Below are 53,105 nucleotides of genomic sequence, written 5' to 3'. Positions count from 1 at the left end.
AGGAAGAGGGGCAGAAATTTTAGTTAAACGCGGTGGAATGAAGGGCTGCAGGAAGCGCAGGTGCTGAGGCAGGGATGCGGTCGAAAAATATGTGAAAATCACCCATAGCTGGAAAAAATAAAAAGAGTTTTCTCTGCTTTTTGAAAAATTATTTTGTTTCATTGTATTTTATCCGCTGTTGTTGCAAGTAGCGGTTCTGTCAGCCGGGGCAGACGCTCTCCTGCCCCCTCCTTCCCCGCCCCGCTCTTGACGGGGATGCCCGCCGTGAGGATGCAGCAGAAGTGCACAATTGCTTGAAAACTTCGCGGGTAAAAAAAAAATAAAAAAAAAAAAAGTGTGTTTGAGGAATCGAATGGAGCTCTCAACAGCGTGTGGTGACATTTAAACCCAGCCGGTCTAAGTTTGGGACATTAGCAGAAAACAGCTATTTCAGGTGCCAGCTGACCCTTTCAAAGCTGTTTTCATTGCAACCGTGATGAAGAATCGGGGTCTTCTTTCTGCTGCCAGGCCACTGCTTCCCACACAGCCCTTCTCCTGCTTTGCTTGTGATTACTCATCGGTAAAAATTAGTTTTTCTTCGGGGTTTTTTTTTTGTTTTGTTTCGTCTGAATTTTCAGACAAACTATAAACATGAAAACCATTTTATCTGGTATTCAGCAACTGACATTCAAAAGTCAAGCAGAATGAAATTAAAGCTCTAAACCCTTGAAAATCAAATAATTTTTCGTTTTCTTAAGGATTGTTGTAATCAAGAATATTTTCTGGGCTAAATTTTCTTCCTCTATGGATATGCGTACAACAGTCTTCTGTGATTTCTTGATTAGCAGCTGTTAAACACAATGGTTAGATGTGTTAGATTGCCTGAACTATATCAAAGTGTCCGTCATACAAATTTGCCAAATAGAAAGCAGACAATTAATAAAACCGAATTAAAAGTCTATTGTCTGTTACATGCTTTTGAAAGAGTAAGACCAAAATGGATGCAAGTAACAGGTGCACTTTTTTTTTTTTTTTCCTGCCTTGTCCAGAGCAGTAGCGGTCAATGTTAGATGCTAGATGCCACAAAGATACATTAAGGTTTGGAGTTACTGTCCCTCCCTTCCGTTCTTAGATCCAGTTTCGAGGGTCCTTGGGTCTTCCATATACTTATTATTTCCTTATAAAGCGAACTGTTAGGCTGCAATACAAACATGCGCTTTCTCAGCCTGAGTCACCGCAACACGTAATGACACCACTACCGTTGTTTTTGTTATGTATGAAATTACTAATCAAATAAATTAATACATTATAGGGGTGCAAATATGAAATACCCAAGTTAAGTCTATGTTTCCTTTTCTTTCTGCTAGTTCCATAAAACTTTCATGTTTTGAACGATTTATCTTTTATAAATGTTAAGCAATGCTGAGATTATGTATTTTTTATTTTAGGATTAAGATGTAGAGCAGGAATGTATACAGCTTTGTTGCCCCATAGAGATATAAGGCTATGATTGTTTCTCATGGCGTATTGGCGTCCTGAGAGCTTCACTTTCTGACTCAGAGGTGATCTTGAAGATTACGGTTTCTCTCAATGCAGTGAGGCCTCTTGACCTGGGGCATAAGCAGTTACAAGGTTTTCACTAAATCCCTCAAAAGCAAGAGAAGACCTTGAGTCCTCGAAGTACGATCCACAACACTCCCTAGAGGTAAGTACAGATCAGACAGTAAACATAATTATTTAAATCTTAATACATGCACTTTGCAAATATTTATGAGATTTAAAAAGTTATTAAGCACACATTTCAAAATTCTGGTCATGTGTTTTGTGATTTTATGAAGTGGATGAAAGCAGCAGCTTATCTCTGGAATTAGTTTCATTGGAAGAAGGAATATTATTTTAAACAAAATTACAATCACATTGTCTTTTCTGCTCCCTGATGCTTGTTACCGTTCACAGTTATAAATATTTGCTAGGCCAGAAGCTAGCAATTAGTCACCCTCTGAAGTATCACCTGAGTATTCCTGTAAATATTACTGTTTTAGCTGCACCAGATAAGATAGTATCTGTCGAATTTCCAGAAGATGTTAACCGAAACAAGCACCTGCCCTTAGAAAATACAGCTTCTTTTAAAGGGTTTTTAACAACAAACTGATAACCCTTTCAGTTTCCTAAAAGTCACCACTTGCTTTCCTCATTGCCCCCAAAATCATCTCAGCCTTTCAAAATATAGGAAAACAATGCATTTAAGGAAACAACAGCAACTAAACCAGAAAACTCTACTTGCAGTTTTTGCTCACAAATAGGAAAGGGCCAGATAGTCAAATAAATATGTTATTGTTAGCAGTTTTTTGCTAAAGAGAAATTAATGCACTATGGTAACAGGCAGCACTACTGGAAGACAGTGCTGAGTTAAATAGGTTATTTTGTTCTTATTTCATAAAAGTAAAAACTAAAAAACCCCTACTAGATTGACAGATAGGTATTTTTTCACAATCAGACATTTCCTGCTGCACCCATAGTACTCACAGGCTGATGTCAATATTTTAAAATGAGTCTAGCATGTAGAACATTGCTACTCAGGCATCCCTGGAGAATCTTCCCAATGTCCCTTTATGCTTTCCACTCTTCTCAGACGGCATTGATGGTTGGGTTCTCAGACTAATACTAATAAATACCCTATAAAACCTCCCTTCTTTCACCATATTGCACTGGTGACAAAGGCAGCTTTCCATGACTTCCCACCATATTGTAGGCATTCAACAACACCACCCCCGCCCAGTGAAATTGTCCAAAAATTGATTCTCACATTTGCTACTGCAAGGTTATTATAACATGTTTGTTTAGCGTTCATCATGGGATTGCTTGCCCCTTGCCCACAGCTTGTCTGGAAGGCAGAGGTGATGCATACTTTGTGTCCGAAACAATTCCCGAGCATCCCAACTAATTAAGTCTACACTCACCTGGTCCACTCTGATGAATCTACTGTCAGTCCCATACAGGTTTCTACTTAAGAAGTCTGTGACCTCCTTTACATACTCTCTGATCTGCCTCTGTTTTAAATACTACATCCTGCCTTCTTTCTAAATCCCGTCTCTCAGGTTGTTACACCTTCTGGCTTCTTCTCATTCAGAGGGCCTTTATTTAACATTTATTTCCAGCTATACCTATCCTGGTGAGTGTTTTGACAATTGACAGGGTTAGCACAAAGGACACAGGCACAAAATTAAAGAAGTTAGCTTATTTTTACTTATGTTTAAAGAGATAAAATGATTAGAAAAATAATACAGTGAAAATAAAGGAAGATAAGGTAAAGCAGCAAAATAATAAGCAAGCTACTATAGCAAGCAAAAAGTAAGGTAATGCACCTAATAATTACTACATAGAATTAGCGATAGTGATTAAAAAAGATATATCACCAATTGCCCTATTGATATATTACCATCATCCAGATCTGCAGTGGCTGGGGAGACTGGTTGCAGCAAAGATCCGCAGCAACTGGGAAATCTTTATACAGTGTGTCCACTGTATAGATGAGGCTTTTATACAGTTGAATAAACAACTTCCTATCTAAAACTGAGAAAAACATCTGGTGTGGTTTCCTTGTTAACTTCCATCTCGTGCCTGGCTGGGGCCAGTGAGGGGAGATATCAAGAACAAAATAATCTACTAATCTTGATTAAAGCTTGTCACGACTTGCCACATTCCTTTCCCATCTGTGGTGATAGGGCACATCCATGCTTAATTTTGGCTACTGTTATGCAATTAGTATCTTTCTGCTGGCTAACCTTACACAGCAAGCATTACAGCAAAACTCTATAAGTGTTAACAACAAAACTTTTATAAATTGGCATATATTAATAAGGTAATGCATTGCATATGTGATCAATATGATACATATTAAGTATATTGTTAGGTTGTGAGATTCATCTAGAGGTCAACTTTGGTTCAGGGCCTCACTGCTCAGGCCCTAGTATTTCAGTGAGCCTTTAGTGCTTTAGCATTAGGAACATCTTTAGCAGGACAAAGTGCATAATATCCTTAACTCACACTACCAGCAAACTCATTGCTCTCCAGAAATTTAAATGGAAAAACAGTGCTCCCTATTAGATGCAAATACAAGAAAAACAGCAAATTTCTTCAGTGACAGGCCAGTAACATGATGAAACTCACAGAATTGTGCAGATTAGAGTAATAGAAACAGCATCAAGTCAGGTTTTATTTTCTCACTGTCTTTTGTATTTATATTGTAAGTTCAGTTCACTGCGCAAAATGAACAAGAAGATCTTGGCTTTTGATCATGAGATCAGAGATGGACAGAGAAGATAAAACCCAATTCTTATGACCTCTCTCTGTGTAATCTTGCTTCTTTGTAAAGTCTTAGAACTGCCACTTTCCAGTAAGGTCACTGAAGGCTCTCTGCAGTAAGTTGGTTTTTTGAATAACATGTCAAATTCAGCACGGCTTTTGGGCACTAAAAAACTAACAGCTGTGCCTTGAAGCCGACTGATGCCATTGTTTTCTCAAGGAAAATATGCTTGCAGAAAGCAAGCTGGGGTGGTGCACTCTGCATTTTTCAGCGTGAGGGGAAAAGCATGGCTTTCCTAATGCATCCTTGAGCTGATGGAAAACAGAGGCAGCATCATGACTGTCGCCTTTCACATGTCAGGTGACGCAAAGAGCCCTCTGCTTGTTCTGTCACCACAAGATCTCTTAACGTGGTGTTCCAATTCTTCATCTTTTCAGTGATTTATTGATGAATGCTGCAGTATCACTACTCAGGAATTGCAATAGTCACAGATACAAAGTCTCTGCTAAACAGCAAATCCAGACTGTAATTTGCAGGAGAGTCCAAATGCAGTTAAAGTTAGTGGATGCTGTATCTAAAGCTCTCTTTAGAAAAGCTTTCACTCTTCACATTCATTTCTTCAAAATCCAAACTTTTGTGACTGGTAAAATCAGCCCTGGGTACTTATACTTCATCCAACACATCGTCCATTGTCTACCTTTGTTTTATCATCGATTTCTGTAGACTGAAGACAATATTTTTTTGACAGTGCTATTGTACAAGTGCTCTTAGGGGGAAAAAATCATTTTTCCCTTTCTTTTAAGCTGTATGTTGCTGTTTCTCCAGCTTTGCACAAAATCTGAACTGTTGATCCATTTCATTAGTTACTTATTGAACAACATAGTCAGGCGGTTTTGAACAATTTTACTTGTGCGTTATGCATTTGGGACCATATTTATTGCCTATCGTGTCAACACAGACACACAAAAAAGTCTCACTGATGATACATTTCGAAATGTGTCACTTTCTAGGACAGCATCATGCTCTCTGTGACTAAAAATTGGTGTTTTTACAGCAAAACCTATCTGGTCTTATATACAGACTTTCACTTTTTCTCAGCCTCAGAATAAGGATGACACTGATTGCAAATAGCAGAAGAGTGACTGCTGGACACTTCAGCGCTGTTCCTTTGATAATTTTTTGGAAAATATATCAGGTGTGTGATTGAAGCTGTTCATTACTATTTTTCAGCCAGATCTTGAGTTGTTGTGAATGACAATTAATTTTCATTTCTCCAAAGGTGTACATTACTGCCAGTAACAACACTTTTTGTACTAAAAAAAGTACCAAGAACAGTTCTGAATCACTCAAAGTTTCTAACTTTCTGTATAGTCCTAGTTTTTTTTTTGAATGCTATGTGTCTTGGGTTAAGTTGAGACAGAGTTAACTTTCTTCATAATAGCTAGCAAGAGGCTGTGTTTTGGATTTGTGCTCAGAAGAAAGCTGATAAAAAGTAATGTTTTTGCTGCTGCCAAGGTCAGCAGACCGGAGAAGCTGGGAGGGAGCACAGCCCCAGTTACTAGCCTAGGATTTGATCTTAGGTTCAGGACTGAGACCCAGAGTGGCCAGTAATCTATTCCATAACATACACGTCATGCCGAGTATATAGGTGAGGACCCTCCAGAAGATCGGCCCTTTTTTGGTTCTGGATCTCTTTTGCTCCGGGTTGTCTCGCTCCAGGTGGTCGCTCTCCCAAGGCCTTTCCCCCCCCGACCTTGGTCAGCTCTCGTCTGGGACACTCGGACTGCTATCTCCGTTCCATGAGTGCAGTTTCGGGACTCTCCCTGCTCTGGGATCGTTAGCCGGGAACAGGCTGAGCCTTGGTCATCGGGTGGGGGAGGGCAGTGTCGCTGTGTGTCACTCATTTGTATATCTGTGTATAGTATTATTTTCAATATTATTGGAGTTTAGTTATTAAATTGTCCTTATCTCAACCCATGAGTCCTTTTTCTCCCTTTACCCCTTTAATTCTCTCCCCTATCCTCGTGTGGAGGGTGAATTGCATGTGTGTGTGGTTTGGCCCCCAGCCAAGGGCAAACCCACCACACTGTGTTACTCAGGACAAATTAAATAACAAATTTAACATCAATCTCAAATAGCATGATGAAGAAACTGGTGTATGATTAATCAAGAAGCAACTGGAGGATAGCAGTGCAACTAGTGCAAATTCACAGTTTTATGGAAAACTGTTTTTAAAAAAGAAACATGACTTCAGTTTTTATAAGATAACTGGGTTGACTGACAAGAGTAACCACACAGTTCTGCATAGTGTTGTTTGATTTAGAAATGCATGACCGTCTGCCTGAAAACTATCAGGCTCTCAATAAAGCACATGTTGTTATGAACTAGGAACTGATCAACCAGTAGACCTCAAGAACTGGTGTCAGTGGAAAAACTGTCAAATAATTGTCTTCCTGACAGGATTCCCATTGATCAATTGATGACTCTGTTCTTTACAATATTTTATTAACTATCCAAAATGAAATAAAAAAAATCACAACTGTCAAGATTTGCAGATGATATGAGCTTTGGAAAAGAGTGAAATAAAGTTAGTTATAGGGGACTCATATACCGTATTCTGGGTTTGTAGCTGACTTGGGTCAGTCAAACCATTTTGTACTACATGCAAGCCAAATGCAAAATCATGCATCAAGGGGCAGCAACTGCAACCACCTGCAGAGTTGTGGTTATTTTGAAAAGCAATAACCTTGTAGAGGTTTGGAATGTACAAGAAATAGGCAGCTCAACAGGAATTCTCATCTTGAGACTGCTGAAAAAAGACTAATCTGTTTTCTGTTCTCAGGTCTACTTTTCAAAATGGAAGCTGAAAAATTGGCGAGCATGCCTAAAAACTATTTGAATGCTGGGGAAAATAAAAGCCTAAGTCAGGCACATAAAAGCATATCAAAAAGAAAAAGAAGAAAGAGAAAGACAAAAAGAAAAAGAAAAAGAAGAAGAAGAAAAAGAAAAAGAAAAAGCAAAAGCAAAAACAAAAGAAAAAACAAAAGAAAAAGAAAAAAGAAAAAGAAAAATAGAAAGGAAAAAAAAGAAAAAGAAAAAGAAAAAGAAAAAGAAAAAGAAAAAGAAAAAGAAAGAGAAAAAAGAAAAAGAAAGAAGAAAAAAGAAAGATAAAAAGAAAAAAGAAAAATAGAAAGAAAAAGAAAAAAGAAAAAGAAAAAGAAAAAGAAAGATAAAAAAGAGAAAAGAAAAAGAAAAAGGAAAAAGAAAAAAGAAAAATAAATTAGAAGAAAAAGAGAAAGGCTTGCATAGAAGACATAAGTAGCTTTACAGGGAGAAAGGTATTGAAGAAGTCTTCCTTGCAGGAGGGAAAAACAACGCAGACGGAAAGCTGTATTTGACTAGAGTAGGCAAATACATTTAATGGTCAGAGTACACCACCTGTGCAAGGGAAGAGAAGAGCTCTCTGAGCCTTGCTGTCCTGTCTCAAAGGTGCATTTTAGCACATTAGTAAGCTCAGTGGTGGGTGTCATGTGAAAATGTACAGTCCACGAGACACAAGAAGTCAGCCAAGATGATCTTAGGTCCAGTCTGGTTTTCTAAGCCAAGGGAATCGCTTAAACCACCTCCCTTTAAACACATTAGGAGGCTACTCCCGGTAGGTACTCAATAGTCACTGGAGGGAGACAAATCCCTCTGTGAGAGCTTTTAAGGACTTTTCAGGAGGAGCCTTTTTTTTTTTTTTTTTTTTTTGCTGCCTTAGCTGTACAGGGTGTCCAGAAAGAGAACAGTGTCCTGATGCTGGTGGTAAGGCAGGGGTGCTGATGGATGTACCTTGCTCCTTGTGCTCCTCTGCACAGGTATTTCAGGTGAGGTGTCTGTGTAGAAGCAAAGACAGGGCTAAACTCTGCTCTGGAACAGCGGCAGATGTCAACAATGGCGTGCCTGGTTATTTGGATGCCAGCTCCACAGCATAAATTTCTGGGACAGGAGTGTCAGACAGCTGGCTTCTGAGGCTCAGTTTCATCTGTCTCTGTTGTTTGGGAAGGAGAGGTAGCATTCTGCTGCAGGCATTGGGAGCCAAAGAGGGGGACAAAAGCTGTGAGAACACAGCTTTTCTTCATGCAAAACCAAGAGGCAAAACTATGTTCCTATACAAGCAAAAATTCCAGCTCCCAAACCACACGCTCCTCTCTACAGCAAGAAAAGTCAAAACATGCGTATGCTCACGGAGAAAAATTCCTGTGGCTTCAGCACACATGCAGCCCATAGAGTCATGCCTGTCCCGCTTTCAGCACCCTTTATTTTTTGCAACTGTGAAATATAGATCTCCAGGAGCTGCCCCCTTGCTCTTTGCTGAATTGTTCACATTGAAAACATGATGTTCAAACTGTGGTCCATGGTTTGGGACTGAGCCCACACTGTGCCTTGGGCAGCCTGATGGTCACTCCAGTGCCAACAACAGGACCTGGTGGAAGTTCTGTCCATGGCTACACCAGAGCTGGGCAGTAAATAAGGGACCCAGTAACACCAGCTCCCATCCTGCTCTACCCGAGACCCACAGTTCAGGTCCAGGTTCACCTGTGGTCCACGAGGTGAGAATGAGAATGATAAAAGAAGGTGACAGTGGAAAGAAATCACCCCTTTGGGTTTCAACTAGAGAACCTTTCTCAAGATCTCTGTTCAATATACCCTACTGCCTTCTAAAATTGTACATGTTTGAAGAAGAGAGTTTTGTCATCTTCTTTTAGCCCTTCTTCATTCTCATTTCATCTTTATTGACACCTTCCAGGTGACTCGGGCTTCCCAACTTTTATTTATTTTTTTGTTGTCATCTCTCTTCTCTTTTCTTCTTGTACAGGAACTTGTCAAATCTCTTCACCTCTCCCTTAACACCATCCCTCCGCACAGAGGAAAAATGCTGTTCCAGTGCCTGTAATCCAAACTAGTGCTGTGCTGGGACCCAGTTTTGCCCCAAGGAAATGTACACAGCTGTATGCTTTTGTATTTTGCTTACAGCAATGGTAATTCAGCTGTTAGTTGATTGTTTTATTTCATGACATTAAATAATAGAAGCAGGTGAGCAGCCACACAGGTTTTCCTTGTGACTAGCTTGTTTTGACAAGGATTGTCCAGTAAGCTGTTTTAAAACATTTTCTCTTATTAACACCATAGTGGTAAAAGAACAGACATCGATAATAAACTTTTACCTGCCACTGATTTTACACAGAGGTAGGGCTTTTGCATTAAGCTCATAAAGTCCTACAAACATTTATATTTGAGTTCCATTATTGTGTATCCTAAATCACAAATTTAACTATAATGTAACTGTATACTTAAGCGTTAAGATTTTTACATTATGGAAAATAATTGCCATATATTTCTTAATTGCAAACTCAGATATTATGATGAGTTCTCTTCAAAGTCTTTTCAAATATGCTACAAGCTTCTCTGTAGAGAGAAAATAATGCCAACTCATTAAAAAAAAATAGAAGTGTTTCCATCTCTACATTCAGAGATTAAGTTCAGAAAGGACCATTTGCATCACATAGCCAGGTGTCTCTTATTTCCAAGCTGCAGAAGCTCCTGCAGGAGGATGACACGAGCAATATTTTTTGCTCACCAGCTGGGAGCAGCAAAGCAGTGGCACCACCAGTTTATATAGCTGCTCTGCCTGATGGGAGCTGGGGTCATGTGTCTGAGGGCAGAGCTGTGCCCACGGGGATGAAAATCCCAGTCTGGGATTTCACTTGTGGATCCATCAAAACACAGAGCTGTTAACGCAACCACACACAGGGAGAAGAGCACACTATTGCTTCCAGCAATGTTAAACTTAGGGACTGTAGATCACACAAACAGTGGGGTGGTGTCACAACACCTATCCTTATCTCCCCATTTTGACAAATACCTGCTCCTCCAGAAGAAAACTATCTCTCGCTGCTTGCCCAGGAGCTGGGAATGGGAACACTGAGAAGGGATGCAGAGTTAAGCTCCCTCCAGGGGCAAAAAGCTTTAAAATCACTCTTAAATTGCTTTGCTATCCTTCCTTTGTGAAACTGGTGTGTCAGGAGCAGGGATTAACAGATGACGGGGCAGATGCCACCTTCATGGCAAGGCTTAGACTAATGGGGTCTGTGCAGCTGCACTGATGTGCTGCCAAACAAGCAGACACCCAAGGGAGATGGTGGGTTGCTGCTACACAGAGGGCATGTTGTCTGCCTGCTGCAATGGTTGGGTAGCTCCTGAGGCCACTGCTGAATGTTGGAGAAGTCCCTTTGGACAGATGGTCTTGCTGCAAAACCTATTGAAGGCAACTGGTGCCCTTCCAACATCTCCAGTGAGCTTCAGCTTGAAACATGCACTGAGGACCTGCTGGGACAGTTCAAGCAAATTGGTTCTCCAGATGTGCAGGGGTATCTTTGATCAGATTTGTATTTCATATTTCTTTGTCTACGAAGCTGGACTGACAGTCACACAGGTGGTACCAAGCCACCACGTCTCTCTGCCCCTTTGTGGAGATGGAAGAAACTATTCCACCAACAGAGAGGTTTCTCCATCCCAGCATGCAAGCCAAGGTGAGTCTGACATCCTCCCTCACCATGAATACAGTGTGTGTATTTACATTCACATTTTGCTCACTTGGGGATTTACAGCTGAAAAAGTCCTGAATGGATCAGGAGTCTTTTTGACACAGGAAAAAACAGTCACAGAGAGAATGGCTTGCCCGGGGGAAATTGTGGAATATTTATTAATTTAAATTTAAATGGTAATTAAGGTGAAAAAATTGCCTAGGCAAGGCTTTAGGCATCTAACACACAGTTCACAACAATAAAAAGTCCCAGCAGCAAAAATAATTATTTCAAAGAATATCTTAGCCAGCCGGTTACAAAAGCTTTGCTGCAGTACTGTATCACTCTAAGAATAATATTCCCACTGGTCTCCAAAAAACTTTACTGAACAGATGTCTTTTGCAGCATGCCCAGAAGAGTGACAGCCCCAAATCGTACACATTACACAACAAAGAGGAGGTTAAGATTGTCTGTGGAACCTTAACTTCAACATAATATCCATACGCCCTGGCTTGGCACGTCTTTGCAAACTCTTCAGTCTTTTAACGCAGACTTCTAAAAGTATTTCCGTCTTGTTGTCTGTCTATTCACTAGCTCTGTTATTAAAATTAAAACTTTAATCTCCTAGTATTCATAAAAAACTACTTCAGAATTAAAGGGAGACAGAGTATCAGAAATGAGTGTCAAAAAAATTAATCTATTTATTTAAAAGCAATGCAAAGTTCTTTTCAGCCTAAGCTTGGGGACAGGAGGTGCTTTTTTTTTTTTTTTTTTTTTTTAATAAAAAGGAAACAGCCGGGTTTGGTGGTCAGATTTTTGTCTTCTGTACCACACAGGCAGATAGATGGTGCAAACCTGAGATCCAAAGCTGTGTTAGCTGTTGTATAGACACTAACTCTTCGGAGACGTCCATCGATAGACAGGCTGGTCTGGCACAGCAAGGAGACCTGGACACTAAGTAGCTGTGTGAAGTCTAAGTATCACATCACTTACACAGGGAACCTGAGGAAAATACAGTCTCCCAGGAAGGAGGCTGAGCCAAGGTGCTGCTGTGCAAAGGCAGTGTGGCCCTACATCCCTTTCTGGTTAACAGTTTGCATTTACCAGCTAAAGGGTTGCTAAACCTGGTGTAGTGAGCAAAGCACAGGAGTGGGACCACCTACTGACAGAGAGTGTGACTGCACCTTCTCCAAAAATCTGAGAAAATTCAGGGAGGCAGTAGTTAAGTATGACATTCCTTTAAAGTAACTGGATCTACTCCAATGAGATGAATTATGGTTTGCTTTTTTTTGTTTTTTTTTTTTGTTTTTTTTTGTTTTTTCTAAGGAAGGGGTGACACTGCCTGGGGTCACTGGCTGCCAAAGAGCAAGATCAGAGGAAATCACCAAACACCTGGGAGATGGAAAGCAAGGGTCTTCCTGAAGGGTCTCTAAGTCTAATTCTTTGTGACTCCAAAAAAATAGGACAGAAAAACTGTATAGGAGAGACCAGTACTTCTCTCTATTGGCAAAATTAGCTTCCTTATATAATCTAGTAGGCTGGAGAAATCTGCTGCCATTCAGCAGACGGGAAGAGAAAAGGTCTGGCTAATGCTGTCTCTTCAGCAGCTATTCATAGATCATTTGAAGGAGACTGATGTTCATGTTAGCAGAAAAGCTATCCAAGCTTAGCTCCATGGCCTGACCCCAGCTGGCAGCATAACTACAGAAGTTTGTCAGAAACAGCAGTCAGTCTGTTTGGCTTTGTCAGAGGAAATCAGTGTGAGTGGGCAGCTCACACTACTACAGCTATAAAAACTGTTATGATAAGAGGCCATACTGGATAAAAAAGATTGAGAGGGTTATACTGTCTACTGAAAAATTAACCCTAGTTTAAGGAAGTTTTACTGTCTTTTATATAGTGTTATCTTTCCATGCTTGGCAAAGAAGCCAAATAGTTATGAGGCAGGCTGGTTCTCCATAGGATAAAAAATTATTGCATTCTTTCTTCCAGCTTCTGACTAGGGAAAATAAATTTTTCAGTTAGTAAGGAACCAGGGGGGAATTTTACAGCTTAACATGGAACAAACCTTTTGGCACAGCCTAACTGATGCTTCTCTGTGCAGCCACAGTGGCCTAGAAGCTGAGTCCTGATATCCCCAAATAAGTGTGTGATGAGAACCTTGGCTGAGCTGAGCCTTGAGGTGATGCTGACTGACTTTTTCTTGCTGTGAGAATCCTCATGAATGTTCTCTCTCAAGCAAGGTTTTCTTAAAATGGTAGTTGTTAAACACTCAAAAAACCTTTAAGTAGTGGAATATTAGGTCTGCAGGAGGAGATATTAAATAAGAGTAAGGAAATTATCTCTCTTCTCTCCCCTCCCTGTTTCCTGTAGTCTTCATTACTAGTCTTGTGCTCCACTCCAGCAGCCTTTGATGACCTCTTGCACTGTACGACCTTGAGACAATTCCCCTCAGCATCCTAGGAAGTGTTGCTTCCCTCTCTCTTTTTAGTCTTTTCTAGAGGAGGAGCTTTCTTGCCATGATCCCCACCCCTGCCTGGTGGCTCAGCCTGTGATTATGCATCGTTCCAGAAATTCCTTGCTCAGTTTCTCCCAGGGAATGCTCTAGCTCCCTGTTTTTCCTGCCTGAAATAGTCAGAGCCATAGGAAAGGAAACTGGTTGGCTTCCCAGACACAGCCTTTCAAACAAAGCACACTGCATGCACACAGTAAACTGCAAACAGATAAAACACCCTGTTCACAAGGTGCGTCACCTGTAGAATAAGATGCAGCAGCAGAAGAGAAAGCCCAGTCAAATAAATCATCTTGCTCAAGAAAATGACTTCATTATACAAAAACTTGCACAGTCTCAGAGTTAAAAGCAGTTGATTATAGTTCCCACGTTTCTTCCTTCAAGACCCTGTGATGGGTTAGCCCTTGGCTGGGGGCCAAACCACACACCTGCTCACGCAATCCCCCCCCCCAAGGATAGGGGAGAGTATTAAAGGGGTAAAGGGAAAAATGGACTCGTGGGTTGAGATAAGAACAATTTAATAACTAAACTACAATAATATTGAAAATAATACTACATACAAATATACAAATGAGTGATACACAGTGATACTGCCCCCCCCACCCGATGACCAAGGCTCAGCCTGTTCCCGGCTAACGATCCCTAACGATCCCGGAGCAGGGAGCAGGGAGAGTCTTGAAACTGCACACACAGAACGGAGATAACAGTCTGAGCATCCCAGACCAAGAGCTGCTGGGGTGGGGGAGGGGGGGAAGGCCTTGGGAGAGCGACCACCTGGAGCGAGACAACCCAGAGCAAAAGAGATCCGGAACCAAAAGGGACGATCTTCCGGAGGGTCCTCACCTATATACTGGGCATGACATGTATGTTATGGAATAGATTACTGGCCACTCTGGGTCTCAGTCCTGAACCTAAGATCAAATCCTAGGCTAGTAACTGGGGCTGTGCTCCCTCCCAGCTTCTCTGGTCTGCCAACCTTGGCAGCGGCTTTAACATCGCTTCTTATCAGCTTTCTTCTGAGCACAAATCCAAAACACAGCCTCTTGCTAGCTATTATGAAGAAAGCTAACTCTGTCTCAGCTTAACCCAGGACAGACCCTCATTCAATTGTTACTGAGTCTGTGGTTTTTTTCACTTACACGGGCTGTAGGTAAAATCAGACAAATCGTTAGCCCTGAGGAGGTGAAGACCTCCCCTGTCATCCCAGCTCAGAGCAGGAGTCTTGATCGGATCTGAGGAGGGGAGACTACACTGGCCTGATTGATACCATATAAACTGAGCATTAATTCTCAGCTGAAATTTTCTGATTACAATTATTCCTCTCACTAGAAACATACGATTAACTGTGCTTCTAATAAGATGACATTCTGCCCTAAATTCTGCTAAGTTACATAAAAACACCACCAGAAAAATGAAAAAGGAAGAAAATGGTACCATGTATACATGGCATATTTTAAGAAAAGAAGACATCATGAGAAGTCAGGAGAAATTTGGGATATCACTTTGCATAAGGAAATTTTCTGAAAAATAAATCCATGCAGATATGCTATTACATTAAATCATGTCTCTTTTCTGTCTCCCATCTCAAAATGTGTCAGAAGGAGATAAGCAACCCCTGAGGTCCCACTGTGAAAGAATTGTGCTTCAGAGTCTTCCTTCTAGCCAGAGCACATTTAAGGGAGTACAGCAGAAGGGGGATGAGGGAAGAAAAGAAATTTTCCTCCTTTCTCTGTTATCCATCAGCAAGGGAAGAGAGTGACAGCTGATTGATTGTTATGGCATTGCCTTCTCTGCCTATGCAAGTTGTTGGAGCACCTATTTGTCTGTAGCTTTCCTGTGACTGCCTTTCCCTAAAACAGCAGTTCAGTTGGCACTGTGTTTCAAAGCTGCTTTTCGTCTGATAGTTTTCTGAGAGAGAAAGAATTTTGCTTTCTCTGAGCCGTATGGATGCAATGATGGGGTTTTTTGTGTGTCTTCACAGTATTCTGAAAGCATCTTGGAAGAATTTAATGCTAGATATTTAATACATTGACTGAGGAATTTAATTGCAATATGTAGCTAGTATTTAACAGGTGAGAGGCTCAGAAAGGCCAGCAGTGGAAAGAAATTTAAACAAAAAACTCAGGAGGTGATTGATAGGTATCTGTTGTGTGGTGGAAGAAGGAAAGACCCCCAGACTGTACCAAACTACAAAATACTTCAGATATATCCACATTTCATCCTGCAGAAATAGAGTGAGTCCGCCACAAACACTGGATCAGAAAAACCTCTCCCTATGTTTTCGGGGGCGGGGAGTGTCCACTTGTTCTTACTTTTTCCAAGGTCCTTTACCTTTAAAAGGGGGTTAGGAGTCATTGCACTGGTAACTTCCATTGCCTGATCTGCAGGTTGATTTTGCTTCTGCAGACTCCCAAGCAATCGCTCTTTACACTTGTGAGCAACACTGACACAGCCATATGAAAAGCTGGATCAGGATTAGCTTTATAACTATTTAACTGTAACTTCTATTTTCAACCATTCAAATTTAGAACAGCGGAGATTCCAAAGAGATTGCAAAAAGATGGCACTGAAATAACGTTTGCAGTCAGTTTACTCTTCTTGTATGTTTTTTCATTTGTCCAGTTGTCTTCTTCTATCTACTATCTTGGGACAAACCTTGTTTTTCTGCAAGAATCAAATGACTTGATACACTGAATTGTTCAGCTAATAGTGAAAGTGTACAGAGAAGAAGTCATCGCAGGAGGCTGTGTTTGACAAGGGCTCAGCCTCTGCCTCTACATGTTAGGGCAACAAAACATAGATTTTAAAAAATTATTGTTATATTTATGCTACATCTGTCATGAGCATTTCTCATGAGTTGGTAAATCACTCTCACTAAATAGTTTCCTGGTTGGACTATTAATAAACTTGACTAGTTCACAGCCTCACAGATACAAAACATTTTTGGAAACTCACAAAATATCTCAGTCTACACTCAAATATACTAGAGGCAGTAAAAACCATAATCTGGAAGCTCTTGAGTTTGAGCTGTGTAACATACTCATGGAGTTTTGCTCAAGAGTTTCTGCACTTAGCACTGTAATTCTGATTAAACTACTATCCTTCATTAACTTAGTCTAGAAACAGAAACCAAAGTCTGCACAGGGATGGCTAATTGAGCTTATCCATTTATACTCTGGTCCAACAGACTGCTTGAAAAAGCAATCTTAAGCCCCTGAGCACATGGAATACATTTCCTGATAATACTGCTCCATGGAATTTCCTGCTCTGACAGTTTATCCTGTGCATGTATACGTTTTATTAATTAAAGTTTGATGCTTAATATTGGCATATTTACATTGGCAAGCATTTTTTTTAATGGTGGGAGTAGTCCCAGTTCATTAGCTGGCACTTTGCAGACAACTACAAATCCATCTTCAGAGCAAAGTTCTGGTGCTCAGCTGAACAGCAGGTGTGTGAAATCACATGCCCAGGTCTGTGTTTGTGGCATCTCTCTGTTTTCATTTTCCACTCCTACACTTACACACTGAGACTGTCTCATTCCTGTACGGGCACATTAATTCTATCAATCATGCATCCTTAACTGTACTTGTGTGTCTGTAATTTATGCAGTTATTAATTTTTCCTGGATGTCATGGAATAAATGAACAGGTGCATGTTTACACTGAAGTCGACTGGGTGTGCCTCATAATACTGAAAAGCCAAACCCACACTAAATAGAAAGGCCTGACAGTTTTAGCTCTTATCTTATTATGCATGCTGACTGCTTCATTTCTACTGTATTAATTTCTAACCCTGTAAAATCAATATGCATAGTCTGAAAAAAAAAAGGGGTTGCAAAGAAAAGAAGGATGGTTATATTATGTGATACCTAGACACAAGAACTGCCATATGGGATGAGATCAAGTCCATTTATCTCATTATCTTCTCCCTGACAGTGGTCTGTAGGGGATTTCCAGCAGGGAGAAAATAAAAAAAAACATGGCATATATTAATTCCTTCCCAGAATACCTCTCATTTTCCAGAAATGAGCTGTGGAAAATCTTTCTTTACGCCTCAGTTGGGAACTGTAAGTGTATCATTACGTGTAACAGGACAAACAGAGCTACATCCCACAAACTTATCTAACCCCTTGTGAACAAACCCAGGCTTTTGGCTTCCACAACGTTTTATGGCCGTAAGTCCAACAATGTAATTACACGTAATGTGGTCGTCATAGGTCCTTGTGAACCTGCTGTCTGACGGTTTCTTTGGATATCCCTTGCTTCCACTATTTTTGAGAGAGAGCTTGTGGTTGTTTCCTGCAGAGCTGTGGTCTCCATACCATTCAGACAAGCATATACTCTCTCATTCATTTATTTTCCAAGTTGAAGGCTCATATTTTATGTAATTTCTCTTTTCAAGCTGATTTGTCCGCAGCTCATCTTATTCTATATTCTTTTTGAGGTGGAGCAATGTGTATTAGATCAGGGTTTCCCACCCAAGAACACATCTGCAAAGGATGTCATAATGATTTTTGCTGGTCTAGCTCTCAGTTGCTTTCCCCCAAAAAATCCTAATGCAGTGTAAAAAGTTGTGAAAAAGTGACAGGGACCTCCACCAAGCAGACGTAAGTTTACTTCAGATGACTAACTGCCACACATATTATGTTTTCACAAGCTTGTCTTTGAAGGTGTAGAGTGTTGCTGTGAGGCACAGTGCAATCTCTTCTGAGTTTATGTCTTAAACTTCGCTGAGTGAAAGTTCAGTATCTGTCATCTGAGAGTATTGCTGTAAACCACGCTATTTTTCCTTGGCTACTGGCTATGAACTAAGCATGCTTAGGCCAGGAACCTCTTTTCAGCTTTTCCAAGTTAACTAATACATAACACAGTAAATTATAATTAGAGAAGATGATGTTTTTCCTGATAAGTAAATGTCAGAGGGAAAGAAAAGTGTTGCATTTCAAGCACCATTCTTTGAGATATATTCAGGTACGTAGGCACAGAAAGGCAGAATTTTATGTGTGGGTGTTTTTTCTTTTTTTTTTTTTTTATTATGAAATTCCATCCTTTGTGACGATTTTCTGAGTGGTTCAAAATGCAGCCTGGTATATGCAACTGATTGCATTTCTACTGTCCATTTTGGCAGTCTGCGTGCTGTACCATGGCTTGTCATCTCTTTGTAGTCAGATTCCACGTGCTTTTTCCTTGTTTCCGCCTTTCGAGTTTTGGTGATACAACACACTTTTGTACATACTTGTCACAGATGCTGTGTTTTCACTGTGAGACTGTACGACCTATCCTGAGTGAGTATTCCTAAATACAGAAAATAATTAGCTTTGTAGTGTACTGTCATAACAAAAATTATGTTAATCATGCAAATATATGACCTTTGCATTTTTCCCACATAGTGAGATGTTCTACTACATAATTTCTTTTCTTCAGTCAAAGAAGTGAAACCTTCACAGCTAACAGTGATCAACCCTCACCCCCCAGAATGTGGAAATATGTTTTCTAGCCTAGAACAGCTTAGGGGTCATTGTCCAGACAGGTGCAAACAGTTACTTGAAATTGAAAACTCTAGGCAGGCTGCAGAGGAATCACAAACAGAAGTAGAAAGACAGAAGAGGGTAGAAAGTACAATTAGAACAGCACACTTTGCAGCTTTTGGAAGCAACACACTCATTTCAAATTCACCATTCACACAAGCATTCTCTTCTTAGCTTTGAACAATCTCTAGTAATTAAGGTGATGCAGAGTGGAACCAAAGCATGCTTTGAAATCTTCTGGAAGAGGAGGAAGAAATACCTTCATCAATAGAAATACTGGTGTTAGCCATAGTGCCTGCTAGAAACAGTTAAAGTTATCTTGGACATGTTTACATGAACTGCAGAGAATGTAGCATAGATTTACCTGTTGCAGGTGCTCTGAATACTCAGTGTGAAGTGTCAAGTGCAGTATACGAATAAAAAATACATGAAGCCTGATTTTGCTATGGTTAAGCAATCTGAGCTTCCCAAAATCAGGACCTCCAGAAAACTTGACTTCCTTTTATATGCATAGGTGGGAACATTCATGGAGCAGGTAAAGCCTTGCTGCATTGGTCTGCAGTGGTAAATTTCCACTCAATTAATGAGGAATAGGCTATGGCTGTCAATAGAGGCATGATCAAGGTATTTTTGCTATTTGTAGACTAAATTATCTGGTTGTTTTAAAATCATTCCTCCTTGCTGCTCCTTGGACCCTCTCACCTCCAGTACTTTACCTACAGACATGGAGGCATTGCATTTGAAGAAGGATACTGACAGTCTGTGATGTCTTCTGTGAGACATACGCAGCAATCATCTCAGCAGTTTTCCTGTTCTAAAAAGATGCTAGATTAATTTTTCATAGAATCATAGAATCATAGAATGGTTTGGGTTGGAAGGCACCTCAAAGGTCATCTAGTTCCAGCCACCCCTGCCATAAGCAGGAACCCCTCCCACCAGCCCAAGTTGCTCAAAGCCTCATCCAGCCTGGCTTTGAACCTCTCCAGGGATGGGGCATCCACAGCTTCTCTGGGCAACCTGGGCCACTGCCTCACCACCTGCACAGGAAAATATTTCTTCCTAATATCTAGTCTAAATCTCCCCTCTTTCAGCTTGAAACAGTTACCCCTCATCCTATCCCTACACCCCCTGATGAAGAGTCCTTCCCCATCTCTCCTGTAGCCCCCTTGAAGCACTGGAAGGTGCTGGAAGGTCTCCCTGGAGCCTTCTCTCCTCCAGGCTGAACAACCCCAACTCTCTCAGTCTGTCCTTGGACGGGAGGTGCTCCAGCCTCTGACCATCTTCATGGCCTCCTCTGGCCCCGCTCCAACAGGTCCATGTCCTTCCTGTGGTGAGGACCCCAGAGCTGGATGCAGCACTGCAGGAGGGTCTCACAAGAGCAGAGCAGAGAGGGAGGATCACTTCCTTTGACCTGCTGGCCATGCTTCTTTTGATGCAGCCTGGGATTCTTGGTAAAGATTTTTGCTAATGAAAAGAAGAAAAAATTGGAGGGAAAGCAAACACTTTGGATGGAGAAGGTATGTGGCTTAGTTATCTCAGCCCATACACTTTACAATTGCTCTTCAGAATGACATACGTGAGCCTGAAGTGAGAAAGCTTGTTTAAGGAACTGGTGACCTCCCCACTTCTATTGTAACACATAATTTCTAAAACTGTTTACATAGTTCATACAATCTAAAGTAAAGTAATCAGTATGTGCCTGGTTATTTTTCTGGAGTAATAAATAACAAAACAGAGTATATAACAGACTATTTGCGAAGTAATTCTTTTTCCAGTGCAGGTACAGCATTATCAGTATAAATGATGACACAGATGACTAATTGCAGGAGCAAGGACTCCCAGACATTAATTTTCTAAGATTTCAGAGAGTATTACACTTTGACCACATTTCCAGAAATATTTGCCAATGATGACAAAAAGTGATTTGCTTGAGAAAAATTATGTAGTAAAACCAATTACATTTAATATTACTTTTAGCATCTAATTATTATGTCGTGTCCAATACTGCAATATGAGAAACGTTTCTCTCAAAAAAAAATTGTAATTAAAAATAACGGGTAAATAACAGCACAGCTGTTTTCTTTCATAAACATATTTAGAAACTAGGCCTTGTGATGGCATTTTTGAAATCGCCACATTCACCAAGCACCTTAAGTTATTAATAGCTTGTTTGCCTCTGGCATGAAAAGACGTCTCGTTGAAATAAAGTGATCCTTGTATTCTTAAACTTCAAAACAATAAGTGTTAGTGGGGAAAAATATTAAACAACAGCAACAAAAGTACACAAAAGGGAATAGATTAATTCTGACACAGTTTCTATGGAGTTATCATGTTAGACAACTTATGTAAAGCATAGACCCAACAATACATCATTTTGACACAGTTGTTTTTTTGGTTTTTTTTGTTTTTTTTTTTTTGTTAGGGTTTTGCATGGTTCTCTCCATGAGTAGAATTTACAGGGCACATACACAATGGGAGCCTGGATTTCCTGTCAGGGACTAAGTACCTAAAGCCAGGCTTTATCTCACCTAGCTCCTCTGCTAGCTCAGACATCAGAGCCAGATTCAGACAGTCCCATTCAAAATGACACTCCCAGAGCAGTAATGGAGTTTCTCTAACTTGATGGGACGATGTGTGGTGGGGCATTAACATTTGCGAGGCAATAATATGTCCAGGGTGCCATAAAAAGGTGCTTAACTTTCTAAGCAATCACAAGTGACAGGTAGAAGTACCTTGAGGGAACTGCTGGTCATTAAAGTGCTCATTCTTTCACATGTTACAGTGCAAAACAGTGAAAATGGAACATTATCTAAATCAATAAAAAAATGCACCACAGACACCGTATCACTAAGAAAGCCAGTAACTTTACTGATTTGTCTGCAAAATACAAATTATACCTTATTTCCAGCAGGAGAATCTTTTGAAATTTTCCCATTTTTGTTCACTACAGACAGCTGAATTAAGTCCCTTGAGATACACAGATGTGGTTTAACTTAGTTATAACATCTTGTCATCTAGTGGCGACAAAGTCCAGCTTATGCCGCTGTGAGCCTCTACTTTAATATTTGTTGCAAATGCTTGTATGCTCCCATTTACAAGCTATTTTGTTATCACCATTGTTTTATGGAAGCAAATCCCCATGAAAGAGAAGAAAAAAAGAAAAAAAAAAAAAGGATACAACAAACCATCTGAAGCAATCCAAGTGTAATGCCTGCTGTAACCCAGGTCTGATAGTAGTTAGTCCACAAAGGACTCTGGTACTGCATTTTAAATGTTTTTATTTTTTTTTTAAATGAGTTACTTAACTGACCTTTTTCGAATCATACTGAGGTACGGATCAGTCTGAGGTATGAGCAGGGAAGGTAGAAATGCAACACCTGATTATGAAAATAACCCAACAGATACTTTTGATGCAGAAGGTCTGTGGCTCAAAGCTTGGATTGCTCCACATCTTTGGTTAAAATATATTAACAAAAGCCTTTTATTACATCTACAGTCTGAAGCATTCTAACAGACACCAATGTTCCATCAGTCTTTCAAGAGACCTGTAGTGGCAGGAAATTAATGCCATATAACTGACGACATCACAGCAGATGGCACAAACAGGAACAGATGAAGTATGCCATGTTTAGGCAACAGCCTTTATTGAGGTTTCAAGTGGCTTTTAAAAAATTACAAAGCATTTACCTTCAAGGCGAAGGTAGAAGGAAAACAAAACAGCTCTGTTAGAACTATAGATAAAAGAGGGTATATAGGATAACACATACAATACAAAAGGGTTGACATCCTTGAAAACAGTCTATGAGTTCTTTTATTCTTACGCTAGCTTTACCTGAAAAAGATCTGAGGACAACAGATATTTTTATATTATTCATTAAAAACTGCTAAATTCCTCTTCTGGGAAAAATATAAGCCATTTTGTTATAAAACACAACTTTTGAAAAACACTGAAATGACAAAAGCTTTACTGCGAATGGCTCAATGCATACAATATACAGGTTGTGCAGATAGGGTATATCATATAATTGTCACCAGCAATTAAACACTAACTGACAACATCTTTTAATAGAGGTTAGCTTAGCTATAACAATACTTGCAGATGTCTAGAATGCCACTTCAGGTGTTTGAACTTACAATTAAGAATGTTGCCTAAAACATTATATAGCATGGGTTAAGGTAAAGTAAATGTTAATACTCTTTCAGGGCTCTGCCCCAAACTCCTTAAATACAAAGGAATCACACAATAAACCCAAATTAGCTTTGCAAATACAATAAATGGTAAGGTACAGATAAAGAAACAAGAAAGGTAGACAGTTATAGTTTACAGAAAGTGACTTCACAATCAAAGTTGTGCTTCTTATCATTAGATCAGTTTGCAAATATGCATTATCCCCCACAATTTTGCCAGTATAAGTTAGTTGCCCTCTGCAGAAGGAACAAGAGGGAAGACTGGCATTTATGTTCACGTGATTCTGTTCTACTTGTGTTTATATAAAAATCACTGTCAGAGTTAATATAAATTGCCCAGGCAATACTTTTCACGCTACTTTCTGCTTAGTTACTTGCAGTAATATATTACACTGCATCTTCGTTAAATATGATAACTTTCCTTTTTCATGCGTTGCTGAGGCAAATCGCAAGGTAAACTATTAATATGGCTATTCTTCATATAACAATAGACCAAATCCCCTTCCCCACTGACGAATTTCTACTACAATACCGATAAAGTTGTATTTTTTCTTGAAATGACAAGGTACATTTGTGATATATTTGCATATTTTTGACACACCAAAGTTTATAATTCTCAGAAGAGAATATGAGTATAGATTCGTTTGAAGGTGAAGAAAGTGGTTTCGAAAACAGGTTTTTTGTGTTTTAAAATTAATTATGAGCCCCATTTTACCTTTTTTTTTGTTTTGTTTTGCTTCTTTTGTTGTTTTTTTTTTTTTTAAACATGCGTATCTTCTTCTTTACCCTGCAGATTGCAACACAAGATGGATGTGTTAGCAGCATAGTATTCTGCTTAAAGATTTTACAGATCACGCACTAGCCCCTGCACAGCTGACAGTGCCTGTAAGGCAGGTTTCTACAAAGTCATGGTAGGTGAAAAGTGTATGTCTTAATGCACACTGTAGTCTGTTCATCATTCTCTACTACAGAGTGGTACACTCTATCCTTGAGCAGTGCACAGCAACTGCAGGTACAGGCGGGAAACAGAGTGTGGGTTTCCCTTAACAAAATACTCTCCGTTGATTTAGCTGTTGCAGCTATATCCTTTGTCATAGTGTCAATGTATGTAGGTAAGAGTTGGAAGGACTCTGAAAAAGGAGGTTTTACTATGGCACTAACATTTTGTTTAAACACTTTTACCCTTCAACAGGAAGGTTAAACTGAAACATTTGAATATATCATTTTCTTCTAATAAACAAGAGGGACAAAGAGGAACTTCAAGAAGTGATACATTCTCTCTGGTCAAGCTGTTTTAGTCAAAGGAACAGTATGAGGCAGGAGAAAATCTGGATGGCATACGCTGAAACAAATCTTGCTTGGGCGTGAATACACAGGGAGCATTGCTCAACAACGTGTCCACTGTGAGATGACATGACCACAGAGGTCCGTGGGGACCAGCGACCCGATGGCCAATACTGGCTGTGTACGATGAATTGACTTTTGAGTGGTCCTTTAACTGGCGATCTCTCTAAGAGTTTTAAATCTGTGAGAGAGGGGAGTAATCTTTATAATAGGCATGTTTGTGCCGACCCCTCCCTTTGACTCTCCCTACTGCTTCTGCAAATATTCACCTGCACTCACATAACAGACAGCCGTTAGAGCTGTACATCCAACTCTGACAGGCAGAATACCAGCTTCATTAATGAGAAAGGGCCAAGTTATGCCACTTTGTCATTTAACCCATGGAAAACTACAAGATACGCAGGACGTTAAGTAATAGAAGGGCCCTTTACTTGTTACAATGCACAAAACAGCATGAAAGAAGTAATCAGTATATACAATGGATTGCAGTTCACCCAACTGATTGTAAAATGCTGTATTAAAATGATTTAAGCTGTTACACCATGGGTAAATTCTGACTTTTTACAGATCAGTCTTTCAACAGCTGACTTTGATCTGTAAAATGTATACCCAGTAAAAGAAAACTGAAAGAAAATAGTTAAATGTGCAACTGCACAAATATAATTCCCCACTATTAAGATAACAAAAACTTTTGCTATTACCATAATTATAATATATATTAGAAAGCTATACACAAGCATGTTAATTTCACAGATTTTTTTAAAAAGATTCTTAATATTTTATATAATTAGAAATACACATTTCAAAAAACAAAACTTCTGCAAAGAGAAAACAATTATCTTGGTTAGCAAAGCATGGAGTTCTTCATGGCTTAGGGTAGTGCTTTCTATACAAAAAGTCCTTTCTGTTTGTTTCTTCAGGACTGCTTAAAAGATTAGCGAAGCTATCAAGGAAAAAAGAACACATTTTGGCTTAAGGAAACTACAAAAGCCACAAATGCTTTGCAAACTCTGTCTTACTTTTTAATATGAAAATAAGCAAAATGTGATGTACATATTTTTATATTTTTTTAATCTAATAAGTGATGCAGACCCAGAATTTTTAAAATTAAATATGTTAGCCCTCAAAATTGACATTTTTACAAGTATGGTCCTCTTTAAATGTTTTGATCCTTTTTAACTGAGTGCCATACTCTTAATGATATGCCTCCATGTCTGTGAGCATTTTTGTTATGTCAGGTGACCCAGTCTCTTTCTAGCATCATTTCATGGCCACCCAACCACTGGGTCTGTCAAAATATCTGTACATTTTCTATATGTTGCATAACAGCTGCTTTCTCTCTCAGTAAAGATCTGCCATTTCTAGCAAATGTTTTCCTTTTGTCTATTTACATGTAAATAACGTTGAACCTGCAACATGACACTATCTATTGTAACATACATTTTGCAAGGGAGCACAACAGTGAAAAGAAGTTAGCCTTAAAATCTATTTTGTACAAGTGTTCTGTTGTACAACTCAAGTGCTAAGCTTATCTCAGCATTTCTGTTTATCCTTATACTGTATCACTGAGGCAATTTAAAAGTACTTTTACAAAACAGAGTACCTGACTTTTTTTTTTTTTTCCACACACGGCACATATAATGCATATCGACCCCCCCTCCCCCATTAAGGTATAGCACACACACACTGCAAGAAAAAAAAAAAACAACTAATAGGTAATAATGTTATCATGTTGCCCATCCTTCAGAGAGCCGCATGCGCTTGACAGAGGGGCTTTCCCTTTCGTCCGGCGAAGGTCTGGTGAGTCCAATGGGGGAGTGGAATTCATTCCGGTGATCTTCTCGGTCACTTCCATCGTAGGAACTGCTACAGCTGCTCAAACTGTCAACAGGAGATCTCCCCGCCTCATGGCGCGTGTGCTGTGGGTATCTCGAGGGTGTGGTGGTACGGTCTCTAGGAGGAGAAACAGGTTCTGACTTGATGTTGAGGCTTTGAGTAGAAGGCAGGGAGAGATTTGTACTCTGAGATAAATGAGTGCTAGTGCAAGCTCTGTAGGAGGAAAGGAAACCCAGTTACAGACGGAGGAGGCATGGAGCCCCCAGATATGCACAAACACTCACACAAAACACCAGTGTAAAGGCTCGAGCAGGACCAGAGCACGTGGAGAGCAGGAGGAGTGTTGTCTGGGCAGAAAACACAAATTCAAAGAGATGAAAGCACAACAACAAACACGGTTGGCTTGAGTGGGATATGCCCTTGGTTTGACAGCAGGTCTCGCTTTCATTCTCTCTCTCTCTCCTTTTTTTGACCAAAGTGTTGCAACAAATTTTGGAAGGCGAGCCTTTGCACTGTTGGAACCACCTGCAGGTTTTTTCGTAACTAATGCTTGTGTGTGTGTATGCACTGGCTGAGACAGGGGAGGCATGGGCTTCTGCTGGGATTAACCCAATTAGTTTGAATGTACCCAACTATGTTAATGGGTGTTCATTTCAACATGTGACTTCAGATGCAAAACAGAAACAAAAATTTGGGCCAGGTAGATTTTACAACTTTCAGAATAGAGTTGAAATTACTGGTCCTAGGATTGACATTAATAAAGTATCACAGGCAGACAAGGCTTTAGACATGATTTTATGGTATAAATCTACAAATTCATAACTCAATCCAGAATGCTTTTGAATAAACCACCAAAGAGAAACTGAAGAGTAGTGGAAGATGTCTGAGGATTGTACTGTTTGTCTGTAGGAGAGCCCAGCTCAGAGGATGCTCCAAGCACCATGAGAAACTGCTACGCTGAAACATGTTCAAAGGAAAGCTACACAACTATTTTGAGTGCATTTTTGTGGGCAGGTAGTGGCAGAGAAAAGCTGAAACAGGCAGGGAGGAGAGTGAATGCTTGTAGTGCGCTTTATCTCAATGGGAGAAATGAGATCACTTGCATCTGCAGGATGTTTTGTACAAAAGCACCACCTCCTGGTAGAACCTGACTTTTCTCTTTGTGATTAAAATAAGAGTTCTGGACATGCAGTTCCCATTACGTTCCACTTCAAGGACCATTTGCTAGGCTGAAGTTAGTGTTAACCCCAGAGACACAGTTTCAAGGTTTCTACTTGTGAGTATTTATACAGGGGGAGACTGAAGATAGTAGGGGCAACAGACCTCTTGGCCTCATACGATTTTAAACCCAAAGGCATGTGCAGGCATTTCTACTGGAAGCAGAAGAAATATTGGGATCTGGAAGTAACTTTCAAGCATGTAGAAGAAACAATTAAGTTTAGAATTAGTCTTTTCATTTATTGAAGTTCACTTTTCCTGACATCTCACCAACTGGGAGCTGAGCTTTACTTAAGTGACATTTACTACAACTTTGGTGAAAAATGTTTTATTTTCTTCTGACATTCAAAACGGAACTATATGGCTTCAATACTGAGTGAAATCAGCTGCTTTTAGCAGGAACTATTGCAGTCTTTAATAATGGATGAACCTTGTTAGAAAACTGAGAAAACAGGATGTTCTACCTCCAAATGCTTTTATCTGCCCCTCATTCCTCTATGGATAAATGTGCCAATTTTGCAGCAAACCCTCTCCTAAGTCACAGAGTTCATAAGTAATAGCCCTCACAGTAGTAAATGCAGACTCTTTTTTTTTTTTTTTTTTTTTTTTTTTGGCAAAGAGGACATCGTCTTTGCTTTTGTAACCATTAAATTAACACATACAAGAAACTCTAAATATCAGACTTTATCATTCTAATTCAGTGAAATAGTCTCTTTTACTGAAAGCTTGTTGAAAAGCATCCAACAAGAATAAAAAATAAATTATTTTTCATTTTTTTTTCCCTTTTCATTCCAGTGACTTCATTTTTCAGTTGCTTAGGAGATTCCAGGACTTCACCTGGGAAAACAGGCTGCCAGTTTAGTATGAATGATAGGATTACATATGATTTTAGATGCCAAGATTATAGCTAAACCTGAAAGTCCTGTACTAAAGGATGGTGGAGACTGGGAATTTGTTTTAGAAGTGTTTGATATGAGCAGATGACACGTCACTTAGCAAAGGCACGGGGACAGCTAAAAATCCCATGCTAGTTAAAACCAACCATATTCAGTCAAATTTGTTCACATGGAAAATACCTGACCTCTGTTGTGTGACAGCCCCCAAAGCTACAAACCTAGAGGGGCAAGCTGCATTTTCAATGAAACAGAGCTAGTATTGCTATACTGCAATGTTGCTTTTTAATAGTCTTTCAGAAGTGAGTAGGAGAATGCATCTCTATAGATTTTTCTTTAGATTCTTTGTGATTCATCAGCAGGGTTATTTAAATACCTGGCATACAAATTTGTGTCAGTTTTAAAAATATTTTAGGTAGATCTGCATTTTGAACACTTTTTTGGAAACTGAAAAAAGGTTAAAAGTAATTTTGCCAGGTCAGAACTAATTTTTTGAGGTTTAAAACAATATAACTACATTAAAGCTATTATTTTGAGTCATCATTCAATTTCATTTTATTTTTAAAAATAATCTCTTTCTGCTAAAACTATCTGGTTTTCAGTGACTGTAATTTACAGTATTACATTAACTTAAACATTTTAATGAGAATGTCACGTAAGATAAAACGGTCAATTACAAGGGAAACCTACTGTTACACATAGATGTGAACAGTGAAATAGGACATATGTAGGTGCAGTCTTTAGACCCACATCCTAAAGTGAGGATTGACCTCTATTTAGAATAGAAGCTGCAATACAAAAAGTTAGAATTCTGTCTGCTACAAAATGATTTCTTTTTGTGTATGTGTGTGTATGAGTGTAGAAACAGCTGTTTCTAAGCATATTTTACACTGTTGCTTCATATAATAATAATGTAGTTTTGGTCTAGGTATGCCCTATTTTGTCATTTGAAACCTGCACTAAGTGAATATGGAAAATCCACAGAGAAAATAAAACAAGTTTCTTCAAAGGCTTGTGTATAATTATAAGCACTCACTAAGTGCCATGCAGTCCACTCATGTTGACATAATCACCTTTTCCCATATATTGTACGAAAACATTTCATTATTTTATTTTATGGGGACAACGAAGAAAATTAATGTTTTAATTTTACACAGACATTCCTACTGAGACCAATATAGTGCAAATGTGATGTTTATTTAGAGTACAACAGCCACATGGGAGAAATGCTGGTTCCTATCTGCATTGAACACTGAACAACTACACAGCTCTGCTGTGCAAGAGGTGGGAAGCAAGTCAGGATGCAAGGATCTTGCCAGGGGGTTTAGTTCTTGCTGATAGCAGTGAGATCAGTTTTGTGTGTGTCTCCCTCTGTTTGCATCTCCAACTGGTATGGAAGCTCAGCATGCACAGAGGGAAGTGCACATCTGAGTAGGTGACAAGGTGCATGAACATGATAGTCTACTGATGGAAGAGCCTCACACACCTTTTCTTTTATGCCCACACTTGCTGCTCTAAATTAGTTTACTTCCTCACTTCATATAATTTTTTTCCATAATAGTATACAAGGAACAATTGAAAATTCACGGCAAAATTTACTTATGTAACTTTAGTGATGTGCTAGTCTGTAACTAGAATAGAGGATATTTTTGACTTGCTAGCAATGTAACCTTCCTCCCTCCCATGTTTTTCTTTCAGGTGAAAGCAAAGTTGTTTTTTCAATTTTTTTGATCAATGTAAAAGTAGAATAAGAATTTCTGTGTCAAGATATTTTGATTAGCTCTCACATGTTAAAGTCTGCACTTTAAAAAGAAATTTCAAAATGAAGAAAAATATGAAACTGAATCACTGGAACATCTTATTTGCAATGGTGACGTAAGAAAAAATGCTCAATCCTAAATATAAAAGGCTTTTATTCAAAACAAGGAAGTTGGCAGAATTGATACAAACTCACAAAACATGATGTCACTGCATCTACTTTTTTTCAGTAAGAATGGTTCAATGGAGCATACTTGCCTTTATCTAGCTATGGCTATCACCTAATCAAAATTAATTGTTGCTAACTATGATTCTATGATTCTATAAGTAATAAGCTTGCTATGTAAGAGTCACAGAACAAGTCAACAGTATGCATGAATTTGAACAATTTTTTCTTCAGGTGAGTAGACGTTTCTTTTGTTTCTTTTATGTAAACAGTTATCTATACTGAGATCTTCAGATGAAATACTGTTTCTATGTTTACACTTGCATTCTAGGAAAGCTAAATTTCACCTGTGATACTTAAGGATGAAAAGATTCTCTCTTAGACTGGGAAACATGGACGAAAGAGAACATTTTCCACATCTTGGACCTGGGCCTAAAAAATTTAGATCACTTATTTCAAAGTTTGGAATGGACTTCCCTTCTGATTAGCAGCAAACAACTTCTGGCAGACCTCTGGACTATGTTTAAACAGTAACCCTCTCTGTAAGACACATCACAGCAATATTCAGAAAAAATCTCATGGTTTTGGAAGGGACTGATTTTCAATAGAATTTCTGTGTATTTTTTCCAGATATAGACATAGTTAAAATACTGTTAAAGTACTATTTCACTTTTAACCTAAAAAGGTGAAAAGTCTGACTTGTTTTAATGTCCCAATCCCATCAAAATATGCTTTACATTGTTATCCTATTTACCAGGCTCAGCAAAAGGCCAAAAGCTGCACAGAGAGGGAAAGTGAGCTACTCCCGTGTCCTCAGGCATTTTCCCTCAAGCCCACTGGCACTAGTATGGTTGCTAATTGCAGAGGTAACATGAAGAGTTAAGAGTTAGGTTGTAGAGATCTTCTCCAATTATCTTTAAGATTGTTCTGACAGTGTTGCTGAAATTGTTGGGGACTTATCTGGAGCAAGCTAATGTGTCTAACCATATCTTGTTCTATTACTAACCATATTCTTCTGCCACATGTGGAGGAAACAGAACTGGTTTCCACCTACAAGCTTTAGTGAAAAGGAAAACCTACTGGAGAACTAGGATATGTCTTCCAGTAACTCTGTTTTCTCACAGGTCTTTACAGCCTACTGTTATCAACAAACATCCCACAGTTGCCAGATCTTTCCAGTATTTGACCTCACTCACAGCACAGGGATTTGGGTTGTCACATCCTTTCTAGATGTATTTTCCCAAATACCTGGGGATGACTACAATTTTGTGTGATTGTTTTAATCTTCCTGCAAATTCTAGCTCAGGTGGGCATGGACCGAATATGTTCTGTATGATTTCAAGTTTTTCAACTAATCTGAAAGTTAGCACAGGTGCATGTAGAACTAAGTGACTAAAAAAAATATAAATGCTTATAATTTTCTGCAGAGATAGAAGAAGACTTCTCCAGAACTGTCAGTGAAGCAGCTTTCATAGCTCAATTAATTTACAAATCACTGAATAATAATAAAAGTATCAACTCAGAATGCATTCCACCAGCTACAGCCATTATACTTCAACATTCTGTGATGTGAATTAGAAACAGATGACCATGTGTGACATATATGAAAAGGCATGTAGTTAGTTCAGGATTTAATTTATACTTTTTTGGTTAACCAAATAGCCTTATTACATTCTTTGGTACACCACTGAAAACAATCAGCTTATTGTAAGGTTATACATTGATATCTAACATGTGAGTTTTCAGTTTATTTGAGACTTTATGTCTTTAGTTATATAGTTAGCCTGTGTGTTGCCCCAGAAACAGTCCAAACTAAAAAAAGAAAATTGAAGCAGTGTAAAAGAAAGCTTTTCAGACTGTTTTTTCTAGCACAGCAACTACTTAAGTTGTATCTTTTTGCATAGTTAGCATCTATATATGCTTATTTATATAGAAATGAGGTTTAAAAATTTATTTCCTCCGAAACACCTGTATGGCTCTCCTTTAAAAACCCAAACCATCTGTAAGAAAGACTGTAAAAAAACATTACAGTAAGTTACAAAAAGTGGCCAGATAAATTAGAAGGAGATTATTTAAGTTTATGCCACATTTATATTAAATAGTTTCACATTATGGCAATCATTTTGCAAAAAAATTAGTGCATATGTGCAAGATCTCCCTCTGAAAAAAAAAAGGAGTTAACTTTTCAAGCATACGTGAACTAAATTTCTCCTCACAAATACACTCCAGCTGATTTCAGCTTCTATTATTATAATGAAAACTTTTAAAATCCAAACATATCTTGCCGTATCTTAGGCTACATGTTGTGTGCTGAGGAATGCCTACAGTCTTAATAGAAACTGCAGATACCAGGATTTTTGAAAATCATACTCTTAAAGATCACTTCCATGAACCAATAGGTTGCTTTTTCAAGAATGCATTAGACGACCTCCCTGTGTGAATTTTCACACTGTTGAAAGTTCTGAAATGTTTTAGCAGCGTCCTTCACCAATCATGAACAAATGTCTTGAAATTAGCCACTAGAGGGCATGAATACCTAGCCTCCTAAACATAGGCAAATCACACCAAGCTTTGTGGGTTTATGGTTTTTAGACCTAACAATCTCATTCACTTGTAGAAAACTTTTCCAAAGCAATCAAACTTGAATGTCAGAACTGAGCAGAAAGGAGTATCTGATTACTATATAGGGTTAAGGCTTAATCTGAGGTCAAATCTCATTATGTCACTCTTGCTTAAAAATATTTAGAAAATTTTTAAGTTTAGTGTAAATGTTTGTGCTCTAGCAACTGGAAATAAAAAGCATAAACAAAAAAATACAGCAACAGCAGAATACAAGTGTTTAGTTTGGTCTTTAGTAGTGAACTAAAATGCTATTTAAAGAAATAAAGAGTAAAACATGAACAGTAGTCTTTACTACAGTACTGAGAAAATATCATGGACACAGAATACTTCATTGTAGCTACCTAGCAAACTTTTCATTAAGTACATAGTTCCAGTTCTGGGTAATTGAGGTCTTACACATCGTAAATATGTGCTAATATATTGTCTTGGTATATTTCAGATTTGGGATTACTAAGCAGACTGAAGACACTGTAGAACCATAAAATAAAGAAAACGCTGCTTACCCCAATTGACTGAGGGCAGATGGTGGCATGTTATGTAGGTGTTGCTGTTGCCAGCCAGTCACAGAACCAAGATGAAGCGCACTGGCTGTATTAAACCCAGAGAGAGATGATATATCTGCACTACTCAGAGAATATTCTAGATTTGAAAACAGACAAGACAATAATTAAAAGATAATTAAAGAGGAAGCAATTAAACAATAACTAGCATCATAATTTTCATGTCACTTTGTAAGCCTTTTAATTTTAATTACACCAATCACATTAAGTTGCAGCAGAAAAAGTAGACCTTCCTCTTCCCTCAACTCATTAACTTGGGAGTAAATAATGCACTAATAATTATTCTGTAATTTAGAAGGGCTTTTCTGGATCTGGAAGATCCACAGCATTCTTAACCTGTATATCCACCATAACTACAGATGCATTCTGACACAGTCAAAGACTTGAAAAACATAGTAATATTTCGGTTACAGCCTTCCTCGCAGAGCTCAGCAGGCAGCCTGTGTCTGAATGACACACGTCTTCTCTAAGAGCATCGGCTCTGTATGACAGCATGCTCTATACAGCAGCAGTGTGCAACGGGAACTGGAAAGGATCTCCTGAGGCTTCATTTATATTCTCTCCCAAGTAACTGTGTGATAGCCCACAAAGTTATTGAACTCCATTTTGAAGTCAGTGAAACTGTTTGCTCCCACTCCCTTTATGACTTTAGGAAGGTACACTCAACTACACGAAATTACCTGTGGTATTGAGGTTTAAGAAATGTCTTTTAAGTTACACTTTTTACTAAAGCCAATGAAGGAAAGCTATGAAAGCAGTTTTCTTTTTGAACAATATAGCTAACTTTTAAATAGATATGTCCCAAGTTAGTGACAGATACGGAATAAGTAAATGCAGTGCAAAAACATATCAGCTATGATTTTTTCAGTTTCTCCCAACAAACATTAGCTAATTCATTTGTACTGAGATAGACATTTGTCAGCACCTTGCTCCCTCCCCCTGCCTTTACATCTTGCACCCATACTCACCAGTACCATATGTTGTTGAGATGGCTGATGGGTATCCTCCCATCCCTTGCCCTGGTAGAGTAGGAGTTGCTACGGAAACCACTGGAGTAGCCAATGACTGAGCAGACTGGGAGTTATTTATCCTCTGATTCTTTTAAAGTAAGTAAAATAAACATATTATTGACTAGTTTTAAGTCAGTTGAGTGTATCAGCTTTCTGGGTATGTTTTGTGCATGACAAATATGGGCTGGTACAAATTTCTAGAAATTAATCATTTAACATGTGGCTTTTATGAACTCTGCCAACCCTATCATTTACAAGCCTTCAAGAGATCAGTAGTCACCATAGTAACCCATTACATCAGTATCTCCTAGGTAACTGAACTAGTAACAAGTAAAATTGCTTTTATTGTGGGTAGGAGAACAGATCTTGTAAAAAAACTAATGAAATATGTAAACTCTATTCCCATTGTTTTTTCTTTTTACTCAAACGAAAAAAGAAAAAGTACAAGAAAAAACCCCAAATCCAGTCTTACTGGATTTCGTGCTTTGAAAGTGAGAGGCACCCCGTGATTGCTGAGTACTGAACTCTTACCAGCAGGTGGGGCTCCGACTACTTCGTTTTTGTGCAATAAAACGAACTTCAAGAGCCTTAGGTAGCACAGCAGTTACACGTTTATCTTTAACTCCGGAGGGACTACATGTTGCACTGTAAAAACTGCACTAGAGAACTCTAATCCTGTGAGTGGCAGGATAAAATGACCAGATTGCCACCAAAAAAAAAAAAAAAAAAAAAGTCATAAGGCTGCACTACCTTCAACAGCACAAGTTTAGGTGCTCTCAAAGCACCAGCAATAAGAAAGCTCTATTCTAGCATGCATAATTTGAATATGTGCTACAGTTGCACCTGGCCTTCCATACTGCTATATTTCAAAAATTATAATGACCTTTTTGTTCACAAAATATTTACGGTAAGGTTTCCCATTTTACTTCAAACAACACTTTGCCTACACAAGTATCAATCATACAAAAGAACTGATTTTCTTTTGCTTGTTATTAAGATGAACATCACTACCACTTACCAGAAGCAGATCAACATCCTCAGACTGAGTGCATAGGAAAGGAGCATTAAAAATTAGTGAACATAAATATTTACCAGGACACAGATTTCTAGTCTAGGGAATAGCTTTATCTGACAGGGGCAGCAAATTAAACACTTTCTGAGCACAGTTTGGCAATGTAACACTTTATAGATCTCTTCTTTGTCCTTTTTCTAATGGTATGTTCGTCTCAGTTGCGAGGACAATCTATCCAGTTTTCAGCACAAGGCTCTCTCTAAGAATTCATTATTTCTTCCACAGCCCCAGTAGCTGCAGACTGTGTTGCTACACCTGCTTTCAAGAGACCTGACCATTCACAGAATCCCTTGGAAAGTATCAGTTTTAAGGGCCTTGGAATAAATCACCTGATGCAGACGGCTTGTCACTGCCTTGGTTGACTTTCAGCATTGCCCTGTAGGAGACTATTTGTTAGTTATCCTCTCAGAAGGCAGCATTGCATTTACGGGGGGTTTTAGTTTGACGTTCGAAGTTAATTTATTATGTGTCAAGCTGAAGTAGCTAACTTGGAAGTTGTTTTAATAGTGTCTGTTACATAATGGAAAAATGTGTTTATAGTGTCACTTAAATTTACCATCAAGATCCTTTTTTAAATTAAGCTCACTTTTAATGTTAAATCACTCATGAAAGATTTACTTGCAACCACTAACAGACTTTCAGAGGAGAACTACAAGATATGCACACAGCACCTTCCTCTTCCAGCATAATAGCCTGCCTAGATTTCATTAATCCTGGCAGGAGATATGGCAGTTTCATGCTCCTTTTATCCTGCCCTATTCAATTTAAATTATTTGTAGTTAATCTTCCATCTGCTGAGAAGTCTGTGTGGCTAAATATTTAAGAGAAACATAGTAGGTTAAGGAATACTCAGGGTTAAACTCAGCCTTTATAACAAACCCAGGAAAGGCTCTTCCAGCTACTAGGAAAGAGATTGCAGAAGTTTAGACTGTGCAGGACACTGTTCCTATTTTGCAACTCAATAGAAAAAAGGGAGGAAGTAAATATGACTTAATAAAAGCAATTGAACAGGCTCTGCCCACATCCTCAGCTCAATGTCAAGACTTAAGGTTAGACAGAAAGACGAAACAAGCAAGAATGTGGAATGTTATTCTGCTGATTTTAGTTGCCTAAGCAGGCCTTGAAATTCCTAAATATCTGTTATCTGAAGGAGATAAAAAAAGCTTTGAAAATGCATTACCACTGATGGCATCGTATTCTTGCTGCCAGGTGGAATAAGCACACGGAGATCTGGTTTACGGTTGTTCATTCCCAAATTCATTGGAGGCGGAGATTTTGCTTGCATATTCTTGTTCAAGTTGCCAGGTGAGACCAGCAGACCTGGTGAGTTGCGAGGGTTGCCATATCCATTTCCTGCTTATGTAAAAAAAAGAAAAAAGAAAAAAAAAGAGAGAGAAAAGAATTATGAAGTCCAACACATTTTTTAAGACTGAACACTAAAAATGTAAAATAAAACAATTCGAGGCAAATACCTGTGCCCTGTCATGTATCTTTATATGAAAATAAACCACATGCCATATTTGGAACAACCAGGCTTAAAATGCTTTCTCTTATGGCAGCTGGCATTTCTGTGATGTGCTGAAATTACCTTAATGATACAGCTCCGTTTACAGTACAATAGTATACAGCACAATACACTGTGCACTCAGAACATCCAAGATCTAACTTTTGCATTACAAGAGGATCAGGAAAGTCAGATAATCTTACGACTTAAAAAAATGCAAAAGCTATGCTGTGTTTTCTCAACAACTACAGAGGATTCTGTCTTGTCTGGCTCAGCCCTTTCCAGGTCATGATTTTGTTTTGTTTTTAAACAATGGATGAGTATAGCAAGGCTATAATTTCCAGAAAAGGCAGGAGGAGGACTAGGAAGATTCTTAAACGTTTTTTGGCTCTTTCTCACCACACTTTTTGGACCTGATTCTGTCAACACTAAAGTCAATGGGAGCAAGAGCACAACCTTATTAGGAAAATAACACTGTATCTTTCATCTTCATCACTCTGCTGCTTTCTGCAGGCCCCAGGAACCATTCTGACAGGCACATGCTTCATTTGCCTTTTTCAGAAAAGGGTTTCCTTCTCTCACCACATAGTACTGACAACTGTGTATCTGTGAGGTTACTGACCTACCATTCCACTAAAAATGAGACCTTCCTTTTTCATCTGCCTAATTTCACCTCTTACCCACATGCAGTCTGGGGAAAGAGATGACTTTTCAGTGTAGCCTTGAAATTCTGTCTGCACAGGCTCAGGAGATATACAGAAACTGTGCACTTACAGAGAGGGGATAGCATGAAAACTAGTACAGAAAGAGAAAACTTTCATGGATAAATACCAAGAAAACAAGTGCTAGGGGAGGAGAGACTTTCTGTTCTGGGCTCATCTTCTGTTCACAGCTCGCAAACTGAGACACACAATCTAGAAACAGCGTGGGAAGATGAGCTAGTGAGTGTGGCAGAGCCCAATGAGTTATAAGCCCCGGACCTTCTTTTTTTTTTTTTCACATGTCAAATGGGGTTTACAGCCCTAAAGCACATAAATGGATTATGGAACTAAATTTGATAAAGTCTATGAAGTGGGCATAAAAATTACAATAGACGAGAGTGAATTTGTTTTCTAGTTAGGATAACAAAGTGTGTCCAAGCATGACTAACAATAAATCACATTTTTAATCCACAAGCACATTGGCTAATTGTATTTATCAGATCAGCAAGTACATAGGGGAAAAAAATTATGTGAAAGCTTATCAAATACAAACCCACCACTTCAGGCTCTGGAAGACCCTGAACTGCGAACACTAGGCTTAGAGTACAGGAAAAGTATCACAAAGTGCCTGACTTTCAAATTTGTGAGGGAACTTTAGTCATCAGTCTGGCCTGGTTTGTTTATTCTCATGCTTTTTGTTATAGTGATCTCCCAAGTGTTTGCAAAAAGGAATTAAGATGAAAACTTACAAGCACTCAGACAACTTCAGAGATTTTGTATAAAGATATTCTTCATAGTTAATCTTGTATATTTCCTTAATAATATCTTACAGCCAGTGAGATATAATGAGTTAATGAAAAAAATTATATTTTACACCTATCAAGCTAAAATAGCAGAACACTGTCAAGAATTTTCCATTTTGTGTCAGTTGGCCTGTTTTAAATGAACAATTGCTCTAAACATGGATTTGCTACATACTATGTTCTAACTAATGCTACGTGTTACTAGAGGCAGCAAAATTAGAAGGGGCATTTTGAAAATACAACAATATTTCCTCCTAGTAACTCCAGTGCCTTTTAAAAGACGATCTTTGACAAACAGCACTGAAAAGCAGTAATGACGTGGAGAAGCGATCAACAGAAGAAACTGAATCAAAAGCAGAGTTTCTCTGGTGCTGGTTCCATATAGGAGCTATTTTATCAACTGGAAGTAAAACTGCCTTGTGAAATCTGTTGTATGATAAGCATTTGTTCAGAGAGTGAAAATGAAGCTGTTTGAAGAAGCTGTGTATTTCTTTTTTTTTAGTTACAATATACAACCTAAGATATTTAACAGAACAGCATGCACTGTAATCTGTACGTTTATTTCCATGGTTGTGATTTTCAGAGAACAGAAACCCTTACAAAAAAGAACTCCCATCTCCTAAAGAAGATTTACTTAATAAAATTTTATATTAAAAATTAAAAGAAAGAATGCACTCGTATCAAACTATGCTCTTCAGAAACTTTCGTCCGACCTTTATATTGTTTACCTACTGATGTAAAATATTTTGAAAAGTGATAACATTTCTTACATTTATATTTTTAGAACACCAAATTATTTTTAAGAACTACTGCAATCTTCTCTTTACCAGTGGATTTCTGCTGTTCATGGCATACTATGCCAGCTAGCATTTTGGAGCCATTCCTCTTTCCAGCCACCAAATTGTTATTCTTTGGTATAATGTGGACTCAGGAATGCAAGACTGTGGACCTTAAACCAATGATATAGAAACCTCTCATTTCAAAATCAATGATGAATGCACGCATGCGGTTTACAGTTAAGAAGAGTCTGCATTTAAACCAGCTCTTTAAGCCATATCCTCTTTACTCAGAAAGCTGTGGCCTGCTCTAAGGCAGCTGTCCCACCTTCAGATAAATCCACCAAAGAGAATGGCCTCATTTACATTCAGAGGCAAAAAAAAAAAAAAGTATAAGACTTCTAATATACAAATTAAACCTTCCTTCATCCTATACTTTAAAACTACACTCTGTCTGGACAATTATCAATTTAGATGTGGCTGTGTGCAGAACATCGCATTCCACTATCCACTTGAAAGCGCAAAAATTATATGTCATGTATGAATGTATTTCCTGATTATAGATTATAAGAAAATGAAAAACAGATGGATTTTAGAGCAAGTTGGCTTTGCATTTTTATTTGGTTAAAAGCCATATTTTTGCTGGAATTGAATATTTTTAAACATTATGGCTATAACTTGTAATGTATAATGAAAATAAAAACAGTAGAGGCACAAATTTTAAAGGGCATATGTCAGAATTTGTAAATTTACAGCATTTTCAATTTAAGAAGTTTTGAGAGAAAATAATTTTTCCTCGTGTTGTTTGTTATACTGTCTTGAAAGAGCAAAAATATTTTACACAGAAAAGAGCTTGTTTCTAGATAGAACTAGTGGAGCAGCATGTGTCAGGAAAAGCAGTGCCAGACTTTGTATTTGGACTAATGGCAGAATATAAAGACAAATGCTTTCTGAGCATAGAATGCTCTTCTTGGGCATGTTCTCACATTCTGCAATTAGGCACAAGTGCCATTGACTTTAGAAGGAATTCTGTCCAAGTATAGACTGCACGATTAATTCCTGTAATATTTCAAAAACATCCAGAAAAATTATTTTTGTGCACGAGTAGTTAGTCACTCAAGAAGAATTAGTAAAAAAAAATTCATTTACTCATGGAAAACTACAATTTAAACCATGTTACAAATTCACATACTACTACTTAAATGGTAACTTCCATGGTTTAAGAATTTAAGGGTATAAGTAGGGCACAAGTTTATTCAGGACAGGACAGAGAGCAAAGTTGATTTCTCTTCTTTCATTTACCATTAGTAACACCCGTATGTTACATGTAGGTTTTGGTCATTGGTATTACAGTGTTTGCAAAGTGGCTACAATCCTTGATATTCTCAGAGTTAGGGCAATAATCTGTACTGATCACTTGAGCCAGGAAACTTTCCACGTGTAAAGATAGCACAAATGAGGAAAGAATAATTTCTTTCCATATCTCTCAACATTCTTGAACAGCATTGTCATGAATCAAAGTCTTTACGTCCTGAAAAATTTGAAATTTTCTGTATTTTGATTTCTTGAAGCTGTGAACCTGTCATGTGCCTGCTTGTTTCTTTTTAATTTGTTATTTTAAAGACACAAAAATATACTGAATGAAAAAACCTCTCCCAGAAGAGGTTTTTTTTTTCCCTCATCTTAGAAGAATGAACAAGACACACAATTGATCTGTCTTTGATCTCTCTTTCATTTACTCTAATGCTTTTCACTGCCCATATGGGTTAAGAATTTACAAGATTTTTAGGAACCTGGAATGCCTACTTCCCATTAATTTTAGTAGGAAAAAGCTTTCAGGTTCTCGAGTTCCAATAAATATTAATGGTAATTTCAAGTTTCCAAAATGTTTATGGTCTTACTTGTGGAAATTATCAGAATTATTCCAAGAAGAATATGTAGATTCCATTTAATGCAGGATTCCTGTTTCTTAGTAGGTTATGTTAAATGCACATCCTATATATATGACAGTATGACCAACCACCAAACCTTTCAAAAAGAATGCTAAATTTAGAATGAATCTCTATAAACATGAGAGCCAACTATGCTAGGATTTACCTCCACTTCAAAACATGTACAATCAATGTATTAATAGAAATTTTACTAAATTTACACCCACTTTTGCACTCTTCGCTCAGTTCATTTTCCCACTTTCTGGAGGAATGCTAATTTTTCCTAGTTGTAATTAAAAGGCAATGAAAGGGTTCCTTTTCTCTCTTACATCTTAACTGGAATTTTTTTTTTTTTTAATGCATACTTTTTTAATGCATACACACTGTTGGAACAGGCTATGGTTTACTCCCACACAAAATGTATACCAACAATAAAGCACTAATGCCAAGAAGCTGTACTGGTGTTTACCTAAATGTAATTTTTAAAAGAGACAATTGAAAGTTCTTACTCACATGTTGCATGCTAGTCATTTCACAGTAAATGACCTCTACTAACTGCAACTGGTAGAAGAAAACCAACCTGCAGATATGCTCACCCAGAAAAAAGAAAATCTTGAAGTTAAAGTAGCCGCCCATTCCTAAACATTACACTAATAGACCTTCTTGGCTGAATTACTGGGAGCCAACTCAGACAGATGTGGTATATAAAACCTACTGACTTTGTGTGAAATAATTCTCTAGCATCTTCTGAAATATCAGCTGTTTTTTGGACTGAAATAGGATGAATGTGCTGTGAACATTTCAAAGAATAGGAAAAGAATGAGGAGAAAACTATCTCAACAACACTTTGTTAACAGTTTTAGAAACCAATCACTTAGAAATAATGTAAATAAAATGGTAGGGATTCCTACAACAATATACGACTGAGCTGATAGCCAGGTCTCTCTCTAATTCACTCATTCTTGCCATGCAGGTTGCTCAACTGCTAATAGGAAATTCTTGCTCTTCAGGTCTAAAGCAATGTAAAGGGCTCTAATGGCACTACCGCTGTCCTGTTCTGGGAAAAGAGGCAGTGTTTGGGAATCACTAAAATACTGCTAATCCTGTAGGGAATTTAGGTGTACATGACGGCCACCTGACCTGGGACCGCACAAAGTTGGAGGCTACAACGTACATCCCATTTCACAATTCTGGGTGTTAGTGAGGCCTCATTTTGGAATCCAGGAAACTATCCACTGTAGCAGAGTTAAATGGTCTCATCAAATTTCCCAAGGCAAACTGTGTCTATGATATGCTTATATTTGTAGTATATTATGAAGGAAGTGACTTCTTTACTCTGTAGCTCACATTTTTCAGATTTGCTATGTCCCTAGGCTGGTTTGAGTACTTAGGCTCTGATCCTACGTACTTAGCCAGTACGGGTTTTACTGCTAGATCTCATGTTTGGTGTCATTAACAGTCCTCTAACTAGTCCTATGGTTCCCCTCACCAGGCCTGATCCAGGCCCCCAGCCAGGGGCCAACGTCCTTGCCCACCCCCATCCTCACAGAGGTGCCTGATGCTCACGGCTGGGTCTGTCCTTGGCTGTCCCCTTGTGCCCTGCTCCTTGGTGGGGGCAGTGGGATGGGTCCTGGCTGGGAAGTCCTGCCCTGCTACCCCCAGGAAGGCCCCGCTGTTCCTGACCCCCAGCTACCCCCAGCCTCCAGGGTGTCCTGGCAGCATGTTCCTCATCATGAAAGAGTTAAAAACAAAGTCTTCCTCTTCAAATCTTCATGTCGAGTACCACCAGCTACCTTAACGAACTGTTTACATGGATGAAGTAGCCAAAATTATTTCTAACCCTTGGGCTAGTACCATATAAAATTTGGGACATTCTTACAATCTACTCTATGTAGAGTATTTGCAGGTGGACACAACTATTGCTGAAAAAGGGCATGCAGCTGGGCTCAGATTTCCTTCAGGACAGAGATGCTTCTTCTCAGGCAGAAACTGAAAGAAAAGAAGTGGCTCTTTGGCCATTTGACAACACAGAATACATTGAAAAACACATTTCTGGAAATCTAAGGACATGCCATGAATCTAGGAGGCTAGAAATCTGAGATACTTTTTCAGCCAAATGGAGAAATAGATGAGTTTATTTAGACGTAGAATGAAAGACTATGAGAACAGAAACCTGACCTGTGTATCACAGACCATTACACTTCATGCACATACTTTACTGCTGAGTCAAGTGCATAATTCAGTACATGGCAAACTAACCTCATGACCATCACTGTGGTTATGTTTTGTTGCTATAATAAGATCTGTATTTTATTGCTTCTAAAGTAGTTCTTGCACTAAGTATTCTCCCACTTCAGTCTAGGAGTTCACACCTTAATAAAATAAATGTAAAGGTGGCACCTGACTGTCTACAGAATTAGCCTGTGGCTAGCCACATAAGGAACTGTGAGCAACCCTTCAAAACACTTCTTTCTGCAACTAAGTTCCCCAAGCTGCAGGCAGATATTTCAGCAGAGCTCTGGACTCCCTCCTTGCAATCTTTGGAATAGGGGTCTGTTGTAAATTACACACTGAGAGAAAGGAGATTGCTCTTCCTTCTTCAGGGAGGATCATCCTTATTCCTCCCTTTTTTGCTCAGAAAAGAAATAGAGCAACAGATGATCTAAGTCCAGCTCCTGTTTGCATTTGTTAAATTTTGCAGTGCAGTTGCTATTGTCAGTGTACTTATATTCTTATATTGTCTGATCATAGTATCTTAATATTTGCTTCCATAATTCTTTAATGGCACTTCATTTCAGGAATCTCAGAGCATATAGCTTTAATGCAGAAACACTGTATTTCCTGTATCTTTACTTCTGATTATATTGATTCATTTATTTCCACTTCCACAACACTATTCGGTTCTAACATGGTTATTTATCAACAGCTATGCTCATCTCAGAACCCATATATTTCAAGTTATCATGTTTGGCTTGAATTTTCACCTAATCAGCACAGTAACTAAGTTGTAATTATTGAGAAAAATCACTTAAGAAAATTACACAATTGTGTTCAGTTTTGTGCCTTATAAATATTACACGACTGTAATTCAAACATGTGGGCACTACACAAGGAGCGTCAGAACTACATTACTGTGTGTTATAAGTTTTTCAAGGTCCAAACAAAATGTCAGGGATCAGAGTGTGATTTAAAAGTGTCTTACCACGACAAAACAGCTACCCTGCCCCTGGCACTGGCATTGTAGCTGCCACCATGAGGAGCAGGCACAGTGCAAGGTCCCCAGCCTAGCACAGTGCTCCCTCCTCTCCCAATGTTCACATTTCCAAAGGTTAGTCCACAGCAGAAGTGCAGTGATTTTCCACACTAGGGTTTAGTCCATTAGGAGAGGTCAATGCCAAAAATCAAGGGTGGTTTTCATTGGTGCCCATCTGAAATTTAGTTTGCATAACAAAAACCTTGCAGTAGGTGGCACAGGCCTGATGTCTTACCATGTGCAGGACCATATCCAGTCCTCACCCATCTGAGATAACCCCATCTCCAAAATATGTTTTCAGGACCTAGCTGGCCTCTTATTATTGTAGGTTAATTCTTATTCCAGTAAAGCAATTATATCATGCATATTAGGAGCAAGTATATTCCTTCATCTTGTATGCTAGCTGAAAAGATGCTCCATTCTAGTCCCATTTATGCAAAAATGATCAGTATTTTTTGTTTTATATGAGCTGTTCTAGAGTCAGAATAAAGGAAAAAAAGTTGGACTTATGTTGGAGAGAAAGCTGTATTACTGAAAAATATAATATTTTCTCAAGATATACAGGAGAAAGATATGAACCTGGGAAGAGTAAAGGACTTATAACTCCTTCTGACTGCCTGAGTGAGTGCTTTTGACAAATCATTTACTTTTAACAAGTGATCTACTGATGATAAATAATTTCCTTTTTTGGGTGTTTGAAATAAATTATCATTTTGGGGAAAAATGCTTTTTTTAATGAAAAATATTTCAAGATGAGAAATAATTTCAATTATAAACTGAACAGATAATTTGAAAACGTACTTTCTTGCTTCCCCAATGAATAACTGTTAACATTTTTTAAAATAAACATATGACTAAAGTTAAATAGTTGTTTTTTGTTAAATGCACAATTATTGAAAAATGAAGAATGCATAACTTAAAATTCAATGTCAGGAGAGTTTCAGGACTACATATATTAAAAACAAATGATATATACTTCTATTTTTAACTTACCAATGTCATTAGAACTGATACGAACACAAAAGGAAAGTATTTTTCAGATAGATAATACTACTGTGATTTGTTTTGAAATTTAAGTAGATGCAAAGAAAAAAATCAGTAACTAACCCATCCCTATCTCCTCTGGTTTTTATTTCTAGGAGACTGTTCCAACTGTTACCAAAGGAAAAACAAGCTTGCAAGAGATTGGAAAACAAATGGAACTTAGGTATCAGATATCTTAATTGGGGAATCATGTTAAAAGTTGAAGGGCAGGGGTCACACTAACTTAATACTGCCAGGATCTTCCACGTGTGGCTGCAGTCCCAGCTTCAGGAGGTTAAAAGCATTTCTTGCTTTCATTCTCAGAGCAAAGTCATTGCTGCATTCCAGATCCAGGGGGCATCAACGATCTCTTTCAGGACTCCAGATAGGCATGAAATCCAGACGTTTGCTAATTTGCTACGCCTTCTTATATTTTCTGAATTTGAACAAGAATATGGATTGCAGTGTGCAACAGAATACAGTGTGGTATCTTAATGAGCAAGAATGCACAGACAAAAATAACAGTGAAATCCCTGTCTCACTGAAGTAAAGCATGAAATTCTGCCAGACTTCACTAGGAAAAGGATTTTATATAAAGAATCCAAATTATTCTTGAGGAACATTTGAAACTGCTTGTCATAAACGAAAAGAAGTCAATCATGCCTGTCTTTAAAATCCCACTTACAAAGAACCACAGTTTGTATGACTCAACTGCTCATTACATGTGAATTTAGGGCTTTTTCCCTTTGAATCCTTTCAAGCCGTCTTTTTATAAATACAAATATTGAGACACTGTTGATTAGAGAGATGATGACACAGAGAATAACTATCTCAGAGAATAACTAAATAAATTACTAAGTCAACACTTACACAACTGATGGAAACTTAATAAAGGCTAAATTTTCACAGATTTGCATTGAGGTCTACCCAGAATGAGCTTACGTGGTAAGAGGTCACATGAGTTAGCTGAAAATACATTCATCCAACCTTTGCATACAACACCCATTGCAAGATTTTTTTTTTTACATGGACAGCAGCATCTATACTTTCAGACTCATTCTCAAAGTTTCCCTGATGTGATTTTTACATGTATGAAAAGAGTCTGAATAAGCTGTATAAAACAGATCAGTTGCTTAGGGCAGAAATAGGACTTAATTTTGGAAATGCCTGTGTTGACTGCCTACACAGATATGAAATTTCAGGTACTGTTAGAGAGTCTATTTCCTCCATTCTATGTATTAGAGCTGCCAGTCAAGTTCTAGCGTTCTTCCTGCTTCATCACAAATCTCCTACCTGTAGGTACTTCCCTTAAAACACTGAAAAAAAAAGTATATATCCTCCTTAATATGGAGGAAGCTTTGGAAAAGGAAGACTTAATGGCATAATATGAGTAGAAAAAAGAGAAAAGAAGAGCTGTTGTGTTTTTAATTTCTTATCCCCTCCATGGTTTTAAGTCAACCTACCAATTTATGATTTCTTATTGTTTGGATTTGGCACTATTGCATCATGAACTCTGTTATGAATGACTGCATGTTCTTTCTTTTGGACTGTAAACTTCCGTGGACAGGAACTAATATTTACTATACTTTTGTACCGCATCTTGCCCAATCTTTGGATCAGAGGCCTGTGGGCGACTGCACTCGTCAAGTAACAAGGGAAGGGCAATAACTTATCATGCTCTCCCTGGCAAACTCAGTCCTAGAAGGTTGCCCATAAACTGTGGTCTGGGAATCTTCTTTTTTGAGAAGATACAATCCCCATTGCCTCTGCTCTGAGGGCTTACAAATTAAAAACCTCCTACTATTATCTCATGTGTCTTGAAATACATTCACCCACAGTCAGTACGTGACCAAGAAAAGAAAAAGAAGCAGGAAAGCACTAGCAAATTATGATATTGGCTAGCTGATCAAGAACCTCAGCCCTCAGAAGATGAGAAGGCAACTGTTAGCTTGTGGTTAATTTCCAGAAGTAAATGACTAGCTGCTGATTTTTAGGTAAAGACAGGATTCAGTTATTAAAAAGACATGGGATGAATTTTTCAAAATGCATTACTGATCTTTTCAGTTCCTAATGATTTTAAAGAACATGTTTAAAGGTCATTTGAGAATGCTTGATTTAAAGAGAACAAGCACTTAGCCCCTCTGACAGCTTTTGTAGAGTCAGTCCCAAGTACTTTTGAATAACTTGCTCCTTTAGCTTAACATTAATGTTAAGATGCAGGCAGTACAAAAATCAAATAGTGGAATTACAGGAAGTGAATAAACAATTAAAGCAAGCATATTTTTTTTTTATTATACCCATCCTGGATTTATAGGTTGAGATTGAATTTTTCCTTTTATTTTATTTATAGTGGTTTAAAATATAGAGAAATTATATTGATTTACATGGGTTTATTCCATGTAAACCATATAAAAATGAAAAATAAACCTCAATATAAAAATATAACTTAGTTTGAAAATCAGAAGTCTAAAGTACAGATGCAAAGAAAGACATCCCCCAATACTCTTATATTTTGATTTTAAAACTATTGAAATATTTTTGAAGTTTCAATCTTTCATCAGGCTTTCAACATAAATTTGAGCCACTGAATAAAACTTGAGTTCAGATAATTTACAGTGTTAAAACTTTGTAGACATTATTTGTTTTTAGTCAAGTTACTATTAAGTGGTTTTCTTAAAGAGTATGGCCCCTAAAAATTAAAAGAACTACACATAGTCTATTATGTAAACAGGTAACACGTCACTTAGTCTTCATATTAGTTACAAGGTAAGCTAGTATGGTTTGAGACCATTCTGACTTGGGTCCAAAAAGTTCTTGTTCCCTCTTTCAGTCAACAGCCTCTGGTTTGAGAGGATAATGCCAAAGACATTGCTGTATTTATAATATATCAACTACACTAAATGTGAAGTTCACTCCGATGTTGCTGGCAGTTGCTACTATCACATGATAGAAAATATCCAATCAGTGTTTGGCTAAGAACAAATTTACTTTTACAAACCTGAGATAACCCTGGTTTAACTTAAAAACACCCCACTGAAGGTATTTTACGTCTTGAGTTGACTCCCAAGATAAATTGTGGATGATTTCAGGCTTATTACTTGAAATAATCCAAACCAACAAAATAACATACTTCTCAAAACACAGGCTTAACTAATCTTTTTCCATTTCTGATATTGCAGTTATAATGTAATTTGTTATAATGTAATACGTTAAAGTAGTCCAGAGACTGAGACCTGACGTTAGCAATCAAAAGTGCTTTAATTTTACAATGTCAGAAATGAAACTCTTTAGACTCTTCTTCCTGGAGTTTGTTATCTTGAATATACGTTATTTTTGGACACTGCGGAAAAATGCAAATTCATAATCTTCTAATTTGGCCATAAATATGAACCTCAACAGATTAAACCACATGATCATGCTACCAGCTTCTAAGATGCCAAATAGAAAAGAACACAGAGGTCTCTGTTTTACTGTGAAGAATGATGAACAAAGAGAACTTTTGATGTTTATTCTTCTGCACTCTGAAGAAAGAGGACTGTCCAAAATAGTTCCATTGTAGAATGATACAACTAAGACAGAGGATTCAACCTTATCATGACCTTTTCATCTTCCTTCAGCCCTGTATAAAATTCTTCCTACTGCTCTGCATTTAAGAGTTTAGAAAACACTTCTTCAATGGTGTTTAAAGCTCTTATTGCCAGATAAAGAACAAAGACTATTCATATGATTAAATATTTATGATGCATTCCTAGCAATGCTCCTCATATATATGCCCCTCAAATCAATTGCCTACTCCAAAGATACATTGCTTGAGAGCTTAATGCGTAACACTGCACCCAGGAAATACAAATTCGTAATTTGTGAGTAAATAATAAAGCTATTCTTCTTCCTGTGTTTATATATGCTTTTAATGTATTTCCAAGAAAAAATAGAAAGAATATACATTTTCATGTGGCATATTGATATACAGATTTTATTAAGCACAAGGATTATTAAGCCAAATGCATGTGTAGAGGAAGTTTTATTTTAGTATGTGCGCCTTTTAAAAGAAAACATTGCCTTCTTTACTAATTGCTTTCCAGTGTCTTTACAGAGGAACTGGGAAAGCAGTAACGAGGCAATGATATTTCTTAATATGCCAGAAGAGGGAGCCCCTTAATAGGGCAATCAATTTCCTATCTGTCCCTCCGCTGCTGTTCCTGAAGCTTCTACTACGCATGATGAAATGTGAACACCACCAGAAAGAATCTTTCTTTAGCTGTGTTCCACAGGCTAACAAAAGATAATTAACAAAACTGTAACATGCTTTCTTTTTTTTTGAGAACAAAGGAGAGCAATAGTGGTCTGCCTTCCCTACTCCTAAATTAATAAAAATTGATGCCTCAAAGCTTCAGCGTGCATTTAAAGTGCCTTTCTGATACAATGCTGTACAGTTTCAATTTTACTACAAAAGCGTTACACAAACATCTGTGACTTATCTGTGCATGAAGATAAAAGGGGGGGGGGGGGTCAAAAGCACGCCGAGAAGAGCCAAGAAAGAAAAGATCGCTATATGCAGAATTTCTTCATAAGTAATTTTACAAGACCATGTCAGAATTGGCATATGTATCAGCCTTGGTTTATAGTACACAACTTATTTTTCCATACAGTTCTTTCTGAGAGCAGTTAACCCAGTAAAACCGGACGTGCTCCATGTTTTACCACTCAGCTTATTTTCTTCGATCATACGTGTTTACTTCTCAAACTGAAACAGTAATCTTGCCATTGTCTTTTGTAATCCATGTTTGTAATAATGCAACATTGATGACATTGCTAACAAACCACTGAGTTTACTGAGCAAAGGGGAGTACTCTGACAACATCACTTTGATAACACAGACCTGAGCAAGTACAGTTCTCATTAGTTCTGTGGGAGCAGGACTAAAGGGACTAATCTTTTTCTCTTCATGGGTATTTTGAAAATCCTTTCCCTATTGTGTACCAAAGCACTTAAGTAAAACTAAGCTTAAGTTAATTACTGATTATTTAAGTAAATGCTAACAGATTTTGCTGACTAGCAATGGTCTTAAAGCAGGGGCTTGAAATCAAATCTGTGGCTCAGTAGATGGAAGTCTAATGAAATAGACCCAATATTGAAATCTTTATTCAAGCTTAAATTCATAAAATGACACCACAATTCCACTAAAGTCAATGGAAAAACTCCATCTGACTTAAAAAGGATCAGGGTTTTTGACACAGGGCTCAGCAAGAATTTTGCCTGAACAGGGCTATGCAATGGACCCAGAAGCTTTTACGGAAAGGCTAATGTGAAGGAAAACAGACATTTGTATCTGTGGAATTTGTTGAGGTGCAAGATTTTTGACAGTGCTGAAAACAAGCCTCTTCCTACTAATAAAAGAAGCACAAATACCAACTCACCACCCCTCAGTTGGGGGAAATAAGCCAATGTCGATCACTTTCTAATATCCCACCTCCAGTATGGAGCTATTTTAGGACTCAGCCTTTGAAGGAAGTGCTTTGTTCACTTAGAAAAATAAATATAAATTCTTTTCTCTTTACCTGCACTGGTGCCTGCACCGGTTGCAAGGTCCCCACCCATCAGACCACCTAAGGGGTTGAAATGAAATACTGCAAATGAGTACAATAAATTATAACAGGTAAATTTTCAAAATGTTTTCTCTAACTTCAAATGGCCTGCTCCAGTACCCACCACTGTTTGCCTCTGACTTCAGCAAGCATCAGATCAGACCCATAATCAAAATTGTAATGTTTAATACTACCCGTATGAGACATTTACCTTTCAAGGACAAACAAAATATTTAGTACACAACTTTTCATTATTTTATTTTCATACTTCCACAGCATATGAAAAATCAATTATATTTGGAAGCTAAGTATAGTAGTAGTACAGTATTTTAAAACCATCTTTAGTTCAGTATCAGTCAGAAAAGCAGAGGCTTCCACACAAGATTGGACGAGAATGCAACTCAGAAGCTATCATATAAATTTACATAGCTTTTCATTTTAATTTCCTCAGCCTTTCACAGACATTCACTCTAAGGATTTCTAAAACTTCTCTTTGCACTTGGGGACCTCAGATGGTTCTTTGAGCCTGGTATTAAGGATCTTGATGTGGCTTCAGCCAGACAGACTGAATGAACTTAATCCCCATTATCCTATTCAGAGGTGAGTCTTCATCATCAGAGCAAAGGACAGCCTCTTGCTATACAAGGCACTCAAGTACAGAGCTCAACTAACATTTACCCATCTAGGAACTTCTGAATGCATAAATAATAATAAATTGTTCATTTAGCCTCTAGACTGATGATTTAAGCAACTAGTGTCCTATTTTACTTGCTTCATCTTGTTAACGTTGTCTACATTTTCTCCCCTGCTCCCTTAAGCTTTATGGTATAGTGAGGTCTTGCATGAATTAAGTAGACAAGCCGCCTTTTTATGAAACAGCAAACTGTCTGCCCTTTTATCCTTTATTGATTTCATTTAATCTTAGTCAATATTCAGCTTTTTATAGAACTTTTTTTTGTTTATTTTCTAAATTGGGAATAGAAACCCCTTTGTCCCTTCTTTTGATTTTTTAACACAGCAATTTTGGACAAACTGTTACAGCTGATAAAAATGGAATTCTTGTTTCTCAGAGTACAGTTTAAAGTGACCTAAGGTACATAAGCAGCTGATAAAAGAGCATTTAAAAGGATGGGACTGAACAGAGCCTACCTGTGTTACCTGCACTTGGAGGCCGATGTGTCACGCCAGGAGACATGCTATTTCTTTGCAAAGAAGGATGAGCCAGCGGCAAAAGGTTGGGGTTTCCCAGTGAGCTGACTGGGTTACTGTATACCAAACTGTTGTGGTTGGAAACTGGGATAGAAACTGGCATCTCAAAGTTTGGTGGTGGAACAGCCTGTACAAGCAGAAAAGGGAAACAAAGAAGAGAATAGTACAGAAGCACAAGAGCCTTCAAGTACAGTTACTCTATATTTAGTTAAAATATTTTGTAGTTGGTGATTAAAATATTTACGCTTGCCCTCTCTCCCCCAAGAGTCAAGAGAAGTCTCAAAAGAGTTACCAAGGCTTTTAAATATGATTTTTCAAATAATGATTCCAACTTCCATGTTGCTTCCATGCAGCTTGCACATTTATTTTGTAAGAACTGGAAATATTTTTTCTTTCCTTTTTTTTTTTTTTTTTTTTTGTTTAAAACAAAATCCTGCTTTATGAAGCTTAATTTTCTTTTTCTTTCATTCTGTGAAGTTGTAATTTTTCACTTGTGATATCTTAGTCTAGTGTCACAGATGACTGCAAGATCAAAGGTACATGATTATGATGACTTCATCGCATGGAGAAAAATTAGAAGGGGTGGAATGCAAAAGGGAAAGATTTAATTTCAGCTTATGTTGCTTTAGCAACCAGAATGATCCCAAATAATGTTAAAGGCACCAACACGGTAAATTACTTTTTTTAAAGTTACGGTCTTAGCTAGGAGGGGCTCAAAAGAAACAAAATCCTACTCAGGGACAGGGTGCTAATGCAAGAA

The 53,105-nt window shown here is 38.1% G+C and overlaps 1 protein-coding gene across 1 annotated transcript; it reads right to left on the bottom strand.

Annotated features, from left to right (window-relative positions):
• Window positions 1–24,932: 24,932 nt before the first annotated feature.
• On the bottom strand, window positions 24,933–52,472 carry MEF2C (myocyte enhancer factor 2C; the record flags this gene model as incomplete). Its single annotated transcript, XM_010083710.1, has 7 exons — window positions 24,933–26,474; window positions 33,422–33,557; window positions 34,447–34,576; window positions 35,507–35,530; window positions 36,741–36,913; window positions 51,110–51,157; window positions 52,286–52,472. Coding segments are annotated over 7 exons (1,020 nt in total), but the record flags the coding sequence as incomplete, so codon positions are not given.
• Between the last annotated feature and the right edge of the window lie 633 nt (window positions 52,473–53,105).

Source organism: Pterocles gutturalis, unplaced genomic scaffold (assembly GCF_000699245.1).
Source record: "Pterocles gutturalis isolate BGI_N339 unplaced genomic scaffold, ASM69924v1 scaffold5515, whole genome shotgun sequence".
Classification (NCBI taxonomy): domain Eukaryota; kingdom Metazoa; phylum Chordata; class Aves; order Pterocliformes; family Pteroclidae; genus Pterocles; species Pterocles gutturalis.
This window is presented reverse-complemented; position numbering and strand designations above follow the sequence as displayed.